Source organism: Ambystoma mexicanum, chromosome 11, assembly GCF_040938575.1.
Source record: "Ambystoma mexicanum isolate Mex_15411 chromosome 11, UKY_AmexF1_1, whole genome shotgun sequence".
Classification (NCBI taxonomy): domain Eukaryota; kingdom Metazoa; phylum Chordata; class Amphibia; order Caudata; family Ambystomatidae; genus Ambystoma; species Ambystoma mexicanum.
The window spans coordinates 76,584,161-76,656,249 of record NC_090934.1 but is presented as its reverse complement, the minus strand read 5'-3'; the positions used below and the strand labels follow the sequence as shown (position 1 = coordinate 76,656,249).

General features: G+C 46.2%; 2 protein-coding genes across 3 annotated transcripts; both read right to left on the bottom strand.

The window, feature by feature from the left end:
- Positions 1–12,152: 12,152 nt before the first annotated feature.
- LOC138503078 (gap junction alpha-4 protein-like) lies at positions 12,153–54,979 on the bottom strand. Of its 2 annotated transcripts, none has more exons than XM_069622566.1 (2): positions 54,508–54,979; positions 12,153–20,240 (listed from the first exon to the last, which is right to left on the bottom strand). In XM_069622566.1, exon 2 carries the CDS (start codon positions 20,219–20,221, stop codon positions 19,184–19,186), a length of 1,038 nt encoding a protein of 345 aa, XP_069478667.1. In that variant the 5' UTR covers positions 20,222–20,240; positions 54,508–54,979; the 3' UTR covers positions 12,153–19,183. The 2 variants fall into 2 exon arrangements, with proteins under 2 accessions (XP_069478667.1, XP_069478666.1); XM_069622565.1 differs by lacking the exon at positions 54,508–54,979 and adding an exon at positions 29,030–29,217.
- A 43-nt stretch (positions 54,980–55,022) lies between these two features.
- LOC138503077 (gap junction alpha-4 protein-like) lies at positions 55,023–56,324 on the bottom strand. Its single transcript, XM_069622564.1, has one exon. It carries the CDS (start codon positions 56,308–56,310, stop codon positions 55,024–55,026), a length of 1,287 nt encoding a protein of 428 aa, XP_069478665.1. The 5' UTR covers positions 56,311–56,324; the 3' UTR covers position 55,023.
- Between the last annotated feature and the right edge of the window lie 15,765 nt (positions 56,325–72,089).

Sequence of the window (72,089 nt, the reverse complement as noted above, 5' to 3'; positions counted from 1 at the left end):
GCGATCTGACCCGTTGGGGTAAGAATAATATATTGATCACTACTTGGGTCCAGGTACCTCCGCTCCTTGTTAGAGGGCTCGCCTGATTCTCCCAATCTACTCTAATCCCTTAGATGGAAGTACTAAGTACACTTTTTCAAAATTAATGGGGTCCTCGCTCTGAAGAAAAATCTCAGTCACAGATTTACTCTGGATTATGCTCTCAAGGTTAGTAGTTGGGCTACTTTATACCTAAACTTTCTAATATGGGATGCCATTTTTTGCATGCCGCAATGGATGTATCACATTTAGTGGGTTTCGAGTCCTGATCTAGTCCTGCCGAGCCTGGGGACACTGATCTTGTTTGGTGGCACTCCTTACATGATGCCTTCTGTTTACCCTTGATGTATACTTACATTTAGGGGTATTAGCAGGACAGGAGCAGATTCCTCCACTTTTAACTTGAGCACGGTGTATTCACATATTTGCGCCTTTTCACTATGTATATATATTTGTTTAGGGAAACTTATGTCTCTCATAATTGTTCCATCTCATTTTTTAGAATATATCAATATCTCCTGATGAAGACGTAACACAAAAAATGTTAACACGTCGAAACCGGTAGAGAAAGTGTGGATAAGGCTATTTGAGAAGACCCTCTATTCTTTGCCTATCCGAACCATTGACCACTCTCAAGAATCACTGTGGTTATTCTGTTTGTTGTTGTTTCTTACAACATATAATAATTTTTGTATAAATAATCGGATTGTGAATGAATTATGATGTTTTACATGTGTTTTTTACTTGTACTTATTGATGTTGTGTATGAATGAGTTACTGTATGGTGTATGGCTGAAGATAAATGTGTGAATGATTTAAGAGTATGAATTTTATGAAATTATGATGAGTTTTTAAACAAAAGTGTTCTGCTACTATGTTTAATTAAATAATTGTTTGAGTGCAAAATAAACCTGTGATTAAACTCACACAACAAGTAATGTATTAGGTTTAATAAAATCCTTAATACGAGAAATTTAAATGATATTCTCTGGATGTTTTTTCCGAGACTAGTTGTTTACATTGACGACATCCTCGTTTATTCTTCATCGGAATTTTCTTTCCTAGGCGTGGCTGTGGAAGGAGACACCTAAGCACTACAGGAGGCTATTTAAACCACACCCGATGGATGAATCTTGCTTTGTGTTATTCTGCATCCTCTGCAGCAGAACGCTCATCGTGTCTTCTGCATCTGATCCTGGGCCTAAGGAAAAAGGCTTACCATCCTGAATCCAGTCTTCAGCAACACCTATAAAGACAAGAAAGAAAAGACAAGAAAGAACAGGTTAGCATTACGGTCTTCAGTGACAGCGCTCCTTTTACCTGATCCATCGGCTGTCATCAACGCCTCGCACTGCATTCCGGCATCTGAAAGACAAAAGCTTACCAATTCTGCGCACGCTCCGGAGGCCTTCAGCGCTGCATCCCGCATCTGAAAGATAAAACAAGGTGCGTTTAAAGACTTTGGGGAACTTAAATACTCACGAGCCATTACTCCTTTCACATCTAACCCAGTGGGTATTCGGGCACCCTGCAGCCACTCCGAACTTATACCTGCAAAGGAAAAAGACAGTTAGAGCGCGCCGTGAAGCAGGCAGCAAGCGCTTACTTACGTGCTTCAAGGCGCTTTTATTCATCACACGGGCTCCATCTTCGCCATCGCCGGAACCCTGCAAAACAAGATACAACATTACTAAAGACTTTTAAAGACATTTGAATTACTCGAAACTTACCGTGCGTGAAGAAAACGACGGACAGCAGTCCTCTGAAGTCAAGAGGCCTGCTTCCCTTATCCAGTGAGGAAACTGGTTTCAGCACCCTGCTCCGAAGCAGATGGAGAGCACGGCGTTCACTTACCTAAGGTGAGCGCGTTAACCTTTGGGGTCCTACAGGAGAAGAGAAAGGGAAGAAGAGAGAGACATTCAATAACCCAGTTCATTAATCCCATATTTTCTATCTGCAGACACCTTACCCTTCAAGTCAGACATACAGTGCACAGGGGTCCAGCCCAAAGAGCCAGCCGTGTGTTACACATCACCTTAGAAGATACGGTATACGCCCAGTCAAGACCGGCGCCTCTACGGGAATCAGGTGAGCGTTACAAAGAACGAAGGCAAGAGGAAGAAAGAATTAGATTGGATGCGAGAAAGCAAAGAGAAGAAAATGAAGAAATGGACCAAAAAAGGAGACAACAATGTCTAGATACCAGTCTTATTTGTAAGGAACTAGTAGGGCCAAGAACAGAAATACAATGGGATAGAACAGAAGAGTTCCTTCCGATAAAGGAAGCAATGCTAGGAGCATCTAGAGTTGTGTCAAACAAAGAAACATTTGATGCAGAAAGCATTGAAGAAAGGATTGACAAGGTTATCAACAGTTGAGGTGAAATAGCAAGTATGAAAATGATGATTGATCCACAATGCCTCGATCACAAAGAGAGGAGGGAAGCCTGTTCAGTGATGAACATCGAGCATTGTCTTTAAGTAAACTGAATCTGAATAAGGGTGAAGGAGATGATAGTCACACTAGATGGGGACAAGACATGTCAGACGAGGAAAGAGAGTCCGCTCTTGAGGTAGGAGAGGGGAGCGCGTGTGCCCCTGAAGGAAGCCTGCAAATAGACAAAGAAATTAGATGGTCTGATGTGGAAGAACCTAAGAATAGGACGCTAGATCCCATAGCTTATCCTGAGCGTCTCCGAGGACGATTGTACAGTGAGAAGGGAGAGTCGCCACCATATGTGAGCAGGTTAGGGTTGTTACCCACAAGGAGGCAGACAGGGATGATTGTCCCTGCCAGGGATAGACCAATAGTAGGACCTGCCTGTGGGGTAGGGTTCACGCAGTTTCCCTTATTGGAAAAAGGGGGAGCAAGACCCCAGTATATTCCTTGGCCGCAGAAGGACAAGGATACTTTAAGTTGTAAGCTCCCGAGTTTGACTTCGGGTGATGGTAAATGGATATAAAAATTAGAAAAAATGACAGGAGGAAATACGTTGGCCATAAGGGACATAAAAGGACTTCTGTCAGCTATTCTTGGGGAGAGGGCCGATGACATATGGTGAAGAGCGGGGTATTCAAGTTAGACAGCACAGAACACAGCACATGATGGAGCCCTGTTTAATAATTGCAGGGGAGATGTTTGGAGGGCACTCAGTGTACAGTATCCTGACACATCAGATGTGGGTGCAATTATGACATGTAAGATGAAGGAAGATAAAGACCCTATTGCTTACATTCAGGATATTCAGGAGAAATGGCAACTTGAAACTTGTGAACTGTGCGAAAAGACAGTGGCCTTATTTTTCCACATTTTATGCCAGGGGTTGCCTGAGCCAGTAGAGAGGAAAAAACAAGTGGGGATGGAAGCGAAGCCATGGGCTGAAATACAGCTGATGATAGTACACCATTGTTGGTAACTACAAGAGAAACATAGGAAGAAAGATGAGACTAGGAAAATCGAGGAAGCCAAGTTGGTTCAGAACATTTTTAAAATTTGCCATTGAAGGGGCAGTATTGACAAGTTGAGAAGGATTGGGAATGCAGGAAGCAATGGGTGCATCGCAGGCGAGTAATCAGTGCCCGATGGATCAAGGTGAATATGGGTTCGTGCCATGAGGCAGAGGTATAGGCTATAGAGGAAGAGGAGGTGGATTTCACAACAATCAAGGTGGGTTTCAAGATATGCAGAATGAGAACCAGAGTACTCAACAAGGGCTTGTCAGACGGACACCCCCAATATATTGGACGTGTGGGATGACAGGGCACATTGCACGCATATGTGGGAGCCAAAGGAATGTTCAGAATGGCCAATTTTCAAGAGGGGGGACAGCTTATCCTCCACCACATAGCAGACATAGTAGAGAAGTGTGTGCCCAAGATCATACATTGCATCAGACACAGGCGCTGCGAGTGGAGCAGGAGCAACAGCAAGAATGGGTGCAAATGAATCCACAACAAGGGCAGTCGCAAAAAGCCACTATGCAGACACAGCCGTATGCAAACACAGGACAAGTACTGACGCCCAGGAAAGGAGGTGTCACTGTGGTAGGAGGAAATCCTTTCACAGGGACAGGGATGAGCTTGTACCCACAATAGGACAGCTCACAGGGTGACTTGATGTGTTCATTACTATCTGTGACACCAGACCCGCAAGAGGGACCAAGGGTCATTGTGACGATAGGAGCAAAATACTTTTCTTTTCTAGTAGACACTGGAGCAACTTGTTCATGTATACGTGAGGGAAAATATCCAATGTCGGGAATTGCCATAAATGCTCAGGGGTTCTCTGGAGCTACGAGTCAAGTTCCTTTTACAAATGAATTACCAGTTTCTATAGGAGAGTGTGATATGTCTGTTCCTTTGTTATTTGTCTCTGCAGACACCGGTTAACATTTTGGGAAGAGATTTAATGACCAAACTGAACATGACAATTTCATTTGCAGATCAAGGAATAGTGTGCTCCACTCCAGAATTAAAACGTGGGAGAATGTATACGGGCGTTAATAAGAGCAAGTCGCTCTGCCAGAGGCATTCCAGTAGATCCAGAGAGTTTTCTATATGGAGTGAGCATTCTATTGACATGGCTACCTGGCTGAGTGGGAAAAATTGGGAGGATACCCGATGAGTTTCTGTTTAGACCACGAATATCTATGGACAAAAAGGGGAGACAGACTATCCCTATAGAATTGGAAGCAGCCATAGTATGAATAGAATTGGCAATGCTTGAAGGAGTAGATGATGAGGGGAGACCATGGAGAACAGTAATACCTCTCAAGGAAGGGTACAGACTGACGGATATAACTGATGACGACATGTTCAGGGAAGACCAGAAAGATGTTGAAGTCGTGATCTTGATGAGCATTACACTGAATAAGAATAGAGGAAATGGAAGTCCCACAGCAAATGCCAATTATGCTGCAACGCCCAGCATTTTATCAGGAAGACTTAGAAAAGGTGCCAAGCATCCTTTGGACCACAGGCCCTTATGACATAGGTTTATTGAAGGGAATAGGGGAAGTTAAAATAAAGCTCAAGCCAGGAGCGATTTTACCTCAAGCAAGCAGTACCCCATGTCTCGAGAAGCTGATGAGGGTATATTTCAGACTCAGCCCTGATGAAACAAGGAATTCTGGTGCCATCGGAATCATTGTGTAATACTACAGTGTATCCAATCAAGAAATCTATAGGAGGGTCGTGGAGATTTACACAAGATATGAGACCGATTAACCAGATTGTAGATGCAGAGTTTCCTTTAGTTCCTAATCCTGTTATGATGCTGTGTAGTATCCTGTTGGAAGCAAGATATTTCACGGTGATCAATTTGAAGAATGCATTTTTCTTGATCCCATAGCACAAGCACACACAAGACTTGACATCACTTATGTTCCCCCAAACCCGACTGAAAAATACTCATTTGCCCAAGTATACTGTGAGTGCCCATTGACCTTTAATAGAGTCCTACAGATGGATTTAGCTAATATTGATATTAAGAGTGCAGCGATACAATACGTAGATGACATTTTAATTTGTAGCACCAGAGAAGATGAGTGCAGACAAGTTTCTTTTCAGTTGATGACTATTCTATCAGACAAGGGTATAAGGTAGATAAGTAGAGGTTGCAATACTGTCAATAAGAGGTGTTATAAATTGGTCAATTGGTTTCACATGAAAGAAAGAAAGTGACACCTGAGAGAGCTGAGGCGATTATGAAAACTTCAAAACCAAACACATTGAAACAGATGGAACATTGGGATTATGCAACTATGTTAGATCCTGGGTGTTTCATTATAGTACTTACACAAGACCACTTCTGCAAGCTTTAAAGAAAGCACAGGTGGACAAAGTAAAAATAGAATGAACTGAAGAAAATGGAGGAAGGGTTTGAGGAGCTGAACAAAGCAATTTGTACAGCTCCTGTTTTAGGAATTCACAATTATGCTGAGGAATTCTAATTGTTTTCACACACAAATGGGACAGTCATGACAGTGGTGCTCATGCAGAGAACTACATTGGGTTACAAACCTTTAGCGTATTACAGTGTGATTTTAGACCCACTTATGAGAGGGCACTTTCCTTGTGAACAATCATTGGCTGCTTCCGCATTCACAATTGAGATGTCTACGAGTATTGTCATGGGTTTCTCCTGGCCCTCTTTATGGAGTATGCTCTGTTTGCCATTTTAGAGAAACCCAAAGGCACATTGACATCCCAAAGAGCTTCAGTTTATGAGGTAATGATTTCGAACCCAACAATTAAAATTGTAAGATGTAAAATAGTGAATCCTGCTACGTTTATAGCTGAGCCAATAGAAGAAGGTGATGATATACCCTGTGTGAAGGAAAATGCTTTAGCGGGACGGGAAATTCTCTTTATTGATGGTGCTTCGAAAATTGATCAGACTAGTGTGGAAAGGCATTCAGGCACTGCAGTATTGGGACATAGATTAAATGGAGAATTTTAAGTTGTAGCAAGTGCAAGGCTACTGTCTCACTTTTCAGCACAAGCGGCAGAATTAGTAGCGCTCATTGTCGTGCTTGAGAAACATGAAGGACAGGAAGTGATGTGTACAGTGACTCCACCTACATGACGTCATCCGTACATGCAGGGTTAGCACATTGGAAGAGGAGGGGCTACCTCTGCGCTGACGGCACTCCAGTGCAGCACGCATCCTCATTGGATAGGCCTATTAAGGCACTACAACTCCCAGTAAGGATGGCAGTTGTTAAATGCGCAGCTCATACTAAGCAAACAGATGTTACCTCTTGCGGGAACGAAGCTGCAGACGAAGAAGCCAAAAGGTTTGTATATTCCCCAGACATTTCACGTTTTGATACTGAGACTATTAAATAAAAAGTAGTTACAACTATGTTAGTGCAAGAAGGGTTTAATAAATTATCGATAACCCAACTAATGGAGATTCAAGGGAATGCACCACAGGAAGAGCAGGAACTGTGGAAATGAAGGGGGTATTCTTTATCCCCCACAGAAGCATTATGGCGACAAGACAGCACTGGAAATCCGGTGATGCCAGTAGCATTATTGAATGTCGCACTTGAACAGCTGCATTATCCCGCGCATGTAACTAGGGAGAGTCTTGCTGCTACGATTGCGGAAGTCTGGTTCATTCCGAATTTGTTGGAACACGTTGCACTGTTTATGGTAAACTGCATCATGTGTCAAATGTTTACTGCTTGGCATACACTGAGGACAATTAGAGGGATAATACCTCAACCGAATGGACAGTTTTAGCATTTACATAATGACTATGTCGATATGCTGCAGGTGTGTAATGGATATAGGTATCTGTTAGTGGTGGTGTGTCCCTTCGCTAGGTGGATTGAGGCAGGTCTGTATAAACACCCTGATGCCACTTGTGCTGCAACGTTTTTAGTGTGCAAAGTTTTCCCAAGATGGGGTGTGTGTGAAGTGCTGAGATCCGACAAGGGGCCCCATTTTATCAATGAGCTATTTGAACAGATAGGGCTTTTATTGAGTATTAAGCATACGTTTTCTTCTGCTTATCACCTGCAAGTGAACGGATTATGTGAGAGACTCAACGGCCTCCTTAAAGAAAGAATTGCCATGATTAAATTGATTTTGAAGAAGGGATGGCTATATTGAATACCCCTAGCCTTATATGCCCTTCAGAATCAGCTAGGATCAGACCATCACCTCCCGCCTCATTAACTAGTGTCAGGGCGACATATGAGAATGTCCCTTACACCTCCATCTAGGAGCATAATTGAATCCCAGAGTGTAGCTAGAACTTTATGTGATGAAATGCACGACTATTTGACATGTATGACCTCTAGCAGTTCTCTCATTTCAGATCAAGTCAAGCGCAACGGAGGTTGTTCGAGAGCACAGAAGAAGACAATTCAACAACCAACCCAATTGAACTACTTCCCTCACCTAAGTTATATGTTGGAGACCTAGTTCTCATCAAGAATTTTACTCGAAGGTGGCATGAGCCACGCTTTATTAGTCTCTTTTGTATTGAAAATATAACCCCTTCAGCTGTGAAGGTCTAAGGGAGACGAGTTTGGCTTCACCTGGGTAACGTAAAGGCCTATAAAGGTGAGACCTGCCCTTCCACCATTGCAGATCCAGAAGCAAGACAAGAAGAAGAAGTTCAGCATGTGCAGACTCGATCGATGACAAAGAAGAAGGATGATAAAGCCACCAGCGGTTAATAAAGATGTATCTTGGACTGGAATTTGAATGGACACCCCCTGATAGATATTTTAGCAGAGAGTGAAAAAACTTGCAGAGAATTCCAGTAGTTTCAAAATAAACTTTAGAAATACACATTGAAGCATCAGAGTTATGCCTAAATGTCAGTTCTTGATTGGAAATTGGAAATGAGATCAGTATCCAGATTCATTTTGTGGAGAATTTCTGTTCTAAACAGTTAATCATATGGTACATAGCGATAGTGACGTTCATCGGCTTCTGCTTGCTGTTTTTGTGTTTATACTTCAAGCTTTTCCTGATCTTGTAAGAATATACGTTGAAATGGAGATTTAAATTGTTGTTTCCATACCAGGATAATTATATCAAGACCAGACAGATGGAAAAGGAACCTGTATTGAAGAACAAGTTGCTTGTGCATCCTGCAACTGGACAGGATGAGGTGGTCATTGAAAAGATGAAGAAAATGAATTGCCCTGATGTGATGGAAATAGCTGGATCACCTGGATGTTGGGAGTGAACTCAAGTCTTACTCTATAGACGAGTGAAATCCAAGTAGGGATGGGAAGAAGGACTGATGTCGTGTGCAGCTCATCTACTGAAGCCAGAATAGGTACAAGAGCACCATAGGGTGAACAATGGGTGTTTCAAGTCATGGGCTAAACATGCCAAACTGCTGACATGGGTAGAAGATGAATCAGGCTCCATGGGGTAATCCCATTGGCTAATGCGACATTGTGCTTCCGAATGACATGGAAAGAATCATGTGGGAGACAACAAGGACTGCAGAACTACAGTTGATGTTTCCAGGATGGGAGCAGGGACAGCCCTCCTGATGGATCGATATTGGGCTTGTGGGTCTAGGGCCTACATGAAGCTGCCCAAGGATTGGGGAGGAACGTGCTCCTTGGTGCTCATTCATGTTCCAGCCTTAGTGATTCCTCAGAGTGACATGAACATTGGAAAATTCCCAAAAGCAGATGGCCATTTATGAAAAGGAAGATCACTTAAGTTCCTCAATCGGACCAGAAGAGGGAATTACTTCTCAGACAAATCAATAGAAGCGTATGACTCCATTCCTTATGAACACAGGTTGTTCATCAAGACTGCTTCAATATTTATGACTATCTTCATGCCTGGGATCCAGATAATAGCTAAAGCCAAGTGGTTGCAGAATACGAGATTGGAGCTCCTGCAGACAATCAATACCACCATAACGGGATTCAATGCTATCAATGAAGAGCTGTAGGCCATACGACTAATGACCTTGCAAAACAGATATGTCCTTGACAGGATCACAGCCATGAAAGGAGGAGTTTGTGCCACAATCGGGCCTTCATGTTGCACATTCATACCTTCTCATGATGACGAGAATGGGACCTTGACAGAGGCCATAACATTGCTAACAAACCTGCATAATAAGATGGAAGATGAGACCGAGGAAATTACAGATGACAGTTGGTTTGCCTCTATATTTACATGGATTCTGCAGTGGTTGGCAAACATATTCAAGATTCTTAGAGCAATATTGGTCATGGTGATGTTTGGATTCTGTGTGATCAGGATAATAATTGCCCAATGTAAGAAGACAGCGAAGAAGGCAGTAGGAAGGAAGATCATTATCGATGTCGAATCAGGGTTTGGACCCAAGGAATTGATGGATAAAGATGTCAGAAAAAACATAGAGGCCAGCATTGTAACACCTGAAGGAACAAAGTTCCTGTATCCAAAGAATCATAAGAAGTACGTGGGATGATGGGTCAATTGCAATCCGAATGGACAGTGCACCTACATGACCTGGAGTGTAGTTGAGCATGTTAAATCAGCTGGCACCCTGAGGGGAGCGATGAAGATCTGGACTCTGAAAAAGCACTTCTTCAAGAGAAAATATAAAGATGTGGAAACCATTGAAGAGGTAGTCGAGGACTCTACCAGAGGGGGGAATGTAGAGGAGCAGCTGCATGCCTCTGCAGGAAATCCCGGCCCCCTACCTCCTGTATGTTGGAAATTTGAGACTGTGCCATGTTTGACACCAGCAGTTGTGCCAATACTGCAGTGAATATTTGAGAAATGGTATCCACTGAGGAAACCCTATCGAATGTATCCCTGAAGAGATGACAATCTGAGGGTGGAACTAACTGAAGGAATTTGAAAAGAGTGAAGAGAGAAGCTAGTGACGTTACAGGAGACAAGCGTGACACCCTGAGAATACTGGCTGAAGAGAATGCATAGATCTTACGGAAACTGATGATAAAGAAAGGAATTGGGTAAACTTTCATATGCGGAAAAGAAGATTGCACGTGTGCGAAGCCCTTCAGAAAATTAACTGTTCAATAAGTGCACAGATGCAGAAACGCAAGTAGACCAAGTCATCATAGAAGCTGGCTATATCTAGTGAATAGACTGCAGGCGAAGCCACCATTGTATAGGAGCTGGTCATCGGTGTCATGAATTTAGTAAGCCAATACCCATGGAGAGGAAAGGCCGAGAATTATGTTGCAGCAAGAATAAGCTGAGATCATGGAAGAGCCTGGCAAGGCTGTCTGGTCTGGCATCAAAACCCAAGCAGCCAAGGTCGGTTATCTATTCTTGAAATCAGTGAACATGCGAAGGATGAATCATCTCTTATTAAGGTGCAAAGAAAGAACACAGAGAGTGCCAAGTTTAATTAATTTAGGACATTTAAATGCTGCAGAATGGACCGTAATCATTGTCTCTTGTCAAGGTGAGCCAAGGATGAAAGTAGTGTTGAGCTTGAAGTCCTCGAACAACGATAGTGAGTGCCTGCACTCCCTTATGTTCCCACAGACAAGGATACTGAGCAAGGCCAAGTTCAAAGACAATCTTTATGGCAGAAGGCATGCTTGATGAGAGATTATGGCCTAATTGGGTGAGGAGGTAAAGTCAGGTACACCTCCTAGCACCTGGATTTGAGCTACGTGCTGTTAAGTGAACCTAATGTTCCAGACATGGCACGAGCGTGCCAACCAATTATAGAGGGCAGTATAATGAAGGGCCTTATAGTTTGAGAGCCAATGAGAAACCGTTTACTTAATAGTGTTAAAGATGGCATGTTTTAGAGGTAGGCATAAGTTGTCCACCTGACAGTAGGCAGCCAATCACAATCCTAGTCCCTATAGAAGGTATACTTAGATGTTCCCCTTAAACCAATTACAATCGTTTGTAGGTTTTTCTTATTTGCCATGTAGTATGATGTCCCCTCTGATATATTTTTAGTTTAAAGTCTATGTTTTATGAGAACTTCGTTGAGAGCTGAGCGAACGTCCGTTGATGTCCGTTGTAACCTCCCTGTTTTAGATCATTGTTAATAAAACAGCAACCTTTGCCATCTGCCTGAGTTGGTTTGATTATTTGGACTCAGAGTTATTATGCAAACCCATCCATTGCATGCACGTTACTAAAGAACCATAAGTTCGGATGGTTGTGGGTCGAGGCTACGCACATAGGTGTTCAGGTGTTCCCCAAGATGGAGCAGGTAAATCTTGAAGTAGTAACTGGTCTTTACCATCTCGACTTATGGTTTTCTTCCAAGGTGGCTTATCTGCTTTCTCTGGTGGCCTAGAGGGTTGCCTGCTCAGGGACTTTGGGGTGGGGCAGATTGTTAGTGGACCCCGTTATCATGGAACACTGTGCAAAAGTGTTGTCTACAGCTCTTTTTCAAACAGGATTCTGGATCTTATTTGGGAACATCATTGTGCGGGCATGTAATGCTTGGTTTCTGGGCATGGCGGATGAGTGTATGCTCCGCCTGAGCCAGGAAAGTCAGCTGGAGTAAGGCCTGGCTTGTGAGTGTCATTCTCCAGTTACTACTAAAGGAGGAAGTTGCTAACCGAATTTGGACTCCAGTGCTTCCTTCCATGGAAGGTATCTCTCAGTGGCCCCAGCAACTTCTCAACGAGAGTCTCAAAGTTTAATAACAAAACATTTTATTTAATGCAAAACAAGTGCAATCACAACAAGGCAGGATGGGCGGCCTCCACAGGAGCGCGCCATTGCAGTTATGTACACAGGGCGGCCATTTTGTCACATTTAATGAATAACAGCAGCGTCCGTTAAGGCACCAATCGAAGGCAGTGGATCCAACAAAGTTTTGAAAACATTAAACAGTGCAATGCATTAAATAGTGCAGTGTATATTACAGTGCAAATCTCCCCCTTCTTGGCCAATCCTTCACTTGAGCTGCTTGCTCATCACATCTGGGCATTGCGTGGCGTATGGCGGTGCTTGCCAAGCTGTGTAAACTGTCATGTTTATGGAGGCAGCTGTGAGTAGCCCGGCACATGGCAGTGAGGCGGCTTGCCCAAGAATCTAAAGTGTGCCTAGTGGCTGAGCTGAGGTTTGACAGTGTAAAAAGATGTCTTCGAAGGCTTGGGTCCACATGTTCACATCTCAATTCAAGGCTGTAATGAGTAGACGACACTCTGTGAGCTCGCCCATGAATTCCAGTTAGACTGAAAACTACAACTGGAACTTATACCCTGAGCCCACAAAACCAAATGTCCCGAATGTAGTGTACAGACCCATATCTAAGACTAGACTAGTGGTCTGCACCATTTGTCTTTCGAGATGTTTTGGACTACAACCACCAAAAGCTCTAGCCAGCACCCTCAATGGGGTGGCATCATAGGAGTTGTAGTTCAAAACAGCTGGAGGGCTGCAGGTTGCAGACCTCTGAACTCGACCATACTCCTGTATCTTCTTCATGGGCATGCAAACTTCAGCTCTCCAGATGTTTTGGACTACAGATCCTATTAGACCTCCCCACCAGGTGCGGGCCGATGTGGTTGTAGTTGCAAAGCAGCTGGAAATGCAAAGGTTTGCAGACCCCAGTAGACTAAGTACACAACATCTCATGCTCGAATTGAACCACATAACCTGGCCTTTTTCTAGATCACACACACACACACACATACATACACATTCACACACACAGATACACATGCACAAATGTTTTATTTTATTATGGAAAGACTCACAACATCACACCATGAAAGTTGTTCAGACCATACCCCAGATGACATGCTAGAACACACACCCCAACTTAACACTAGCCAAAATACCCCAGCTCTTCTAGTCCTTTGCCCTCCCACACAATCTAACTATCCCTCCCCCTTGATCCTTAGCCTCATTACACCCAAGAGACAGCATTTCACGGGACACCTGATTTCTGCACAGTAGATTATGCACCCTTACCACTCACAAGGCCACAAACAAAACCAGCCCTCTCAGGCACCCATCTCATTCGACCACACACCAAACCCTCCCCTTGAAGCCAGGACCTTAACTCTTTGGAGCATAACACATAGCCTTCACACCCTGCTCACTCGCTAGACCACACACCCAAATGTCTACCAAAAGCCCAGACCGTAGCTTTCTAGAGCGTGATCCATAACCTATACGCTCTGAACTATCCCTAGACCACACACCCAACTGTCTACCAAAAGCCCAGACCATAGCCCTCTAGAGCAGGATCCATAACCTATACACCCTGAATTATCCCTAGACCACACACCCAACTGTCTACCGAAAGCCCAGATGTAGCTTTCTAGAGTGTGATCCATAACCTATACTCCCTGAACTATCCCTAGACAACACACCCAACTGTCTACCTAAAGGCCAGACCCTAGCCCTCTATAGCGTAATCCATAACCTAAATGCCCTGAACCATCCCTAGACCACATACCCAACCATCTACCGAAAGCCCAGACCGTAGCCCTCTCGAGAAGGATCCATAACATATATGGCCTGAACTATCCCTAGACCACACACCCAACTGTCTACTGAAAGCCCAGACCCTAGCCCTCTAGAGTGTGATCCATAATCTATACGCCCTGAACTATCCCTAGACCACACACCCAACTGTCTACCGAAAGCCCAGACAGTAGCCATCTAGAGCGTGATCCATAACCTATACGCCCTGAACTATCCCTAAACCACACACCCAACTGTCTACCGAAGGCCCAGACCGTAGCCCTCTAGAGCAGGATGCATAACCTATACACCCTGAACTATTCCTAGACCACACACCCAACTGTCCACCGAAAGCCCAGGCATTAGCACTCTAGAGCAGGATCCATAACCTATATATCCCTGAACTATCCCTAGACCACACACCCAACTATCCCTAGAACACACGCACAACCTTCTACTGAAAGCCCAGACCGTAGCCCGCTAGAGCGTGATCCATAACCTATACGCCCTGGACTATCCCTAGACCACACACCCAACTGTCTACTGAAAGCCCAGACCGTAGCTTTCTAGAGCGTGATCCATAATTTATATGCTCTGAACTATCCCTAGATCGCACATCCATGCTGGCCATTGGGATGGATTTTCCCGGATCCAAAATCCCCAAAAAATATCTCCCCAGATGTTGGAAAACCAAGGTGAGATTCCAACACAGGTCCTTGGGATAAAGGTTGAGACACTTCCCCACTCCACATGAGTGTCTTGTCCAGATGCATGTGACTATCTCTGTTATGAGTGCAATATTTAAGCAATCTTTGTGCATTTAAAAGGTGGGAACCTTTCTTACTTTGCTTGCAGCATCATGGGAAACACCCCTTACTTGAGTTATTTTACAGGTATTAATAACTCATTGAGCTCCTGAAATGCTATTTTATGTTATGTTATTTTTCTTCTATCGCGCCAAAGCCTGTGGACATCCGGGCGCCGAGAGACAAAAAGACAGCAGGCTACCAGTGAGGGGAGAGAGTGCTAAGAGAAGAGATGGGTCTTCAACTGTTTCCGAAACGTGAATAGGTCCCCGGTCTTACACAGTGCAGCTGGCAACGTATTCCAGGCCATAGCGCCTAGGATATGAAATGCTCTGCCAAGCCCGCGGGATCGTTTCACACGGTACTGAACTAATAAAATATCTTCCGCTGATCTGAGTCTTCTTGTGGGCTGATAAACACTTATAATATCTTTCAGATAAATTGGTGCAGTCCCAAAGACGCATTTATGACAGATGGTAAGTACTTGAACCGAATACGGGCCTCAACAGGGAGCCAGTGTAATTTATGTCGAGCAGCGGTAATCGGTTCAGAACATTTCATCTGAAAAATTATGCGCATTGCTTTATTTTGTACTTTTTGGAGTTCATCGATATCGGCTTTACTTGCCCCACACAGGAGTGAATTACAATAATCCACACATGGTAGAATAACAGCTCTCCCCAGTTTAGTGCGGTTTTCGATGGAAACAAGTGGGGCAACCTGTCTGAGCACTTTAAGATGGTAATTGGTGCTCTTTGAAATAACTGTTATGTGGGCATCACAGTCTAGACTACTCTCCATGTACGTGCCTAACGTCTTGACTTTTTGCACGACTTTTATGTCACTGCCATCAATCCTAAAGCCTGAGTACGCCTTGTCCAGATTAGTTAATGCCTGGCAGGGTCCAAAAAGCATAAACTCAGTTTTTGAGGCATTTAGGCAGAGCCAATTAGTAGACATCCACTTTTTTATCAATTGATACACCATGTCTACCAAGTTTTGGTCAGTATCATGATTACCTGTGATGTCAACGACCAATTGGAAATCATCCGCATAATTGCAAAAGAAAATCTGGAAGAATTCCAATTCGTTACAGAGGGGTAGGATATAGATATTAAACAATTACGGAGAAAGGCATGCCCCCTGTGGGACACCACATGTCAGTAGTTGTGGTTCAGAGGCACAGTCCCCCAAGTATACTTGGGATTGTTGACCCTCTAAAAACGACCTCAACCAATCTATGGCATTTGCAGAGAGGCCCCCGAACGATTTCATTCTCTCAAGAAGGATGTCGTGATCAAGCAGGTCGAAGGCTGCCGATAAGTTCAACAACATCAGCAGCCCTGACCTACTTTCTTCTAGTTTAGAAAGCATAAATGTCTGCAGGTCTAGAAGGGCACTTTCAGTGCCATGATAACTTCTGAAACCTGACTGTTTAGTGTGAAGTATATCAGCTGCCTGTACATGGTCCTGCAGTTGAATGGTTGCTACCTTGTCTACAAGTTTGAGTAGAAACAGGGTATTTGTAATTGGCCTTAAGTTAGCCGCGTCTGAACGATCCAATCCAACTTTTTTCAATAATGGTGAAACTGCCACATTTTTTAATGGTTGGGGAATTTTGCCTGACCGAAAAGAGGCATTGGCGAATCTACATAGGAAAGGCGTGAACTACTCTTTGTGCTCCAAAATAATTTTCGATGGAAGAAGTTCGCCAGGACATTTTGTGGGATGCATAGATTTCAGGATATTTATCATTTCCACTACGGTGGCTTCCTTAAAGGTAAAACCAGTGGCGGGTTCAGTTTTAATGATGATGTTGAACATTAAATCTGGTTTGGTGTCAGTCAGCTTAGTATCGAATGGTGGTATTTTATTGGGCAGCGATGTTGACTTGACTGTAGTCGATGGGGAAGTCAAAATATCCTGCTTAATTTTATCTTGGGCTTTGCGTAATTTGTCCGCAAATGCTTTTTGTACTCGGTCGCAATCTTCAACAGTGGGTTTAATAGAAGAACCACAGGCGGTGGGTTTTTCCCAGGATCTAAAAATGCGGAAGAGTTCCTTAGTCTGATCTCCTGCAGAACTGATTTGATTATTGTAGTGGGTTTTCTTAGCCTCAAGGATTACTAATTTGTACTGCTTATGTTTATGCTTCCAGTCCAATAAATTGGTCATAGAGCTATCTTTGTGCCAGATGTGTTCGGCCTGTCTTTTACTATCTCTAAGATCTACCAGAGAAGGGGAAAACCATGTGTGATGATTTGGTAGGGTCTTGGAAATTGAAGGGTTTATTCTGGGAAAGTGGTTAAAAATTCTCCCGTGTTTGCCAACACCCGATACACCCTTTCCCCCCAGGCCTGCATCGCTGGTGGGATCCCACAGTTAATCATTTCCACTTCCAGCACTTCCCAACCCTCAACTTAAAACCTAGACCTTTAGCTCTGTAGAGCTTGACCCATAGCCTATGCAACCTGACTCCTCATAGCCCACACAGCCAGCATGCTCCCTGAAACCAAGTCGATAGGTCCCTGGAGCACAGGCCATGGTCTAACCACCCTGGCTTCTCCTTGGACCACAGACACCCATCCCTGTATGGTACACACCCAGCACTCCCCCCAAAGCCCAGGCCCTTGGCTTTCTAACCCTGGCCCCTGGAGCATGACCCATTACCTATCCACCCTGACCACTCTATAGACCACACAGCCAGCCCTCAACTTGAAATCCAGGCTGTAGCTCTCTAGAGCATAACTCATAAATTAAACAACCGGCCTCTCCCTAGACCCCAGGGCCCAGACAATCATCTCATTAGGCCACACATCAAGCACAAGTGCTGTCCCTAAAGCCCAGGCTCTTTGCTCTCTAGAGCATAATCCATAGCCTGTACACCCTGACCACTCCATAGACCCAGACACCCATCTCAGTATGCAACACACCCAGCCCTTCCTCTGAAGACCAGGTCCTAAGCTTTCTGGAGCATGACCCATTACCTAAAACACTCTGACCCCTCTCTAGACCGCACAGCTAGCCCAACTTGAAATCCAGGCCCTTATCTCTCTAGAGCATGACTCATAAGCTATGCACCCCTGACCTCTCCCTAGACCCCAGGGCCCAGACCATCATCCTATTAGGCCACACAACCAGCCCTTCCTCTGACGCCCAGGCCCCTAACTCTCCAGAGCTATACCCATGAGCTATAAAACCTGATGTCTCCCTAGACCACAGACCCTCCATCTCAGTAGATCTCCCTGTAGCCTTCACACGAGGCTAAACCCCCTGAATAGTAAATAGACCTGGCCACTGAACTCACTAGACCCCACCCCTTACTCGTTGGCACAATTCCCCGGTCACTCAGTGAAACAAGCCCCTTACTTTAGGGGCCTCACCCCTTAACCACACTAGATTACTCTCCCAAACGTCCCACAGCCTCACCCCTGATATCAGCAAACCTCACCCAGGATCCAGCGGGACGCCCATCTGACCTCATCCCTGACATCACAGGAACATTCCATATGACCTCAAATGAGCACACGCTCTGTCTGGAGGGCCTCCTGGGACTTGACCTAACAGCTCTGCCATTTTTTGTTCAGGACCACGAACCCCAGCATTTGAACTCCAACCCTTCACATGCCAGCGCCGCTGTGAGGCGCCAGTGGTACTCCTGTTACTCCTCTTGCCACCAAAGTGCTGTCATTGGCAGGTTGCTGGTGGAAAAGTGGTCATGAATGATCAGGGAGGTCAGTAGCAATGAAAGACACGAAGGTGGGAACTAAACCTCAGATGCAGTGCAGTCCAAACATTGGCTTCGAGAAGATGGTTGAGTCGGTCGGTGCTCCTGGTGATGTCGCCACGAGTTACACATTACAAAATGGCGTCCGACCCGCCTGCCCGAAATATAAAGGGAGCGCTGGCTTTCAAAGTGAACAGTGCACACATACCCCAAAGTGCTCAGGATAACCTACAGTAAGGGCCCAGATAGAGGCAGTCTGGGCTGTGGGGAACCTATAGGGGTCTCCATGCAGTCTGATGCCTGTACAAGGCCATATGCCATGGTTTGCTTGACCGGCCTTTGACCGATGCTGAAAACTTGCCAATCTCACTGTTAGTACTGCCTTCCTCTGACCACATGAGAGAAAGCATAAATTAAGTTTATTTTGAGAATGGTCCTTTCTTCCCACGACCATTTATTTGCGTTGAGTCCATCACAAAGTGGTGACCTTTGCCCTCTGGCGTCTGCCAGTCCATACAAAATAAACAACAGACATGAAATGGCTTCTCAAATTTCCTAAATGCCCCTAAATTTCGCGGTGGAGACGTTCTTGCCCCAAAATTGTCCATCCAGCAGAGCTCATGAGTGCCACACCTGTGCCCTCCATGCTCCGATCTGTCCAAGGGGGACTTAGTTTGTGGTGTGCGTTTCTCAAGTCAAATCGCTCAGAGCTAAACGTACTGCTGCTTAGAAGCTGAGCTGCTTGCTCTGCTGGAAGGTTTGCCGCTGGTCGCTGTGGGACGGGAGAAGGCACTCTGTGGTGAAGGGTCTAGTGAGGCCTGGTCCCCCTGGCTTAGTGCCAGGTGCTTCTCTGTGTGGAAGTTAGCCCGGTTCTCCTCGGTGGACAACTTATTGTAACCAGGATATGGCGGGTAGCCCTCATCCATAGGCAGGTGATAGAAGAATGACCTGTCCGTGAAGGGTGACGTGGCGTCGTCGGTTTGCTTCTGCGAATCGTTGGGTGCCAGCGGATGGGATGGAACCTTCTTCGCTCTATGGGATACGCCGCGGCACAGCACATGCAGCAGCTCCAAGACATTGAGGAACAGCGAGACCAGCGACACCACCATCATGAAGATGATGAAGATGGTTTTCTCTGTTGGCCGGGAGACGAAGCAGTCCACTTGGTGGGGACATGGGGGGCGTTTGCAGACGTACACTGGGTGCATGACGAAGCCGTACAAGTACCACTGGCCCAGTAGGAAGCCTGCCTCGAAGAAGCTCTTGAAAACCACACTGATGGCGTAGGTGAACATCAAGGCTCCTCGGATCTTCACCCTGCCATCCTTGTCCACCGAGATCTTGGCCCGCTTCTTCTCGATCGCTGCTATGGACAGGTCCAGCTGGCCATCCTTGGTCTGCAGAGCACGCAGCTCGCCTTCTTTCTGCTTGAGCTTCTCCTCCCGGTTGGACAGGTAGATGACGTGGCCCAAGTAGACCAGGGTGGGCGTACTGACAATAAGGAACTGCAGCACCCAGTAGCGGATGTGGGAGATGGGGAAGGCCTTATCGTAGCAGACGTTCTCACAACCTGGCTGCTCCGTGTTGCAATTGAAGTCAGACTGCTCGTCCCCCCAGACGGACTCCGCCGCCAGGCCAAGGATCAAGAGGCGGAAGATGAAGAGGACCATGAGCCATATCTTGCCCACCGCGGTGGAGTGTTCCTGCACTTGGTCCAAGAGCTTCTCCAGGAAGCCCCAGTCACCCATCCTCTTAGATCTGTGCTACCTGCAACCCAGAAGAACAGAAGAGTTAGTGAACAAACCCCAATCCCAAGAAGAACATGAAAGAACACATTAAGTTGGGCTATGGTGGTCTCTCTTATGTACATCGCTGAAAGACTCTTGCTGTCAAAACTCTACACAACCATCCTAGCCATGAAACAAACTTCCAGTACTCAATATCATCTCTGTGGCTTTTCCAATGCGAAACATCTGTTCTATTTTAAGACTTTTGTTGAGGAGCTAGGAAACATGGTCTGTGGGGGGAATACGGCAGAAGGAGTGACAAGGGGCTCATAAACCGCAAATGGGTGTGGGCCTTTACATGGCATTGGCAAATACCATTACATAAGTGTTTCTGCAAATGTCCACGAATTTTGCCAAAGGATACAACAATATCCCAGCTGTGAATTCCGGTGAATTTTTCAAAGGTGTGCGTTATCGTTCATGTCTCAAACTGCGACAAACAGAGGAGTCGGGTCATCATCAGTGGAGTAACTTTGCTGAAAATATAGGGTGGGACGTAACATCTAAATGAAAGGGGCCCCTGCCAAATGAGGGGGACAAAATGGCATGCGACAAAGGTTTGGGCAATGGACAAACACCTTTGTCCCCCCCTAAAATTACGCCAATGGTTATCTTGTAGGACAATCAAGAGGAGGAACAGGGTGTACACTGGGAAAGCGTTATACGTGCCTAAACAAGTTATCTGCTATTGAACCTTGATGTGTCAATTTACATCATGCATAATCGGTTTGGTGATGTTTGATTGTCTGATAAATGATCGCGGCAAACTGTCCGAACACAAACTGCCCGCATGTGATCAATTATCAGAGGATCAACCGCACTCACACCAACCCACAACCCTCAAACCCCATCCCCCGCCCCTACTTACCTGTTAGTTCGCCGCATGGTCCACTTCAGCCCAGCAGCGTCAGATTCGTCCCTCTAACGTGGGTCGGATCCGACGCTACAGGGTCCCTTTTTCTTCTTTGACATTTTTTTTTCCGGTCCCCCGCCTCCAATATTGAGGAAGCAGGGACACCCCTGCAACTCTCCAAGGCTAATACATACCGATCATAGGGAGCAGGGGACACTCCCGCAACTCCCGCTCCACATGTTCGGTATGTTTTAGCCTAATTGTTTGTTTTTACTCAATCGAATGGTACTGGCCAAATTCGGTCAAATGTATCATTCGATCAATTAAAGACGAATAATCACATTGGACAGATTGAGGCATTGCACAATGTATTGATCAGGAAAAGATATGAATACGTGTTATGATATGATAGGTTATTTATAATGCGCTTAATACCCGAGGTTTCTAAGCGTGGACCCGGGGATCAAACCTATGTTGCTCCATGTCGTCTTGCTTCCATGGCGAGCACGTTGCCGCTGAGCTATCCTCCTGAGACTGACCTGTGACATGTGTGACGGCCATCTGTGCGCATCTTTTCACCCCACCAGTTAGGCTGGTGCACTCACCGATTCACAGGTTCAAACTCGCTTTGCACTGCTGAAAAGTGACTGAGCAAAGTTTTTTTTTTGCAAAGTCAGTATACAACGTAATTTTTATAGCATAAATGACTTTGCGCTGACTTTGCACTGCAAACATACACTTTGCACAATTCCATGAATCAGGGTTTGTTTCGGCACTGCAAAGTCACTTTTCAGCAGTGCAAAGTCACTTTGAACCGTGCACAACAGTCCATGGATCTGGTCCTTTGTGTCTCCACTGCCTTTGTGCATTTTCTTCTGTGGCTCTGGACAGATCCAGGGGTCATTCCAGACACCTCATAAAGTGGAAGACATCTCTGCTTTGACTTTCTTTCCCAGAGAGTAAAATAATGTAGCTACTGGTTCCTGTCTGCTGTGTGTCCGGGGATGCAGCGGGTGTAGTGGCATGGAACCGTGGCAATGTAAATGGACTAGTTCCTTCTGCTGCCATGTTGGATTTAACACTCCAATGGGGAACCTTATTTTCTGCAGTGTTGACCCTCATTTTTGGCTGAGATCAGCGTCCATGTTGCATCCAGTGGCAGCACTAGTCTAGAGGATAAAGGCAGCCCTTCCTGTACTCTTTTCCAGGACGGGTGCCACTCTATTAGTTGAAAGATCTGAAATCCTCCCAGATGAATTTCCAGACCAACAAAAGGAATGGAACATGTTGATATCACATCTGCACAGAGACAGTGTGGCCATAAAAAACATGCCTGTCTTGGCAAACCACATTTTTTCATGCACAGGCATGGCTTTAAGTGAGCCAGGGCTAGCCAAGACTCCGCCCTGGCAGTCTCCAAATAATGAGACATTGAACCAGGGCTCTGCCAGGGTTGTGCCAGGTCTCCCCAGGCTGACATCCTCATCCAGATTTATTCCCTGCAGTAATGCAAATGAAAATGAGTGTCAATACTTCTCTTCAACAGTAGATGCCACTTTTAGCCACGCTTAGACCCCACAACATGAGTTAAAACACAGTGCTTGTTTTGAAACACTGAATGGAAATTCTACCAGAAGGTGCTGTTTGCTTTTTACAGCACGCATTAAAGAATTGTCAGTAGAATTATTTTTATTTGTAAAAATCATGGATTTCTTTCAAAAGAACTGTGGGCCTGCATGGTCCGTTGACCTTTTTTGAGTTGAAGTTCTATTTGAGTATATTTATTTTGGCCAACATTTTTACACACATTCATTACATTGCAATGCATCTTTTGAAGTAACATGTATTCCTTTTCATTGCACATATGAAAATGTGATTGTCTCTGTTGGGTCCCTCCTTAAGTTACAAAGTCCCTGCCACTTCTAAAGGTTTATTATCTACTTGGGAAGCAAAGCTGTGTGAGACCCTTTCTAGGACCCACCCCCCAAATATAGTTTCATGACATGTTAGAGACCCTCCTTGATTTCTATCCCACTTAAAGCCCTGTGCAGAAGTTCAATATCGAATATTAACAAGTGCCAGAGTGCCATGATGTGCCGAAGGCGCAGTGAGGTAGCGCATTCATTCACAGATAGTCGTCTCCCACCACCCCTCGAAGGTCTTCCAGGCTCACTGGGGGAATTATAGCAACAAAGATTTTAATATGAAAAAAACGCATCATAAACTTTTTGTGTTTTTACAGCACGCTTCATAGTGGAGAACAGCTTCTAAGCGGTATCAGGTAATGATGTCCCCTTACATAATTGCGCTGGGAAATCCACTGGCGACATCATATATGCTGAGATTATGTATGGGACGGGTTGCGGAGATGTCCCCTGCTCCCCTTGTAAAAAAAATGCTTTAAATAATCAGGGATCGCGGGGTTGTCCCCCGGACGTTCAATGTAATAATCTCTCTGAAAGAAATTGCGACTTTTTTGTCAGGAGACATTTTTGCGGGGACATTATTACGTGGAGCCCTCTAAGCGCAGGACCAGGTTTCAAACCTGTGATACTTTGCGCCATCTTGCTTCCAAGACAAACAAATTGCGCTTGAGCTATCCTCCCGCCCCGATATCTGGCACAACCCTAGCTAGGAAGCTACCTGAGCACTGTCCCTGGCACTGAGGGTAGCATATGAGGTAAGGAACGGTGGCTTATTTTTCCGCCCATGCGAATGTGGTGTGATTCGGGAATGCACGGAGCTCACCTGGCACCTGGATACTGACTGAAGTGTAATGTCTTGGGTTTCTTCTGAAATGGTACGAGCGTTCTCGCTGTCCAGATTGCCACCGGGATGCAGTTCCAGTAGGCAGGGGCATAGCCAGAGAAGGCCTGTTTCCTGGTTTATTTATTTGCATGCCAGCTTCATCTCGAGCTTAGCGATGGCTCGGCTGCTGTAGCAGCACAACCCACCTGAGCTACAGAACTTCACAGCGATGTCATTTATTTTAAATATAATAAATATTCAATGTTTTAATCCTGTCCTTTAGGTTCGTGTATAACGTGAATCGATAAGGATTCATCAAGGGTTAAGGTTTCTACAAATCTGCAGGTAAGTAATCGAGAAAAACCATTAAAGTTTGCCAATTTTACTATTTCCAGGAAACGGGAACTGGGTGTATGTCTGTAGATCGGAAAATGCTTGAATTTCGTGCTGGTAGAGATTCCCAGACCCCCCTTGTTTTGCATAAATTAACTTTGGGTCTCACCCTAAGTTAAAAGGGCAATCCAGACGTGGGCCCCTTGCTCACTGTTCTTAGATTGGTGCAGCTTCACCTCACTGATGATGCCCAACTAGGCTGAAACACGTGTATGAGGTTGCTGTTGGTACTCTTGTTCAGAGGAGAATTGCGTTGTATTTTGGTGCTTGACTGCCCCTGGGCAGGACAAAGACTGATATGTGGGGACATTTCTTCTCTGTGAAAGGGACAGTGAGCTAAAAACTTGGTAGAGTCTCTCCCAGGGGTTACTCACCCAAGAACAGGTCATTGGGCTGTGTTTGTGCTGGTAGAGAGATTCCCAGACCCCCCCTTGTTTTGAATTTTTTTTGCACCATTTTTGTAATCACAGGTTTTAACGCAGAATGCGGGTAGAGACCCTCCACACTCCTCCACTGCACCTCCCTATCGCCCAACCCCACCAATATTGCCATTCACAATCGATGTTTTGGGAGAAACATTTAATTTAATTGCCAAGGACAAGTATGCCCGTCCTCTTTGCATAGACTTGCATAATAGCCTGTCGGTTAAGTCAGGAAATAGCATTCGACCAGTTGCTGTGCGAGCAACAGGCCCTCTACCTACAGAACAGGCTGCAGTGAGATTAGCCCTGAAATAAACCAAATACGTGATTGGACCCAATGGGGAATGGGGATTTACTGTTACCACCCAACCCGTGATCCGGCGCTAATAGTGCCGGTATAAAGGAATTTGTGTGCCGCATCGTGCACGAGGCACCTGTGCATGGTGTGCGTATTCATGGAATCTTTCCCGCACAGTAACCCTATGTGCAAGTTGCGGCCGGAATGCCCCCGACACGTCCTCCTGCAAAGCAAATGTAGTTATAATTATAATTGTTTGTTTATAACATGCTTAATACCAAGGAGTGGTTTCTAAGCTTGAGATCGGGATTCGAACCTGTGTTGTGCTGTGTTGTCTTGCTTACCAACAAGCTATCCTAGCCAATAATCCTTAACTATGCTAGGGTTTCCAGACATCCCTGTTTTCCCAGGACAGTCCAGGGAAATCACCTTCCGTCCCTGGGTCCCAGGAGTTTATTTTAGAATCCCCATCTGGGATTTGCATGGTTGGGTGGCTAGTAATTAAAATTGTACTTTTTTTTTCTACAACACTTCCAGAATTTTGAAGTTGGAGGATTGGCTCGAACCACCAACCTTTCAGGTACAAGTCACAACACTTACTGACTGTGCCACAGAGACTGGCTTTGAAATCAGTGTACAGCAAGCGATGTTATATCAATCAGAGCAAACGCCTGTTTGAAATTAACATGCCAAGATTCACAGAGAAAAATGCACAAATGTGATCATATACAGTTTATAGAAAGGAGAAGTGCTGGAAATATGATTGGATGGTGGTTGTGGGGTCGTGTTGGGAGAGGGGCGGTAATTGGTGGGCTGCGGTCGGTTAGTCCCTCTTTTATGTTGTTAGCCGTCCCGGTTTTTTGTTTTGGAAATCTGGTCACCCTAACCTATGCGTGCTGCTCGGGCACAAACTCATGCACCCCGGTACTTTTGCGTAGGTTCTCCCACAACCAAGCCAACACCCCCCTGACATTGTGTAGGGTCCCTGTATCTGTCCACAGCACCCCAACAACATGCGTACCATATTCCATAACTCAAGTAATTTCACAGTCAATCTGCGTGCAAACCCCGTAAACCGTTCTTGCACCCCGCTACACTGCATACGTGCATTCGTAAGTTACATCGGAACTGCATCTGCATGCGCGTACCCCTAAATCCAATAAATCCAACATGCGATCCAACCTCTGTACAGTGATTCCTATGCTTAGGTGTCTGCACGCCAGCCTTTGGGTCGTGAATAGATCGAGAGCTTTGCGTGGACATTTCCCTGATGAGAGGTTGCGCGGTTTTATCCATGAATACGCTTAGTTGTGCGCATTTGTGGGCGTGTGATGCGCTGCCTGTGGGACGCCTCTCTTAGCGCCCACATTTTCCCTTGTTTTTCCTCATTTTGCGTGTTCCGTCCCCTACTCTGCCTCTGCGCAGGCCACGCTCGTGCTCTACGTGGTGTCTCGCGCGACGTACTCGGCCACTCACAGAGACATGCCGAGCCTGCGTGAAGTCCCTACAAAGTACGAAAAAGCCCCAAACAGTCGATTCCATGAATTGACAGAAGGGGCTTTGCGCGTAGTTTGGCTGCAAAGTCCCCATTTACTGCACACAAAATTCCCTGAATCCGGCCCAGAGTGTGTCCGGTTGTTGTATTATTATAGGGGCCGAGTCGTAACAACCCATATTCTGTGGGAAACCTGTCTGTGATTGTTAAACATCTCTGAGAACTGTCTGTCCGCCTTGGGAGCAACTGCCCAACCTAATCTGTGTTTGCCAGTGAAGACTGCCACTAAAGTAAAGCTATGCTTTCCTTACCCTCCCCCAGGGCCCTGCTTACTTCCCTTTCTTCCCCACCTTGGGCTACTGACTCCACGTTACTGTGCGCTACCCCACGCATTCACCCATTCACCGGAAAGTATAGCGCCTTCTAACATCCGCGCACGCGCCGGCCCTTTACAAACACAACTGTAAAAAGGGCAGAAGCTGGAATTGTACCAGTCTGTCTCTCTGCCTCTCTTTTTTATGAAAACACGAAACTCAGATTTATAAACATCTAACTTTTGCTTCACGATGTTCTTCAAATTCTATTTGATTGCACTGAACACTGGTACCACAAAGTGAAACCCCCACCCCACCCCCGTTCTCTTAAAGTGGCCAACACAATACTGGCAACAATGTTACCAATCTTGAAAGGTTACAGTGCAGATTAATGTATTTGAAAAAAGTGACAATTACAAACATAAAGTAACCCTGTCCCGGGGGCCCACCTGTGGTTGCGGCGGGCATTTCTCTAGCAGTGCGTGATCATCCGCAGCTCAGTCGATCATGCACGTGCTGCAGAGCAGCTCTGTGTGTGCGGACATGTGAAAGTGAACTGCATTCTTATAAAATGACTCATTTTACTCACGGCGGGTGGCTAGGACAGCTGTTTACCGACTCGCACCTCACGGCTGGGGGGGGAGGGGCAAGCGACCGGCAGCCACGGAATGCACCACACGGTGTATGTCGGTGCTCTGATCCCGGCGGGGATAGAGCCTGCTGCGGCACCCCCTTACTCCGTATGGGCGGGTAACAGAAAGGTGGGAGAGGTAGAGGCGGTACCGGCCTGTACACCCCCAGGCCCCCGCCTCCCCGAAAAGCTGCGTCCATGGTTTCCACCATGATCCGCTTCCTGGTGCATTCGGGAATTTAGAAGGTTATGAATTGGTCTTCTCCCGAAAAAGTGTCGTGTTGAGGCGGTTTCTAGTCCTATGGGCGAACCTGGCGAGGGGGCGACAGCAAAACTCCAGCTGATGGGTGGGCAGTGTAACCGCTTCCAAGCAGTGATTGGAAACGGGTGAGAAAGTGACAGCCAACCCAGGTGGGCGCACGTGTGCGGTTGCTGCACCCTGCGGGTGGGATGGGCATCATGGAGGAAATGTCCCCCCCCCCCGCCCCTCTTTGATAAATCTCTCTGCCTGCCTGATCGGCTAATTCACCTAAAGTAGTGAGGGATGCGACAGGTGGAATATTATTAAATATGGGGGGGCAGTCCTTTAGGGGGGAGGGGTTGTGGTCCATGTTTGTCTGAGGCTAAAGCAATCTCTTGAGTCCCCTGTCTGCAAAACTGGGAGCACCTGAACATCACAACACATCATCACATGGCGACATAACAGAACATAGCCCAGTGGTTAGCACAACCCGGCAACGTTAGCGCCAGTACTTAGCATAGCAGAGCACACTAAGACACACGGAATAACACCACATGTAGTGCAATGCCACACAGCACACCACCGCATTGCATGACACGAGCGGCCACTGGAGCAGGCTGCCGCCACACGTGCACACTCGCCTGCAGAGGCGAGGGCAGAGGCGGTGGACCCCAGCCTGGAGCTATGTAATACAGGCTATTATTAGCCGCTCATTTTATCGGCGTGAGATGAAGACAACTCTGAGTCAGTCACACCGGGCAAGAAGCGAGTAGATTTGCGCAGCAGGTGCATTAACTTAGCCATCAGTCTGAGCAGCTAAATATTAGTGCCCCATTGGCCACCGTAACACGTGTGGGGGTGTTTTTTATTTTGTATAAACTACCCGTGCCACTCGACACCCCTGTGTCTTTCATGAAGGATGCTTGAAGCCAACCCGGCCAGCGGGCGTCGCAGTTACTGTAGAACTATATTTTGTCAAACAGCTGCTGAGTTTACATTTTCAAATCTCCCCGCTGGACCCAAAACCTCCTCCTTGCTCTGCCCCCAAACACAGGCACGCGCGGGTTTTGGGAATTATAAGTGCGCAGCCGCAGCAACGCTTAACACTGCACAACATACCATACCATGCCATACTATACCATAACAAAACAGCACAAGACAACATACAATAATAGCATCCCGCAGCAAATCCCCACACACTTTATACTATACACAACACAACAAGACACAACAGATCCCATCACAACACAAAACGGCACTTATCTAAACTAAACAAACGCACGACACGTTTGATCATTTTTTTTTTGTTTAAAAAGAAGCCAACAATGTGACTAAAAATGCCGTGTCGGGCCGCTCAGGGCACGGTGTGCTCACCTGTGTGCAGCAGCTCACACGGCTTGTCAGCAGAGCATGGGCTGGCGCCGGGACTCTCCCGGAGCGCTCGGGAACAGGCACGCCGCGGGAGAGAGCGGGACTCTGTTTTCGGAGCAGGCAGGAACACCTCCGGAGAACGCAGGGACTTCCCTGGAGTGAGCAAGCAGGTGTGGTGTGGTGGGGATGTGCGTGCCCGTGGAATCAAGACACCTGCGTTGCAATGATGTTATACAGGACGGTCTGGAGCCTCTGTACCGAGAACGAACACGGCCAGGGAACCTGCTTTAATGCCAAGGTTCCCACTCGGGAGGGTCTACAGCCAGGTTGTAGCCCACGGTACCTTTCTAATGCTGGCGTGCACAGTTTAGCCACATTGAGTGATCCTGGGCAGCTCAGCCCACCTTCGTTTCTTTCGGTATTTTTTGGTTCAACAGCACTTAGAACAGCGCCACATAACATACGAGGTCTACCTATGCAAGGACGGTTTCTCGAGAGACGCAGGACCTCTCCTGCGAGTGCGCAGGGACTGTGTCCCAGAGTGCGCAGGCACTGAGTCCGAGAGTGCGCAGGGACTGTGCCCGAGAGTGCGCAGGGACTGAGGCGGCCAGAAGAAGGAAGCGAGATCGGGTAAAGTTGCCACCAGCACTGGACGGGGTTATCAGAGGGAGGCCAGAAAAGAAAGCCGAGCCGCAGGAAGCTAGGGGCGGAGAAGCAGGAAACTGGGGGTGGAGAGCCAGCGGGCAGGCCGCTTTCGGGAGATCCTAAGGGGGGGCAAGGAAGCGACAGCGACCAGCGAGGAGTGAGTTTAGGAGCCCCCCCCCCCACCCCGGCCCCCCGAAGGCCGGGAACAAGAACTACCGTGACTCACAACAAACACCTGAGTCATGGAATATTTTGGGGAGAAATATGGAGGGCGGGGAGCAGTGAGTACAAGTGGCACCAGCCGCATACCTCAGGCCCTGCTGAATAGTATGCAGCCTACCTTTAATGGTAACATAACATAACAAAGTGTACAGCATCACATAGCATAAGAGGTAAGGACATCGCTCCCTAGCACAAGTGCTGCTCCCCAAGAAACACCTGCCACGTTCTGACCCTCCAGCCTAACTGTGCAATTATGGACCCGCCCGAACCCCCACTTCGACTAGAGGGCCAAGCACACTTCACAACCTCATCCTTACACACCTTGACTCAGCCTGGGGTTTGCTGGCTTCATTAACTTGTATTGTGATCTGACTGTGTATAGAGGGCTGAACCCCCTCTCCCCACCAAGAGCACCAAACCACACCCAACTGTCCCGCATGGGCCTAACTCGCCACCAGGAGCACATTTTTTTAAGCCAACCCTGTATTAGAAATGGAAACTGTAGTTTTTGTCCGTACACCCGGGCGTCCAGAGCAAAGGGAAGACAGAGCTAAGGGTCGCTGCTCTATCCTACTCTAGTTAATTCTGTGTCCCCTGTTAAGGGAGGACAGAGCTAAGGGTCGCTGCTCTATCCTGCTCTATTTCATTCTGTGCCCCCTGTTAGTCCCTGTTACGGAAACACAGAGCTAAGGGTCGCTGCTCTATCCTGCTCTATTTCATTCTGTGTTCCATGTTAAGGGACGACAGAGCTAAGGGTCGCTGCTCTAGCCTTCTCTATTTCATTCTGTGCCCCTGTTACTCCTTGTTACGGGAACACAGAGCTAAGGGCCGCTGCTCTATCCTGCTCTATTTCATTCTGTGCCCCCTGTTAGCCTCTGTTACAGGCACACAGAGCTAAAGGTTGCTGCCCTATCCTTCCTGATTTCATTCTTTGTTCCATGTTAAGGGAGGACAGAGCTAAGGGTTGCTTCCCTATCCTTCCTGATTTAATTCTTTGTTCCATGTTAAGGGAGGACAGAGCTAAGGGTTGCTGCCCTATCCTTCCTGATTTCATTCTTTGTTCCATGTTAAGGGAGGACAGAGCTAAGGGTTGCTGCCCTATCCTTCTCTATTTCATTCTGTGTTCCATGATAACCTCTGTTAAGGGAAGACAGAGCTAAACCCCCTGTTAGCCCCTGGTAAGGGAGGACAGAGCTAAAGGTCCCTTCTCTATCCTTCTATATTTCATCCTGTGCCCCCGTTAGCCCGTTAGCAGTAACTGTTTGCCACAGGTTGCCACACAAAACCCTTCAATATAGCTCACAAACAACATTCTAATCTAACTCCATCACTCCACTAAAACAACTATTTACACACACATTGCCATGTGAGTACACCTAGCTTCCTACTTACTACACTGTCTCTCCACACTGTGCTACTCACCTATAATGCAGTCACTCCGGCTCCTCCATCTGCCCCTCCTATTTACCTCTCCCTACGATTTCTCCAATCACTCTACATTGTTCTCTTTTCCTATCTCTATTATGAAACCCACAACTCAAAATTCCCACTACTCCATCTCTCTTCCACCTCCTTCCAACTAAAAGAGCCAACAAGCTAACCATACCTCCTCTATCACCTATCCACCTCACAGCTCTTCCTCTGAGACTCAACTTCTCTCCTCTTCCTTACCTCATCAACTGAACATTGCACTAAGAAGTGTTCAGTCTGTATTCAACATAACGTCCTTCATTACTGACTACTTTCACTCCTGCTCTCCTCCCCTAGACCTTCTTACAATCACTGAAACCTTGATTTCTCCATCTGACACTGTCACTCTAGCAGCCCTCCACGACTCCAAACTATCCTTCATTCACTCTCCTGGACTGACTGGCAGAGGTGGAGGCGTCAGACACCTACTCTCTTCCCACTTCAGTGCCTCTCAAATCTCCAATGCCACATCCTCTACTACCATTTTGAATTGAATTCACCATCTCCACTATTGCTCTGCCTCACTCGGTTCACACCATCTCCATCTGTCGCCCCCTGGTCCCTCTTGACCATTCTTTTGTGATCTTGGGCAACTCCTTGACTCTCTTTCCAGTAAACCTCAACGCATTCTCTTAGGTGACTTTAACCTTCACTCTCCCACCCTTCTCAGAATTCTGAACTTCAGTCTTTTCTTAGTGACCATATCTCCACTCTGTCAATAACCTACCTACCGACAGAGGGGGTAACTCTTTGGATCTCTTAATCATGTCCATCGCTCTCTCAGCCACTAATACTACTGTCACACCATCTATAGCTGATCACTCTATTGTTTCCACTGCCATCGTCTTTCCACCCTCTGACCTTTCCTCACTGCTTGCTTCACCTCTTACTAACAGGAAATGTAAACCTTTCTTTTATTCCCGCCTTCCTTTGTGACCTACAGTTTTCACTCTTCTTCTTCACACCTGATGCCTCTTCCACCAAGACTGCCTTCTCCAGCTTCCAGGCCCTACTATATAACTCATTCTCCTGTCACTTCCCACTGCTTATAGTCACCCCTAACTCTCAGCATCCTCAGCCATGGGTCACCTCGTTCATACACTCTCTCCACAAAGACATGCATCAGCTGCTGTGCAGATGGAGGCGCACCCACTCGCATGAGGACCTGCCACTCTACCTCTCTGCGCTGAACTCTCTCAAGTCCTCTCTTGACAGAGCAAACAGGGAATTCTACCTAACCATAATGGACTCTCACTCGAACAATCCTTGCCGGCTAAACTCACTCCTCAAGCCCTTGCCTGGATTGAATCATATCAGACACCTCAACATGTCTCTGTCTCCTGGAGCAACCACAACTCTCAGCTCACTCTTCTAACTGTTGGAGTTCCACAAGGCTCTGTCTTGGGTCTGCTCCTCTTTCCACTCTAAACCTCTGTTCTTGGGGCACTAATCTCCTCCTTTGGTTTCTCTTATCAACTCTTTGTGGATGACATTCAACTCTTTTCTTCTCCTGAACTCCCCTCTGATCTCTCTATTAATATTTCCAACATTCTCTCTGCCATTCAATATTGGATGGCTTTGCACTCTCTGATGTTCACCTCGACCAAAACAGAGGTGCACTTCTTCCCTGCCAAAAACGCTCTCCCTTCTCTTCCTCTGCCTTTCCAGTTCCCACCTAACACTCTCCCCTACTCTTCTTCAGCTAGAAATCTCTGTTTCATCCATGATCCTTCTCACCGCTTCTCTAGTTTCATCTCCACAGCTGGAACAGCAGCTTGCCTCAACCTCCTATATATTAGGAAAATCAGGCAACACCTTCCTTTCATCACTTCTAAGCATCTCTTAACCACTCTTGCCTTCTCTAAACTGGACTACTGAGCCAGCATCCTGGCTTCTCCAACTGTGATTTCTGTCCTCTCAACAAGATCATTAACTTCGCTACCAGGTGTCTCTTTGAACTCCATCACTTGACACCTACTTCCTTGTAATGTCCCCAGGCTGGATGGCTGATGATGCAAAACGGCCAGATTAAAATGTCTTCTCTTGGTTCACAAATCTATCCACAGTAAGCTACCACTGTATCTATCCTTCTCTACCCAACTCTACAAGCCTTATCCTAATCTCTGCTCTGCCTCCCTGACTACCCATGTGGCTCCTCGTCCTCCCTGTGCTTCCTTTCGCTTCTGCTCTTTCTCTCTTCTTGGTCCACTTGCATGGGATTCTCTCCCCCTGGACATCCGAGAAACAGTTCACCTGGATTTGTTGAAAACCAAAAAATAGCCTACCTCCTCTTCTCTGAGTTACCCTCTTAACCTACCTCTCATCTGCCTGCTAGCTAACTTTTTACCCAAGCCTCTAACCTGCCTCTGTCCCTCACTTCCTCTGCCTCCACTCTAGCACTTTGGTCACATCCTGAGCACAGCTGGCCGTACCGCCTACCTGCATTTAAAAATGTCCAATGTTAATTGTCCTTAATCTATATATGTCCACTTATCCACAGTAACTGTTCCACTTATTCCCCTCTAGAACCTGGTCAGAATGTCCCTCAAACTTACCCCATTGTAAGAAGTTTACTGCCACCCGTCAAATCTGATTTCTTATCTATTGTACATTCTTTTGTGATTAAGATAGCATTGGTCCTCCTGTATAAATAAATAAATAACTTGTGACGAATCCTGAGATGCCGTCACTTCTCCCTGAGGGGGAGCCCCTTCCCATGAGGCCAGGGTGGTGAGACTGCTTCTTGTTAGTCTCCCTGGAGGCGATACTCAGCAGAAGAATCTCATGGGAGGACGCCTCGCTCTGGGGAAAAGGGAAACCATCTTGGGAGAATGTGGTATACCCACCCTCCACCCATGCCATATACACACCTTCACTCTTTAAGCCCCATGCCCATCACAAACTCTTGTATTGAGAGTAGGCCCATGTACTGCTGGAACATACGTAAGATTGACAAAACCAAATGTACTGGGATGAAGAAGATCTTTGAGAACCCTGAGGGTTTGCCTTACCGAAGTACTGGGACGAGGTGGCCTGTAGGAGTAATGAGGACTGTCATGACAGCTACAGGTGTGGGCGTTGTGCCAGAGTGGAGCCTATGCCATACAAAGGAAACCGAAGAAGGACTACTGGTCTTCAGCCCGCAATGAACCCGGCAGTTTCGATACGTGTCCAGAGAAGAACCAGGCAGAGCTGCGGACACAGGCGAGCAGCCGTGGAAGTCATGAAGAGCTCCCCACCAGTCCCTACAAACAGTGCAGTGGTGCGACGGTCTTGTGAAAGCATTGAGACCGCAAAGCTTAGAAGCCAAGCGCAGACCCAAGCAGCTGATCGGACAGAGGGAGACGGAATGCGGTGCTGCCAACGAGATGCCCGATCACAGGAAGAATCGGAGTGCTACACAATCCCAGTGACAAGTACGGGGAAGTCCAGGAGGCCCGATAGGGATGCGAGGCAGGCAGCAAGAGGATCTTGCATCTGAGGAATGCTTCTTCGCCCCAGTGGCCTAATGAAAACCATTGCATATTCAAGAGGGATCTGGGAACCAAATCAAGAAACAAGATATTTTCCTCTTGGTCATACTTGGCAGGACAGTGAACCAAGTAGGTGAAACCAAAGAGAAAGAGAAAACAGGGTCTGGGACCCAAAGTCAGAAAGTATCACACGATCTTCCTCATCGCAGTACTTTGTAGAGAGGGTTACCAAGTGAGTCGAACCAAAGAAAAGAAGCCTCGGAAGGGAGTCATTCCCCCAGGCCAAGTGACATACCAAACCAGGAGAAGGGAGGCTTTCTCTTGGCCAACTTGAAAGGACAAAAAAATCTTTGCTCACCAGGGAAAAGGGAGTCAATATTCCTGGTGGTGTTAAACTGTGCACACAAGTAGAAAGAGACCAGGGGAAGGGAGTCATTCCCCCTTGTTGTATCGAACACTGAAGCCAAGATACGAGCAGAAGGGAGTCATTCTTCTGGTAACCGAAACCAGGGAAAGGGTATCCTTCCCTTTCGTTGTGTTGAACTCTTAAATCAAGACACCAGGAGAAAGGAGTCATTCTCCTGGTAGCTAAAGCTATGAAGCCGCTTAGATGCAAAATATTATATGATAGGCAGTGTGTTTGCCAAGGAAAAGTGCTTGAACAATGCCTTTTGTTTTATTGGAAGGCAATCTCGGCCCAGGGAAGGGAGCCATTCCCCTAAGAAGAACCCAAGAATGGGAAGTTAACTTTTATCCCAGTCCAAAAGAAGGAAGTGAATCTTCTGGACCAAGAAGGTCTGCTTTATCTCTAGTTTAAAGTGAAGGAGACAGAAGCAGGGGTTTTGATGCAGGACCGGGTATTATTGATTTACTCGGACATTCTGAAAGAACCCTTTGTGTTTTAGTTGAGGCAGGGAAACCCCTCGTAGAGTTCGTGAAAGTTAGGTTTTCTCTTTATTTTCTTGACTAATAACAATCTATAGAAATCATCATGCTCCCTGTGTGCGAGTCTCCTCCTTCTGCACCCCTACAAAATAAATAAATAAATAAATAAATAAATAAATACCAAAGAAACCCCCTTGACCGGTGCTAAAAATGAAAGAATTTTTTTTTTTTTCTTGTAAGGGCAGGTCCTTGCTGGAATTAGTATTTCTTCTATAGCTAGTGTGGTTTTGGGTTGACTCCCAGGGCTCCTGGATTCCTCTGAGAATTTCGGTTATTACTGGAGAACGACAAATTCAGACGGTGCTCACAGCCAGCTGCCGACTAGAGGTAGATGGAGACATCAATGTCCCTGTCCTTGCCTTACGTGCCTTCTCTGTGCATGCCACGAACGCGTGGGCCCAGTGCCAGCGGTACGGTACCGGTTCCTGTCTTTTCTGATGACCGTATACCGGTTTGATCAGGGGGTTGATCCAAAAACTTTTTTCATGCCTTCCTCGTGCATTTGTAGGTGGGGCCACTTGGGGGCCTGTACAACAACCATACACTGATGGACCTCAATATGAGAAAGACACTCAGCTGTACTGCAAAATGGCCACCACAGGAGGAGCATCCATTGTGTCAAAACCTGCCTGACCCCCATCAAAGGCTGAATGGCATGGACCATTCTGCATACTCTTGCTCCATGTCCCTGCAACTGTCCCCTCAATACTTGTTCTTCATAATATGGCACCCCATTACCTTGTACGCGTGTTGCAGAACAATCTGTTGCTTGCCCTAGGGGTGGGCATCAGTTGTCCACCTGACTGTAGGTGTGTAAGGGCGTTCAACCTACCAGCGCATTGAGACCATACCAATGGTACATAAGGCGCTATATACATGGAAAATAACATAACATAACATCACACTGCCTAAACACGAAAGGAGAATTCCACTTAATCACCCCATGTGGGCAGAGGCACCACACCAAGAAATGAAGCTTCTTTCCGTGCACTCAACCCATATACACAGAAAAGTAGTAATCTCGCCCCCAATGAAGCCCACGCGGAGGGCCCTTTCCCAGCAGCACAGAAATAAACCATTGCTGGCCGGACAGGGACTCCCAGCCCCCTCCTCCTAGGGGAGACAAAGTGTGGCCCCGGCACCCGCAGCTTACTGCATGGAGGCTGGATGGCATGTTCATGAACTTCCCTTAATCCGCCCTTGATCTCCCGGTGCCACCTGTCTGTCTCTGAACACACGATCCATGTGATTTTAACAAATCAATTACGTAGAGAATTAATGTTTATCTAAACCAATTTTTTTGGGGGGGGGGGTTTCTCCTCTCAAGCCCCCGTTTCCCCATGTTTAAAACACTGCCCCAATACCCTCCCCCCACCAGATTCAACTCCTTTACCCACCCCCACATATGTTTTTCTTTAAAATCAGTATTCTTTCGTTATTTTGAATTCGTTATAATTTCATTCCTTATTTTGTATTAGTTGTAATCACTGGATACCCAGAGCACACGGTGTGATCTTATAGCATTCCAGTCAAACAGGGGTGGGGTTAATTAGGGGGTTCAATAAATAAATGCACTCTCGAGCCACCTTTTTATTCCGTGGGCATCCTGCCTAGTCCACCTGCGCTCACATCATTTTAAACGTAAGTGCACTGTTGAATAAAAAATGTCCAGTGTACACAATTGCTTCAATTGCCAGAACCTGTGTGTAGAGAATGTGAGTAGAGACACCTACCAGGCCAAGATGGGATTTTGGGATGGCATTGCCACAGTCCTAACATAATCCTCTCGCCGTTTTCTAATGCTACCTGTCTGAAAGCTCATGCAATGTGCCATGGACAGTATGAGTTTTTAGAAGTTCTACAAAACAGGGCCGGGTTTATGGGATTAATAGAGGAGAGCAATAAATACATTTAGAGCCCAATTCAGGGATTTTTTTTCACGGTTCAAAGTGACTATGCACTGCTGAAAAGTGACTTTGTACTGCCGACACAAACCCTGATTTATGGAACTTTCGCAGTGCAAAGTCTGCGCAGTCATTTTGTACTGCAAAAATGACAATCTTTTTTATTTTTATTTTTTATTCAATAGGTCATTTGGTTTACAATTCGAAAACCTTTAACCCTTCCACGATATACCAGTCTCATCAAATCCAAATCACGTTGGAGTCTCATTTCAGTTTCTAAGAGAACGGTCATCCCCTGTTCTAGTAACTCTTCCTCAGCTCATCGGAATCCGGTACCTCTAGTTTCTTGAGCATTGTCATTACAAACTTTATGAGGGCTATGTTGACTTTGGTTTTCCCTCCTTCGATCAATGTTCTCCACCAATCGTCCATACTTCTAGTCGGGTAGCTTCTAAAAATGTCCCCTAGACAGTACTCACGTTCCTGCCTTAGGCCCCGACCGGTTAGGGCTAGATGTTTTTAAAGATTCTATCTCACCAGGGAGTTCACACAATCTACACCCTATGTCACTACTCGTAATGTTTCTTCTTTGCAGTATGTCTCCGGTCGGCAAGACATTAAATCTATGGGCCTCATTACGACTCTGGCGGAAGACCATGGAGCTATTAGCACCATGGTCCATGCCGGTAAGTTACCGACTCCGCCATCACGGAATGGTGAATTACCACCCCATTCCGAGGTTGGTGAGGCAGTAATTCTCCCTTCCTCCATGGCCCTTCCCTATTCCCATTTTTGCCCCATAGGGCTCAATGGGAATGGGGAAGGCGCTAAGTACGGTGCCGCAACTTGCGGCACTGTAAATAGCACCAAGGTCCCTTTGCGGGTCCCTACTTTAACGGCTGGTCTACACCAGCCGTTAAGGTTAGGTCCCGCAAAGGGACCTCGTAATTAGGCGCTAATAGGTTAACGGCGCCGCAGCCTTTTACGGCGCCGTTAACCCATTAGCGCCTGGGTCATAATGAGGCCCTATATTGTGGGATGTTTTTACCCATGCATCCAAGCCCTACCATAAAACTGTGCATTACTGGCATTGAAAACATCATGGTGGCCAGAACTCCCCAGAGAGTGCACAGGGAAAACATGAAAAATAGGCTGCCACCCATTTTTGCCTATGTTGTGAGCACAGGAGGGCACTGCCTAAAACCACCATTGGGTTACACACACAGTAGCCTGAAACCATTGGGAATGGCACTGCTGATTGCCAAAAGCAACCCAGAACTGTGGGGAATTCTTCATTTTCTTAATGTCAAAAATGGATGCAATACTGGTGCTCACCACTATCAGAAAGCCGGCGTTTTAAAACCACCAGACATTTGTGTAAAACTGAACAAATTAACCCAAACCAGGCCAAGGAAAGACTTGCTAAGAGGTGGATACAATGTAAAACTATATTCTGCAATGACTTGAAGGAAGTAATTATTTAATGTATTTAATGTATATATAAAAAATAGCTGGGGATGTCAGCAGCTTAAGTGAATTTGGGTTTAAAGCCACTAAAATCGAAATGTTTAGAATAAATGAGTGACCTACTTGTGAGTGTCACATAGGTTGCAATTGTTTAAATGTCATAGTTTCGAACTTAGAATCAGCATTCAAAGGGATTGTGTCCTCCGATGTATTCCTTATCTATGATATTTGTATCTCCAGCTTGCTGGCCTCGGAATTTTTTTTTCCCAGTAGAGGGCGCTGTGCGTCGACGTCCGTCGAGTAGGTGTTCCTCGACAGCCACCGTATCGACGCCGACATCATCATGCCTATAAATGGCCACGCGCAGCGTCCGTTGCTCAGTTCCGTTTTTCCGCGCTTCGTGTGCCTCGGAATACCGTTGCTCAGTTCATCAGTCGAAATATATTCATATTTCCTCGAGAAAACCGACTTGTACTCGATGGCTTCCTCCGCCGACCCGACGACTCCTCAGTCCGGTTTCAAAAAATGCCGAGACTGTGGGAAGAAAATGTCGTTGACGGATCCTCACAGGATCTGTTTGTGGTGTCTGGGAATCGAACAACCAGTGTTGGGAGTGTGAGGAATGCCTATCCATGACGGCGAAAGCCTTGAAGGAGCGTAAGGGGAAGCTCAAGAGAGGTACGTCAGTTTTAACTTCCTCGAAAGTTTCCGCGGTAGAGTCGAGAAATACGTCTCCTCACCGTCGAAAGCATTCTCGGTCTAGGTCTCGAAGTGGCTCCCACCACTCGTCGAGGTCTAGACACTCGAAAAAGAGACGTAGAAGATCTCCTTCGTCGCCGTTTTCTAGTTCCCCTGAAAGAGTACATTGCCCCACAAAACACAGCTCTCAGGCTGAGTGGGAGGAATTCAGAAAAAAGATGCTAAGCGTCTTCGAGAAAGCGGCCTTGACCCCCTCGAAGTCAGCTGAGGGTGATACCCCGGGTGAAAAGCCCAAAAAATCTAAACGCAGCGAGTCGAAGCACCCAGCGAAAGAGTCAACCCGAAAGCGCCATGAGCCATCGGGAAATAAAGCATCTTCGACGCCATCGTCGAAAGCCCCTTCGAAGCATAGTTCGGCACCATCGACGCCGTTATCGAAGGGTTCTTCGACGCATCCGTCGATTGAGTCGACACCGGCGTCGACGCCGATAAAAGAAAAAACCATGGCTACTCCACAGCCAACGGTTAGGCCAAGAGCCTCCAGCACGACGCCGAGAGCGTCGTCGACATCCTCGAGCAGGGTTCCAATCCTTTCGAGTTCTACGGGGACTCTTCCAGTTTTCTCGACGCCTTTGACGGCGCCTTCGAGGATTTTTACATCGGTGTCGACGACATCGACCTTTTCAAGGCCAGTGATGATGGCTCCTTCTGCTTTAGAAATGAGTTTTGTCCCTTTTCACTCAGAACACCCCCCCCCCCTTTATCCTCAATTTATGAGGAAAGGGAAGACTCAGATCAAGAAAGGCCTTTTGACCTGCAGAGGACCACATCACCTGAACCAGAGACTTTTGACCCTGAGGAAAGAAGGTTGAAAGACCTTCAGGATGTATTAAAGGAAGCAAGTGGTTTAGACACTTCCCCTGAAGTGGAATTTGTCAAATTAGACCCAGGGGAACATGCTGAAACCCCTTATCGAACCCTAATGTCAAGAATCATAGAATTCATGGGTTGGTCTGCACCTTTTGAAGAATGGGAGCGGGTGCACAGCTTGTTTCTTTTGATTTTGAATAGAATAGTATCTGTTGAGTATGCTTTTAGATTTGCTTCAAAGGGTGCAGCCCATTATACCGTGTCATCGTGTGGGACACTCGTTATGTGCTGAAAGAGAAAGGACCTAGGCTAATTAGCCTTCGGTGTGGGCTGCACACCTAAATTCCCCCAATGGGGTTAGAACATTTGTTTTAGAATATTAATGACAGTAAAGCCATCTTTGATAAAGTTGCTTCAGAGTGCTTTATTCTGCGAATTGTAATTCAATTCGATTTTTCTTTTAATTAACGAATGGTTAAACTTCACCAATTTGTTTTGTGCTGATACAATGGCAAAGAAAAATAACCTAGGGCTAATGCATTTCGGAATAATAGCATTCCTTCTTCAGAGCCAGGTTAAATGTACACGAGCATACAAAAAAATCTTTCTGTTAGAATATTTTGAAAAACATCAAAAATAAATGCATTCAGGAGAACAGGGTACCCACGATTGACAAACACGTACATGTAGACAGAGAGAAGAGAACATTGTCAGTCATTTGTAAACTTCACATTGCATTAATGCATTCTTTAAAAGACTATTGTAATCCGACAATCAAATTGTGCTTCAGTCAAGGTTTACATTAGATCTAATGGTTATTTCACTAAATGTCTTCTGGTCAAGTATTCTGGGGGATAAGGTAGGACATTTTCATGTTGTCACTGACCTGAAACTGGTGGCTTCAGTACGTGCCGTTCAAACGTTCCTTCTCAGAACGCTGCAAAATTAAATAGTGTGCTGCATTTAGTTACGATCGCTCGTGGTCGCTTCTAGTACGTGCCTGTCTGTGTGAAAGCAGAGTGCTTACCTTGTGAGTGTATAGCTCGCTCGAGCGAAGTAACCTCCGACTGCGGGTAGAAAGAAGGCTTTGCTCGCGTTTGTGTGTATATGTGTAGTGTTGTCATGGTGATGTAAATCACAAAATGGCGGATGGCGGGTGCGTAAAGGAGCCATACTGGAGTGGGCAATTAAGAGCAGTGTAACTGCTGGTGTTTGGTAACTCGGTTGAATAAACACGCTAGATAATACAAATGATCCAAATAGAACCGGGATGCATACTGTTCTAATTGATAAAGTAAATAAAATATAGTGCTGTACGTTACGTTACATGAGGTAGTTGGGGGTCAAATTATGTTCTTGTGTGTGGTTTATAGTCAAAGGTGGATACTGTATTCCCAGGTGTTTACATTCTCAAGAGTGACATATCTAAAACACAGGTGAGTTCAATGTGTTGTAAAAGCAGATGCAATTATAGAAAACAGTTGAGATCGAACTCATCGTTCATTCCTCGAGGTGACAATGATTCCAGTCTATCAATCCAAAAGGATTCTCTTTGTTGTCTCTTCTTCTTAGTGTCCGTGCCGGTATTTACAATGACTTCTAATACCTGAAATCTGATCTGGGAGATATTGTGCTTCTTTTCATTGAAGTGTTTAGCTACTGCTGAGTTGATGTTCTTATTACGAATACATGACTTGTGTTCATTCAGGCGAATGCGTACTTTTCGTCCTGTTTCGCCTACATAGTACTGTCCACAGGGACAACGTATGCAGTATATACAGTTCTCCGTGTTACATGTGGCGTGGCATTTTATTGCAATCTTTTCCCGTGTGTATGGATGCAACACAAACGCTCCTTTTATGATATTGTTGCAATTACTGCAATTCAGGCACGGGTACGTGCCTAATCTTTTGGTTGGACTTCTTCTTGGTTTATCATCTCGTGTGTTGACGAGTAGGTCTCTTAGATTATTGGATCTCTGATAAGCAAATGTGGGTGGATCGGTGAACAATTCTTTAGTTCTTTCATCTTTAGTCAGGATTTGCCAATGCTTGTTAATACACCTTTTGATTTGCATGCTCTGGCTGGAAAATTTGGACACGTATACCAAAGGTGGTGATGATTTGGTATCTTTAGGAGTCAGGGTACTTCTCTTGTTTTGGTTGCTACCTTCTCTGCTGCCATCTTAATATCCTCCTCCGGATATCCACGGTCTTCCAACCTTTTACTTAGTTTAGCTAGTTCTTGCTCAAACTCTCTCTGGTCGCTGATGATTCTCTCACCTGTTTTTCAGCAGGATGACCTCACTGACATTTTGGATAAAGGTCCACAGGAGGATCCTGTGGTTCCCTTTCATTCTGCTTTACAAAGAAAGATTTTAACTAACTGGGAAACTCCTCAAGTTGTCCCTGCGGTTAACAAGAAGTTGTCAGCGAAATATAGGGTATCTGCTTCTGACCCTGAATACCTATCTAAGCACCCTACTCCAGAGAGTCTTGTGGTCCAGGCTGCAACTTCATCAGGCAGTACATCTGCATACCCCACTGCTCCGCAGGATAGGGATGATAAAAAATATGATGCCATTGCTAAGAAAGTCTTCTCGGCCTGTAGCATGGCTTTAAAATCTGTTAATGCAACTTGTACGCTCGCTAGGTTCAGCCATACTCTTTGGGAGTGTGCTTCATCAGCGGCTGACTGCCTCCAGGAAGGAGAAGAAAGGGACGCATTTTTAAATATCATTAGAGATGGTAAAGATGCAATGTGCGAGTCCCTTCAAACTGGCATTGATTCTGCTGACAGTATCAGCAGGGCCATGGCGGCAAGTACCACAATCCGCAGGCATGCGTGGTTGAGAAAGTCCGGCTTTGCTTCTGACGTACAGGCCAGACTTTTAAATATGCCCTTTGACGGCTCTTCCCTATTTGGTACAAAGGCAGATGACAGTTTGGAAAAACTACAAACATCTAAAGCAGCAGCCAAGTCACTAGGAGCTGCAATCCGACAAACTCATTTTCGTCCCTCAGGATCCTCTTGGAGAGGAAGGTCCTTTCGCTATTATTCCTCATATGGAAGAGGCAGAAGACGGCCGGCTCAAAGAGGCCAAGGAAAATTTACCCGTGGTGGACGGGGTAAAGGAAAGAAAGCCGCATTAGCAGGAGCAGGAGCCGCTTTACCTTCGGCAACCGCATCAGCCGCTCCCAAACCACTCTGAGGTCTCCCATCACAAGACACCTGTAGGGGGCAGGTTAACTCACCATCTGACGGAATGGCAGGCTATTATGTCAGATGCTTGGGCATTGGAGACAGTTGCCCAAGGTTACTGCCTGCCTTTTCTACGCATCCCTCAGAGCCATCCACCGGGGAACAGCTCTCTGAAAGTGCCGGATCCGCTCCTCTTGCAGGAAGTTGTAGACCTGCTAGAGAAAGGTGCCATAGAACCGGTACCTGTAGCGGACAGGAACAAGGGCTGGTACTCCCCCTACTTTCTCATACCAAAGAAAGACGGAGGACCGAGACCCATCCTGGACTTACGAGAATTGAACAAGTTCCGCAGGAAGGACAAGTTCAAGATGGTAACTCTCTCTCAGATCCTTCAGGCCCTCCAGCTTCAGGACTGGTTGGTATCTCTGGACCTTCAGGATGCTTATTTCCATGTGCCAATCCATCCCAAGCACAGGAAGTACCTGAGGTTCGCAATTGGCAACTCTCATTATCAATTTCGAGTTCTGCCATTTGGGCTGACCTCCGCCCCGAGGGTCTTCACCAAGCTAATGTCGGTTGTGGCTGCAAGTCTAAGGAGGGAAGGGATTCACGTCTACCCCTACCTGGACGATTGGTTGATCAGAGCAGTTCCTTCGGAACAAGCTTGGATCCAACTAGATTATGTCTGCCACTCCCTTCACAGGCTGGGCTTCTCCCTCAATTTAAATAAGTCACAGATGATACCATCACAGAGACTCCAATTCATTGGAGCAGTCCTGGACACGTCCCTGGGAAAAGCCTCGCCACCAGAGGTGAGGGCTCAAGATATTCTGCAGATGGTCACCAGGTTTCAAAATGCCCAACGTCTCCCAGCCTATGACTTTTTGAGGTTGCTAGGCCTCATGGCATCCTGCATATCCCTTGTGCCAGAGGCTCGCCTGAGAATGAGATCCCTTCAGTGGGCACTGAGGACTCAGTGATCACAATTCTCAGGGAGGATGACAGATATCCTCCGGATTCCGGACAAGATAGCCCACGACCTTCAATGGTGGGCCTATCCAGAGAACATCTTGAAAGGAGAACTGTTTTGGCAACCATGGCCGGAGATAACAGTAGTCACAGACGCCTCACTCACGGGGTGGGGAGCCCATGCCAACGACTTGACCATCAGCGGTCGTTGGTCTCCATCGGAGTCCAGACTACACATCAACCTGTTGGAGCTGAGAGCCATCAGACTGGCACTGAAGGCTTTTCTGCCGTCTGTACGGGGGAGAAACATCCTGATAATGACGGACAATACAGTGGCCATGCACTACCTCAACAAAAGAGGAGGCGTATGGTCACTGCCACTGTGCAGAGAGGCGATGCAGCTCTGGTTTTGGGAAATTCAGGAAGGAATCTCTCTATCAGCAATTCACCTAGCCGGAGAGAAGAACTTGACAGCGGACGCTCTGAGCAGGCAGAACACAGTCTCCCATGAGTGGGAGATAGCTCAGGAAATCCTTCAAGAGACCTTTGCCCTTTGGGGAACCCCTCAGGTGGATCTGTTCGCCACCAGTATCAACAGGAAGTGCGACAGATTTTGCTCAAGGGAATTTCCCCCGAGAGGAGCTCTAGGAGACGCGTTCGTAGTACGCATTTCCTCCGGTCCCAGTCATTCCTCAAATGATCAGGAGGTTGAGAAGGTTTCGGAATACCATGATCCTAATTGCCCCGGATTGGGCCAGGAGAACGTGGTACCCGGACCTTCTGGACATGTCCATCCACCCTCCAATTCGTCTACCGTACAGAGAGGATCTTCTCTCGCAGAAGGGAGGTCAGGTTCTCCATCCAGCCATCAAGACCCTCAACCTTCACGCTTGGTATCTGAAAGGTTGAGGTACAAGGATTGGGACCTTCCAGATGACGTCATGGAGGTTTTGCTTTCGGCCAGAAGGCCAGCAACTAAAACTCTATACTGCTGCCGTTGGAATAAATTTTGCAGCTGGTGCAGAGAAAAGAATATCAAACCCTTTTCATGTGGTACACCTGCGGTGTTATCCTTCTTACTTTATTTGGCAAATTCAGGCCTTCAAGTTGGCACTATTAAGGGCTATCTCGCAGCGCTATCGATCTTTAAGCGCACTGCAGAGGAGCCTTCATATTTCGAAATTCCATTGGTAATACAATACCTGAAAGGTCTGACTAATGTTTACCCTCCAAGACCATTCCAAGTTCCCTTATGGGACTTAAATCTAGTTTTAAACTTCCTAAAGGGTGCTCCATTTGAACCACTCCACTCTTGTTCATTGAAGTTTCTCACCCTCAAAACTGTTTTATTGGTAGCATTAATATCTGCTAGAAGGGTTAGCGAGATACAAGCCCTATCTTTCACAAGGACAAAGTGGTTCTACAGGTGAAGCCTAACTTCCTCCCAAAGGTAGTTTCTGAATTTCACATTACTCAGAAGATTACTTTACCTTCATTCTATCCTCCTCCCCATCCGGGGAAAGAGGAAGAGAGACTACACAGACTGGACCCTAAGCGAGCCTTGAGTTTTTATATCAGTAGACTTGCTAAAATTAGACAAGCAGACCAACTCTTTGTAGGTTACGCAGAACATAAGTTGGGATTACCAATAACCAAACAAACCATCTCCAGATGGATTATTTTAGCCATTCTGGAATGCTACAAACTGGCAGGGAAAGAGCCCCCTCAAAATCTAAGGGCTCATTCGACCAGGGGTATTGCAGCCTCCTCAGCTCTTCAAAGAGGGGTACCAATTTGAGACATATGTGCGGCTGCCACATGGTCGTCCGCACATACCTTTACCAAATTTTATAGCCTGGATTCCTCCTCTAGTCAAGAGACTAGATTTGGCAAAGCTGTGTTACACTCTGTTCATTCTTAAAGAGTAATATGGCATCTTTTACTCCCGCCTCCAATCACATACCACTGCTATGGGAGTCTATCATAGATAAGGAATACGTCGGAGGACACAATCCCTTCGAAGAACAAGCTACTCCTTACCTGGTAACGTTCTTTCGATGGGATGTTCCTCCGACGTATTCCTTATCGCCCCTCCCATCCATCCCCGCAGTAACATTTCCCTTGTGGTTGCAGCTTACGCTCCTTCAAGGGTAGTAACCATTCATGCAATAACTACCTTACTCTACAAAACGGAACTGAGCAACGGACGCTGCACGTGGCCATTTATAGGCATGATGACGTCAGCGTCGATACGGTGGCTGTCGAGGAACACTTACTCGACGGACGTCGATGCACAGCGCCCTCTACTGGGAAAAAAACATTTCCGAGGCCAGCAAGCTGGAGATACAAATATCATAGATAAGGAATACGTCGGAGGAACATTCCATCGAAAGAACGTTACCAGGTAAGGAGTAACTTGTTCTTCTAGCTGCATGTGCAAAAATTGTAAGTTGGATTTGAATGTAGAAAACTGGGAACTAAAGTGACATTTAGCTGAATTCTGCCTGACAACTACCCCCGACAGGAGTTGAACTGGCTCAACAACTCTTCCTAGGCCTGGCTGCATTCTGCTGCCCCTGCCAAAAGGAGATGACACCTCTCTGATTGAATTAGGGGAGTGGCACCTGGGGACTACAGGAAACTAAACAAAGCACTGTCACTGGCTCAGGCAAATGTTATATTGGGGGGGTCGTAAAATGGCTTCCTCTTTGGAGAAACTGGGAGGGGCAGTGCCTGTGAGAAGCAAGCTGAGCTTGGGGGAAGTGGATAAACCAGAAATTCCACCATGTGCTTTGGGAAACCACACCCTTTTGGGGCCAGAGCATGATTTTAAAAAGATGGATAATTCACAGTGCGGACTTGACAAAATTATATAAATAACATCATCATTGTGTGATTTTTCTGTGCACATTTTAAGAGGTGTTAGGACCCTGTGGTATGTTCTTGGGGATAGTAGCGGAAAAAAGATTGTTACTCCAAATGTATGCATGTTAAAAATCTGACACTTTATCATCTGAAACCCATATCCCTGGTGCACATTTGTGTAAAATCTGGAAAGTTTTAGAGGTCGTTATCTGGATGAAAAGGGGAGAATTCTGTCATAAGTGGACACGACATCGTACAAAGACAGGGATTGGATGGTTTGGTGCTACAGAAAATATGTTAACTGGACCTATAATATTAGAAAAATGGTACATAGATAAATATGTATTTGGGTCAGAAATAGATTTGTGTGCAATTTGACAAGGGGAGGTTCCTCTGACCATAAAACCTACAGCATCACTCTGACACTCCATTTCTTTCCCCCAATCAAGGGAGAGAGGAAAGCTTGGCCAATAATAAGTGAGAGGGGCAGGCTTAGCTAGGCCCAGGCACACACCCATTTTCAAAACACATAAAAGGAACATTGAAACCCAGGTAGAGAGATTCACTTTCCACTTTCTTGCGGGACACTTTGCCGGGAGACTTCAGACTTCACATCCAGAGATCCAGACTTCAAATCCATCAATCTCCAGAGACCAGAAATTAACTCCAGAATTTGTAGCAGAGAGGCCTGAATCCACAAACTGAATCCTCTTCAGCAGGCCTCAAAACCAACCAAACTATTCAACAGCCGGGCGAGCTGTTGAATTCTTTGGCAAGAACTTTTGCAAGAACCTGTAGCAGTATCCAGAAAGCAGTGCTGTATCCGGAACCAGAGAGAACCAGAGACCAGATCGCTGTGAAGAACGCCTAGCAGAAGTCCAGCCAATCCTGACCCGATCAGTGACGAAGCCGCATTCCTGTCTAAATTATAGTGTGAGTACCCAGTCAGGACTGTGCCAAAATCAATCTCTTAGTTTAAAATAATCTAATCCAAACTATTTTAGCCTATTAGAACTGCCTCCTAGAATCGTGTCATTCTGTCATTTTTAAAACTGAAAACTGTCATCTGTCATTCTGAGCTTTAAAATTTAAAATCCGAAAAACTACCTTTATTAAATCGGCCGTATCTCCGGAACCGTTTGTGCTAGGAGCGAATTTTAACTGTCATCTTAAAGCTAAGATTCTAAGCTTTCCAACGAGCCTAGAACCGACTACATTTGACGCGATTTGACATTGACATTTTGCTTAATTTCAGCCACGTGTACAAATATTTGTCCTTGCTTTCCTTGCTGGAATTCTTGTGCAACCTGACAATCATTCATAGAGCATTGCTAAAGTGATCCTGAATTAATTTAAGTATCTCTCACTCACCCTAAACCTCCTATAGGGAATTAAAAGTCATTTTAGCATATTTTTCACTTAATTGCAATCACATCAAAGTATATTGCCTGTGTTTAAAACTCCCACCTGTTTCCTCTAAGCTTGCTAGGGGGGAACTGAATTATATTGTTTGCATTCCTGAGAACTGTATGCTCTCCTTTTCATCTCCTTACATTGCATAGGGGGGGAGTGAATTGTTCAAGAAAAAGTGATCATATTATCTTTTGGTTGAAATCATATCAAGGTTATTTCTGTGCTGCATTCTGTCTCACCTTGCATTTCCTTGAACCATATAAAGCATTCTCTGCCACCTTATTCTTCTGTTCCTATTTATAAGTAACCAAGCACTGTGCTACTGTAACATTATCCATTGTTGATCACTATCATCTTCACAAGTGTGCTATCAATTATCAATTTATTTATAAAAGTGTGATATATAGATATATTGTTTAATTTTCAAATAAACCTTTTAATTTGCAAAACAAACCTACCTCTTAGCTCAGTGGGGTCAGGGGGATTCTAAGAGAGGGGTGTTATATAAGGGTTGTCATCCAGAGTAAACGAACTGGACATAAAAATATATCAATAAGGGTTTCCATCAGCATCCCAGAATAGGCATTGACTTAGCTGTAGTGTTGAATTGAATCTGCTTACAATATCTTTTCTATATCTCATTAGGAGTGTCCTAAAATACCAATTTGGCAACAATGTAAAACTCAGATTGTGCTTTGGGCGTTATACCCCCATACAACAGCACACGACGTACTCAGAACCGAATACCACACCAAGATGCCCGGCGAACGGTGTTAACCGAACTGAAGCTGCCAACAGTACTTCAAAGCTCCCTTGCTCTTCTCCAAACTTTGCCCTACTAACACGCCCAAACCTACCCCCCTTTGTTTCCGATCCGCCACACCACCAGGGGGCCCCTCCGGTGGTGATAGTGTCCAGTCCAAATATCCTTTAACATTAACATAACATAAAGCTCTTGGCATGAAGGCTTTCCCGGCAAGCCGCCTGCACCCCAGGAACTTGATACCTTGGAAGTTGTCTTCTCCCATTTCACACTCCGGCTTCGGCTCTGCACCAACTTAAACATTGGTGTGCGGTGCACATCTCCGACTTTGCTTTATGTTTGTCCCCGTGCAAATATCTTTATTTAATAATTTAATATGGGGTAGAGTAGGGTCTGTTTGCTCCATTTCTTAACGCACACAAGCAGCACATCTGGTTCTAAGAGCATTTTCTGAATGGGGCAAACGTTAGATAACCTGGATCCTATTGCTGACAATGCTAAGCTGCTAAAAGCCCACATAAAGCGCTATATAAATACCAAATACTCGTTATTAACTGACAGATAAGAAAGGCAGACAGGCAGAGAAAGAGAAGGCTCCTTGTGGACAAGAGGCGGTACAATGTTCGCTTAAGGCCTCGGCAGTAAAGCGCACCCCACTTTACATTCATACATTCTGTCATTAAGACGCACACAGCTTCTAAGCGCTGCTAAGTGTGATTTGTATCCTCTGCCAAAAGCATGTGCTTTATCGAGCTCTAACGAGGCATTGGGCCTAATTCACAGGAGCGTTTTATAACGTAACCCCCCCACCCCCGCACCCTCATTGGAAAACGTTTTATGAAGAAGGCCCATAATCTGTGATAGGATTCGAAGCAGTGCCGTTCAGATTTCGTACACAGATTCTACAGAGGTTGCACTAACCCACTGAGTCGTCTGCCTTGATGCTATGTGTGTTTTAACCGTATTCCGGGTATTGTTCTGCTGGTTGGTGTCTGGGCCATCGTAGAGGTGTATCTCATGCTGTTTTGGACCATTGTATAGCGCCTAGCACTGCTGTCCATCCGCCTCAAAGCAGGCTCTCAATGGACTGTCCCTCCAGCAGAGCTCGCACATACTTTTGGAAGCTTGGCTTGGGGCCAAGGGCCTCATCCCAACAAAGGTTTGGTGACCTTTCCCTCTGAAAGCCAGATGGGTTCAAACCTGGTTATTCACCAGAATGGTCGCGCCTTGAAACACTTGTGTAGAGGCGCTTTATAAATGCCATATCATATCATATCAAAAAAGGTCGTTCTCCCAGGAGGGATTTCTGCTGTAATTTTACTTAAGACACTCGCTGGCATTACTTTCCTTATTCGGAAGCACTTCTAAGTTTGTAAAGAACACTAAAACGCAGGGAGATCGAGGGATTCGCGCAAGATCACACAGTTTGGCAGAATGGGGAAGTAGATGGAAGATTAAAATGTGGGTCCCAGTTTTCATAATCTGCAACACTGCCACTGGATCACAACTACACAATGCAGGCGCGATTTGCGATCTTTCCCTCAACATAACGCTGTGTCCTGGGGAGAATGAGTTCTTTATTTAACAAGGAAGTTACTTTGAGTCAAAATTAGTGTGTATTTGACGTGATTGGGGTTGGTAGAAAATGTGGTTTGGCAAAAATAATCACACCACAGAGGGCACACATGACAGCAGCAATAGAATTTGAAGAAGTGATGAGAGAAAGAAAAGGGAGGCATAACTCATTGGAGAGGGGTCGAGGACAAGTTAGAATATCACTAGGCCGGCGTAAGGAAAGGTAAAAGAAAGGGGACACCTGAGGGGGTGCCCGAAGCCTTACCGAATCAAGGGAGGAGGAGGGAATTGAGGGAAACTAGGACCAGCCAGTGGAGAAAGGAAAGGGCACAGAAATTAGTGGAGAGGAGTCAAGGACAATTTAAAATATGACTAGATTGATTTAGGAAAAGGTAAGCGAAAGGGGGGATACCTGAGGAGTGCCGGCAACGTTGCCGAGTCAAGTGAGAAGGAAGGGGTTGGAGCGAACTAGGACCAGCCGGTGGGGAAAAAAAGGGGGCACAAATCAGGCAGTGGAAAGGGGTCAAGGATACGTTAGACATTACTAGACTGACATAGAGAAAGGTAAGGAAAAAGGGGGCACACGAGGGGTTGCGGGCAACCTGGACGAGTTAGGGGAAGGTCTTGGGGGAAATCCCGCCCGAGCCAGGGTCCGAAGGACAAGGGACGGAAATCAGTGGACAGGAGTTTTGGACATTACATTACTAGACTGACGTAGGGAAAAGTAAGGAAGTGGGGCACACACACCGGGGTGCGTCAGGGAAGGAGGAGGGTGTCGGCCGAACCAGCACTAGCTGGAGAGAAGAAAGAGGGGCTCAAGGACGGGGCTGTGCCATCCTGGGACAGCTATTGGAGGAGAGTGCGGGAGAAATGTGGACCAGCCGGGATAAAGAGAGGGGTCACCATGACCAGCCAGGTGAGGTAGAGGGGTGTAGGGTGGCCCGCAGCAGCCGGGCAGTAATTGGGAAATGACTCAATAGAAATGGTAGCATGGCCCCATCTTGGCCTGGGGTTCTTGCTGAGAGTGATGGGAGTGTGAGCCTAGCCTAGCTAACAGGCGAGGGAGCTCTCCATTCACCCCTCGGCAGGCTCTCTCGGCTAGGAGGCCCAGGACCAAATGCCCAAGTAGGAAGAAAACTGTCACATGGGCAACAGTCATCCAACCCTCTCCTTCATTGTGTTCTGGGGGGGGGGGTTGGAGGGGGAAGGGGGGGATGACAGGGAGGGAGCAGGGTGACATCCGCAGTATTGATGCCCTGATGGAAAAGGCCAGGATCCATGGACCATCCCAGGATTAGATGTCCGCGGACATCCGACATAGACGGTGCCTTTGCAAGGATGCATTTGAGCCAGGACAGGCTTATATGTTAAGCATTGGAGCACGGGAGGACATTCAAAGAGTCTTATTATGGACAAGTTGTAGGTAACACAATTTAGAACTTTCAAACAGAATGTTTATTTTTACAAAAGTTCCAAATTGTAACTTTTTAGAAGCTAGCGTTCTTTTTACAAGCTTACATTTTTAAAACATCTTTTTTTTTTTTTATAATATATAACGTCTTAACCAACCCGGAGATCTAAAAAAAATATATAATATATATATATATATATATATATATATATATATATATATATATATATATATATATATATATATATATTCAATGAAAAAACGTTAAAGGGACGTTATGGTTACAAGTAAGACCAAAACCCCCCAGAAATTCACCAGTTATGGTAAGCTAAGCAACCGTAACTCGTGCCACCACCGTGCACTGCTAAGAATAACACCCATGACATCAAAGATGACATCACATATGTCATTGATGACAATCACTGATGACATCACATATCTGAGCCACTTGTTTTTTTTCACTGACATATCTAGGCCAGGCGGTTTTGTTCACTACAGTCAGAATATTAAAATTCAAAAGGTGCCATATTTCTAGACATTAACCTTGTCGTATGTTCTTAAAGTACTTTCCTTAGGGTTTGGTCTCAGCTCATGGTGCACATGCATGGGGCAATAGCAGGCCGCAAACACACAATGCATTTGTTTACAGAAAGATAAACTTTAATGTTATTAACATTTTCTGATGATACTGTTTCTTTCTTCCTTACTTTAGTTTCCCTGTATGTGCCTCTGATGTGTATGCATTGCGGGTCTTCACATGTATTATTTGTGCTAACACAAGTATGTAGTAAGTCTTCAATTATTAGGTATGTATTCCATGTTTAGCATTACCCAGAACTCTGAAAAGGTAGCATCATTATTGTACTATCCAAAATTACAAGATTTTTGCACTTCTATGGTGCATGCTGCAGCCATTGCCTATGTTTATATATGATTAGGTTTCTGTATTAACAACAACACTCCAATACAATGATATTAGATGAGTACATTCTTTAATAGGTAAAGTAGTTCATGATAGGTCTCCTGATCACCCTTGACATCTTGTTATCAAGAATATAAACACAGCTCCTTGTAGGGACTTTATATCAAAATTAATTTTACATGTGATGTCATCAGTGATGTCATCAATGGCATTTGTGATGTCATCTTTGATGTTCTGGGTGTTAGTCTTAGCAGTGCACCATGGCGGTGCGAGTTATGGTTGCTTGGCTTACCAAAACTGGTGAATTTCTGAGGTTTTTCAGTCTTACTTGTAACCATAACGTCCCTTTAACAAAGTTTTTTCATTGAGTGTATATATATATATATATATATATATATATATATATGCATATACAAGTTATGTAAGCATTTTTTTTAAACCAAACCGAGACTTTTTTTTTAAAAAAAACTATTAATTAACTTTTGCATTGCATGACCTTGTGGCTGGGAAAGGCTGAGGCTTTCCCTCAGTGGGGCGGTATTTGACCTCAGTCTTGCCTGCAGAATATCTCATTACAGTTTAGGCTTACCGCTAGCGTCTACCTGCGCGGTGTGTTTTTCATTACATGTGTGGCCCCAGGGTCTTGCCCAGGGTTGGTGAGACTCACCAGTCATTCTCCAGCCTTCCACCAGATCTCAGGATGTTGACCTCACTTCTCATTGGAGTGTTGACTGGATCTTCCGCACCTGGGCGCGTGAACGCTGAGAACTGCTTCCAGCAGTGGATCTCATAAGACTGCCGATCCCTTCATGGATTGGTTGACAGGAGAGGATCACCTGCCGGGAAAGCCGATAAGTTCCACCTAATAAGATATGTCTGCAGTATTGTGCAACCCCGATCTGACACAGTCTGGTCCAATCAAGATGAGTACAGACACCTCCACGCCAGAGTCTCCGGTTTCCCACTCTTTCAAAATGTCCGACCCATTAAGTTGCCCAAAGGGAAACTGCTTTACATATTGCGTGATGTGTCTATGGAGTAAGGGAATGTTTGCGCTGCATCTCACTTCCCCCACATCCCACAGTGTCCTGATACAGTGTTTGAGAATTATGTACACCTGGTGCCAGTGAGTCCTTTCCTGAGCCATGATTGGAAGCAATCAATGTTCAGTCTGTGGCCTACGTTAAACATACTGCTGTTTTGAAGCTGAGCTGCTGGTTCTGCTGGGTGGCTTTCTGTGAGCTCCTGAAGAAGGTTCCGCGTTGGCTGCTGAGGACGAAACATTCAGAGGGAAGAGATCTGCCTCAGCTTTTTGACCACCAAGTGAGACCTGGAGTTGCTCCACATCGCGGTTGACCCTGTTCTGTGCTCTTGAGATCGTGTTGTGCCTCACGTATGAAGGATGTTCTCCACTTGTGGGGTGCACAGAATGTTTCTTACTTTCTGGCCAAAGAGCGTAATCCTCACCCAATGGATATTGAGGAGGCTCTCCACTCGGCGGGCAAGCATTCCGATCATTGGTTGTTGAGTATGGTGGATCAATGGCCTTCAGGGAGTATGAAGGCTTGTCCATGCTCGTCGGGTAAGAATGTTTCCCATGATCCACTGGGTACGGAGGTTGGCTCCCACCAATAGGCAGGAAGAAGAAGGTCTTGTCAGGGAATGGAGCCGTGGGTACAGCAGGCCAGTTCTCCATCCCATGATCCTCTTCTCTTGGAGATGCCGTGCACAAGCCAGCCGATTGCTTCTTCATGCTCCGCACGGCTCTCTTGCCGGCCAGGTGCATGAGTTCCAGTACGCTGAGTACGAGTGAGACGAGAGACACTACCATCATGAAGATGATGAAGATGGTCTTTTCGGTGGGACGGGAGACGAAGCAGTCTACAATCTGCGGGCACGGCACCCTTTCACAGACATACACGGCATGCATGACAAACCCGTACAAGTACCACTGGCCCAGCAGAAATCCAGCCTCGAAGATGATTTTGAAGAGGACACTGGTTGTGTAGGTGACCATCAGGGCCCCCTGGATCTTGACCCGGCCGTCTTCGTAGACCGTGATTTTGGAGAGCTTCTTCTCGATGTCAGCTATCGCTTGTCCCACTTGGATGTTGTCCTCTTGCAGGACTCTCAGCTCACTCTCCCTCTGCTTAAGCTTCTCCTCTCTCCTGGACAGGTAGACGACGTGCGCCAGGTAGACCAGGGTGGGCGTGCTGATGAACAGGAACTGCAGCACCCAGTAGCGGATGTGCGAGATGGGGAAGGCCTTGTCGTAGCAGACGTTCACGCAGCCTGGCTGCCTGGTGTTACAAGTGAAGTCCGACTGCTCGTCCCCCCAGACGGACTCTCCGGCCAGGCCCAGGATCAGAATCCGAAAAACGAAAAGCACCATCAGCCAAATCTTTCCCACGGCTGGAGAGTGTTCCTGCACCTGGTCCAGGAGCTTCTCTAAAAAGCCCCAGTCTCCCATCCTCTTCAGAAGCTTTCTCCTGCAATGGAAAAATAAGAATAAGCCAATTACATTGTGCTACCGTCCGAAAGGAGTGTCCACATACAAATGGACCTCATTGGTGGCTCCTCAGACCATATAAGGATGGTGTCAAGAGGTTATTTTTAGAATGTCCTTTCCCCTTAACTTTCCTGGGTTCAGTGAATCTCCAACCCTAATATTTTTTTGTTTGGGCTATAGAGTCCTATGGGACCCTATGGGAATGGGGATTTGCAAATTTACTGACGTCTGACTTCCCGGCTGCTGGACTCGTAAGTAGCGGGTGGCACCGGGAATCAGGGGCGGTACATTTTTACGGGTCTGGCGCCAACCCACCAGTAGGACCGGCAGGGTTACCGCAGAGCCCGTAATGGGACCCAATGTCTTAATTGCGGTTGTAAACTCGCTACTGGTGTAATAGAAATGTTTTAACCAGGTATGCCTACAGCCACTCAATTTAAAAGCACTCTGATTGTCCTTCAATGAAGTGCTGTTAAAAACAAGCATTGGCAAAGCCAACGGTTTTGGCTTGTGTATAAGTATTATATGTTTGCCAGGCGCTGCTATTAGATGCCCAGAAACTCGCACCGTTTTGTACCTGCTACCATCTATGGTCAGTTAATACCACTACAGTAGTGCCTGGCAAAGGACTTTCCCATGGCTAAACAAAAGCCCAAACTGTTAGCATTGCCAATGCTTGTTATAGCTTGTGGGCTGATTCGCAAAGAAGTTACGGGTAGTAACTTGAACTTACTCATATACATAGTGGCTCTGACATACTCCTGACTTACTCATGATTTACTCCAGGAGACTATCTGAATCACAAAGACATTATACATAGTGGCTCTGACATACTCCTGACTTACTCATGATTTACTCCAGGAGACTGACTATCTGAATCACAAAGACATTATACATAGTGGCTCTGACATACTCCTGACTTACTCATGATTTACTCCAGGAGACTGACTATCTGAATCACAAAGACATTACACAGAGGGGCTCTGACATACTGCTGACTTACTCATGGATAGCAAAGAGTAAATTAGGAGTAGGCCCGGGTTCCTCCTGGTCACTTTGCTGTGAGTCGCTTCCTATGAATCTTTACTACTGCTCTGGGGGTGGGGGAGGGGCACCATCAGGTTTACCATGGCCTCACACCAAGGTCTGGCAGGTAGGGAGGGAGTGCGCGTTCCATATCGGAAGTATTGCAGCAGGTACAACTGCGTGTAACTAAGTTTAAGAAACACTGTAACCAGCGCCACGATGCCTTCGGTCTGATGTGCGCTTAACAAATGTGAATAAATAAATAAATACAGGGCAAGGGGTACCTCAGACTGCGCCCACCTCTAATGCTTGTGACCTATGGTGACCTCGCATGTCCGAAAAGACGATGCTGTGTCAGTTTCCCGATGATTTCATGGCGGAGCTCTCATTGCACAATGCGCATGCGTGCGGCCCTGACGCTCCACGAGCAGCCCAGGTCTGTCTTGCTTCCGTTCCAGCCATAGTCATGGCCTCAGGCCACAGACTTGGGGCCTTAAATGCACATTATATACATAGGATGCAATGAAATACAGATGCTGTAAAACTAGCTGAGGGGGCACTCGTCTCTCTGCACACAATCCCAAGAAAGGATCCCAGGGGCTGCTAAAATAAATTAGTTTGACGTATCCCTCCATGCCCCTACAGATCCCCCTCCTTACCAAGTCTAGTGTGAAAAAGTCAATGTGCACCCCTTCACACACTGCAGGCTTGTAGAGGTCTATATGGCAATGTCCAAAGCAGGGACGGCGTCTGGGCCTTTCAACTCTTTCAAACGAAAAGGACCTCGAGCCTCAGGGGACTCCCAGTAATTGTCCCCATATTGCCAGTCAGCAGTCTAATAACACAGCAATATATTCATTTATATATTACTTATGTTCTGGGGCTTACAGTGGGCGCTTTGCAGCCCTGGGTTTAGAAGCTGCGTTTGCTGTAGCCCTCCAGCAGTCAAGTGGTATCACCTCTTTGCCTTTAAACACTGGTTCCTCAACGTCAGCCAATTGCTTACAAAGCCAAAGGACTCATAGCTATTCAGCGGACATTCGGTGTTTTAGCTCTCTGTTGGCTTGCCGTCTCGTGATAATTGGCGGCTATTCACCTTCTCTTTATCTCCATTATAACGTATGGCCCCCATGGGTGCCTCAGACTGATATCTGCTCAGAGCATGTGTGGGGTGGGAGCCCAACCAGCATGTTGAAATGGGCCCCCACACATCTTTAGCCGGGCCTGGCCCAGAGGGCTTGATGACAGCACACCGTGTAGCTAATTATTTTGGTCGATGTCCTGTGCGCAAGCCCAGGTACTACTCGTGGGTGTGCCACACACTGCCACGTGAGCATGCAGGTTACTTTTTTTTAGTGGCCAGTCCAAACGTGTCCCCCAAATGCCAACTAGCTGCACCAGGGTCTCGCCAGGGATGGCTGGGTTGGGTTGGCATGGGCTCAAGTTTGCAGCCTCAGGTTTCTGGGCAAGCACTCAGACCACTGGCGTTGCAAACTGTCCTTTACTTGGGCAGTGTGGAAAGTGGCATGGTGATATGTGATTGACAGATCATTGTGGCGCTGTGCAGCTACCCCCCTCCCACTTTGTTAACTTTTATAACAATGAAGCAATGAGCAGTGGCACTTGAGTGGCACATGTGCTTGCTATCTCTTCCAACTGCCTGCACATTGGGTAGCTGAGAAAAGTGTTTTGCTGTTCAATGAACTTGCTTTTGTTTATTTTCTCCTGTGAAAGGGGAATATGCCATCACTTGAAGTTCTCACCCAGTTCAGAGCCACATGAGCAGGGCATTGTGGGTATGGAAATTGGCCTAAATGTACCCTTTTGCTTCAGAAAATTGTGTTTGTCTTAAAGGGCAGTGCTATTTTATGCATAGCTTAATCAAGCCAACGCAGTTAGTTTTGAAGGCTCTGGAGAACTGCATACCTCGTTACACCCTTATTGGGGTTCAACAGTGCAGCATAGTGTGACAGCCTTGTGGTTTCAGCATGTGCATAGGGTTACCAGATTTAAAAAGTAAAAAAACCGGGACACGCATTCCCCCCACCCCCCCTGACCTCCCGCATGCGTGTCTCATAGCTAAAGGACACGAGCTACCCCTACCTGCTCACACTACTGGCCCGATTCATGGAATTGTTTGCCTGGTGTAAAGTGACTTTTCACTGGTGCAACGTACCTTTTCAATTGTCCAAAGTGACTTTGCACTGCCAACACACATACTGATTCATGCAACAGTGCAAAGTGTCTTCGTGCAGTGCAAAGTCACATTGCACTGTAAAAATACACTTTGCACTGCCCCGCCCCAATTCAGGGAGCAGTGCAAAGTGTCTTTTTGCAGTGCAACGTGACATTGCACAGCAAACGCACACTTTGCACTGTTCCATGAATCCGGGTGTCTGTTGGCAGCGCAAAGTCACTTTGCACCAGTGAAAAGCAATTTTGCACCGTGCAAAAAAACAGTCCATGAATCAGGCCCTGGGAATTTCTGCGACCCCCGCACGCGACCTGTCACCCCCTTGGCGCAGCCTCAGTGGACGCCGCTCGGTTGTTTACCAGGTAGATTTGCACCTTATAATTCCCGGACAGACACACAGACACCCTGTCAGTAAAGACGTGTTATCATGAAACCCTGCCGCACCCAGGCAGGCAGCGCAAGGCACAAGAATGACACCTGTCGGGCCCACTCTAGACTGTGTCACCCGCTATTACGCCAGCCACGGACCCAGTGCACCCACACACGGGTGCTGCCCGGTATGTGTGCAGCCCCCCCCCGCCACTGCAACTTGCCTCTGGGGCGCAGGGTGACACACGCTGTTATTTTAGGGCGCCAAATGCCAGATGCTGTAGAAAAGCCTGCAGTCTGCAGAACCCAGACACCCACTGTATTCGAATTTGTAAGTCCCTCAATTTTACTTGAATAGATTTGTTTTTTTAACAGAATTTTTCTCTGTCTTTTTTTTCTTTTCTTTAAAGAGAAGCGGGTCTGATTTGCATTTCTGGACCAATGGGAATTTCAGCCACATTTTTCGGATTCACCAGAGAAACCCATTGGTCCCGCCTTCACAGTAGATACCAATTGGGTGGGTCCCTTTTGCAGTCTGCATATAAATAATTATACTAAGAATGATCAAATCTATCAGACAGCCACACAGCCAGCAGGCGTCTGACCAGGTATCGGCTGGAGTCTGAACAGGTATCGGCTGGCGTCCGACCAGGTATCGGCAGGCGTCTGACCAGATATCGGCTGGCGTTTGACCAGGTATCGGCAGGCGTCTGACCAGGCATCGGCAGGCGTCTGACCAAAGATCGGCTAGCGTCCGACCAGGTATCGGCAGGCGTCTGACCAGGTATCGGCAGGCGTCTGACCAGGTATCGGCTGGTCCAGATACTGCCATCACAGCTGAGTCATGATTTCACCGGCTGCACACTTCTGAAACCTTCTCTCGAGCCTACCAGTAACCTCCTCTCCCCCAACCCTCATCCTTTCACACCCACAGGCCACGGTCTGATGACACCCTGGCATGGTCACCATACGCTATGTCTCGGGCAAGCCCGGGCGCTTAAAACCACTGCGCTGCTGATGGGCGTAGATAACATCATGTAATAGCGTAACACTTTTCTAGTGCCTAGTGCCATACTCTGTAGAGATGGGCGCTGCTTAAATAGCGCGAGTGATAATGATGTGATATGTGCTGTGATATTTCTGAACCTTCTTCTGGGGCTCAAACTAATAACAGTTGTTTTTATTCTTCGCATGCCTGTGAGATATCTCAGTGGGTTGCGCGCCTGCTGCAGAGGTCTATTTAGAACCTGCAGATGGCAGCATCAGATGAACCCCCGATGGCTAGCGCCCCCAACACCATACACTTTCACGAGGACGCTTCACCCGCGCAATAGTCGAGGCGAGCGCTATCTAAAAAACACGTGCAATGACCCTTCCTTGTTCAGGAGGCTAAGGGCCTGATTTACAAACATGTATACACATGCGAAAGTCCCATTGAAAACATGTTTGTGAATCAGGCCCTACGCAATCCTGTTTACTCGTCTCACTAGTTCACTCTGGGGCGGGGCAGGCTCAACTTTTCAGCCTTCTGAGTTCTGAGGTTGCAAAGTGTGCGTACGGTAGACTCAGCGCCGAGAGACTATTTCCCTTGTGCCAGGCACTGCATGACTTGTGGATTGCTGTACAATGTGCCCGGGCACGATATCGGCCGCAGAGCCGCGGAGCTCTGCCTTCAGCAGCGATAAGTGCGAATGCACGGAAGTTACTCGCTTCCGAGCTCTCCCCCTGCACTCAGTCTTCCTGTCTGCTGTGTCTGGCAGCCTTCACTGTGCTGCTCCCAAATAGCAACATTAATGTGGCTGTGGGGGCCGGACACCTATATTCTAGTCCCGGCGTCCGCAGTTGGCCGCACTGTGTGATCCTGAACAAGTCACCTTTTCTCTCTGTGTCCTACTTCATCTTCTGCCCCCGTGCAGAGTGCTTATAAATCCCTATATTGATATTCCTGCTTCTCACCGCTCCCACCTTTCGCCCTGTTTGCTTTTCTTATTCCTTCACAGACCACAGGATGGTTACCCTGAGTTTGGGGACACTGCGCTATTTCCTCAGACAAGATACCGGCTACATAAGAACACTGCGGCAGTGATTGGTTCATTCTAAATACTACATTCCATGAACCGGTGGAGCCTCAGAGCAGGTAATGGCCATATGAAAAAACACTCCTTGATAACGAAGAGCACTTCTTTAGAGTGCCCCTACTGGGATTTATTCACCCCCCCTCACCCCCACCAGCCTTCCAGAGAGAGTGTCCCCTTTCAGCGCCTAGAAGCATCTCGCCCGCTTTGCACAACGCGCGCGGCATGCGTTCACACCGATTCGCTTACCTACTCTCATGGATGTCAGGATTTACCCGTCCCTCAGCAGAAATCACTCCCGAGACGTTGCAGTGACTTCACCCACTCCTGGGCAGGGTCCTGGGGCATCTACACGACGCCTGCTCAAGGAGAGCCCAGCTCAGCAGCGTGAGAAAAAGAGCGCTCTCTCCGTAACTCTAAACACACAAAAAAAGTATTCCATAGGAAACTGGGAAACACGTAGAATAATAATCCAGGGGCGGGGGGAGGGGGAGAGTATGACAAGAGGAGGCTATAAACGGGGCTTGAGGCGGGGAGGAGCAACGACGTAGACGGAGCGAGGGTTGAGTGACTCGGGAGAAAAGGAGGAGCACACATTAGAGAGCAGGGCCAATAGAGAAAAGAAGGGGATGAAGTCAGAGATGGAGCCACCATTAAGGGAGAGAGGAGAAAAGGTTGAGCTAATGTTGAGAGGCGCATGAACATTGAATCCAAGTTAGGAAAAAGGAAAAAGGGGGTGTCAAGGTGACTGGTGGTGTGCCCCCAAAGTGCTTTCTTGTCGGTTTATGATGCAAGACTTTATTTCAATCTCTTGCTTCACTGCTGTTGGCTGAGGTGGAGCTGGGATTTCATGACAATGGGGGTGGGGGTCCTTCAAAACGCACGACGTAGGCGTGATTGCCGTAACTAAAGGAAAAATGCCGGATTCTGCGGCTGCACCAACAATGTGGGACTCGCACTGGGGGGGGGGGGGAGGGGCGGGGCTTCCCTCTAATTGATATCCAGCATTAATGAAGCGTTCCTGCAGACCACGCTGAAGTCTGGGGGTTTATGAGGCGACGGCACAGTTGGGGCGCCCCCTCTCTTCATTTCCGAACCCCCGTCCTTCGTCTCTCTTTGCAATACGTTTTTTTTTACAGAGCACTTCCTACCACTGGTCTGGTCTTCCCCAGGACTGGAATGAACCGTGTTTTCTATTCCCTAACTAAATGGAACCGATGTTATCACTGCGTGAAGATGAAATGCGGAGCTGGCCCTGCTGGAATTGGAACAGCTGGATGCATCTTGCAGAAAGATCTCTGTAGATCGAGTTATAGTTCTACCCGTCCCCAGGAGATCCACTTATTAGCTAACAGAGCCGAATCTTTTCTCTTCTGCTGTGCAGCAGTGTTCTGCTGAAGAGTAGGCCTGGGTGAACTTGCCCGCCCCACTCGGCTTTTGGGTGATGTGTCATGGATGCGCCCTCACAGCCTTTGGGGAAGTTTATCTGAAGTTTGTCCACATGGTTTAATGGGAGCCACATGGCTGGAGCTCCCATTCAGTCCTAGGCCGCTTTCAGCGAGACAGGGATGTGGGCTTACGATAGGGTGACCAGACGTCCCGGTTTTCCAGGGACAGTCCCGGGAAATCGCCCCTCATCCTGGGGTCCCAGGAGTTTTTTGAATTTTACAAACCCCATCCCTGGATTAGATGGGTGGCTACCAGGGGCTTAGGAGACACATAAAATCTGGGGGGGGGGGGGGCAGGGGACATCTTGGGGACTTTGCTTTATTTATTTATTTATTTATTGTGTTTTAGTCAAAGAACTCGACTTTTCACAAAATTAGAATTAAAATAGCAGTACATATTAAATTACTAATATCACTTTATAAAACAAGAGAACAGAAGAAAAGAAAACAGAAGAAAATTAAAGGATGCAGCAGCAAAGAACATGTCTTTGTATGTTGCATTTCTTGATTTTTCATCTGACTATGAGCTCATGGTAAGAGAGAGGAAATAATTACTTCCAGTGGGCCACAGCTAGGACGCCAGCTCGTTAAGAGGCAGATCACCTGTAAGTGGACTCCTGCCAAATAAAGGAGTTGCAGCCTTTTGTACCAACTGCAAGTTGCTACTTTTTTTGTGCGGGGCAAGGTGACATGTGTGTGTCTCTTGGAATGGAAGGATGGCAGTTTCAAAGAAAGAGGAAATTGTTTGTACCTCTGAGTAAGCCCTGTTATGGGAGTAGAGGGACCAGGTGTGTGATGTTGCTGCTTTGACTGTCCTCCGGAGGGGGTACAGCAAACAAGGAGGATGAGCGATCGCAAGCCCACCCCCTTATAAGCACTCCCCAGGTCTGCGGGCATATGTGTCAGACCCGGGGGATGCCTAGTAGGTGGGGTGTATGTAGACCCAGGGGGAGGTCAGAGGGGCAACCCGCTATGTGGACTGTCCCTCTAGCACCCCTGCGAGGGCCGGGCCAGCCTCTCACGATGAGTCTGGTCCCTCTAATTCCGTCTCATGCTGGCTTCAGAGCCTTGCCTATCCTTGCCTTTGTTATTCTGAATGCAGAGCTGGACTCTGTTCCTTTCTCGTTTAACATTTTCTGCAGAGCCTGATCTATTTGATTCTCTCATATGTTACTAGGACGGCAGAGCATGGGTCCTCTGCCCTGTTACATTATTCAAAAAGCCTCCCTGTCCTTTCTTTGCCTCTCCCTTGTCTCACTGCTTGCTTAATACATACCTCCTTGCTTGAACACTCAACATATTCTCCCTAACACAGCAAAGGCAACTGCAGTCTGTCTTAACTTCTATTTGTTGTGTATCTTGAATTGGCCTCTTATTTCCGCTTTTCTGCCTGCAGGGGAAAGGCATTTGCCAGTCACTGCCATGATGGTTCTACCTGGCCATAAGAGGGCAACAGCTAGCCAATATTGGAAGAACATGGGCATATTATGCCAGAGGCTGGAAACTGCCTTCCTAATGCCTATACAAGAGACACAACTCTTGCCTTTGTTTCTAACAGTAATTCAGTGGATGAAGAAACGCGAGAACACACACATTGCTTATAAATGAAGGGGATGATGTCACACTTGGCTAAGACATTTTGATCACACCCGGAGCTAATTTCCAGCTGCAATTAAGCGATTACCTTTTAGACTTTTGGCTTTAAATAACGTATCACCTGGTAAGCACAGAGGTTGCTCAACAGGGTTCCTGGAGCACGCAGGGTACCCTACTCGTGGGCATGGATGATTGGAGGGCATTCTTGACCTGGTTTGGAGCCTGGTCCCTACAGCCATGATGGGGGGAGGGGCCTATTACTTTTGGTTGTACGTACCCTTTGAGGATGGGCAGACATTGCCTCCTGCTTTAGCCCACTAACAGCTCTGCTTTGCAACTTTATCACACATACCTGTCAGGTGGCATGTAACTCAATGCTACTAATGTTATCAGACTCAGAAGTCTGGAAACCTTTGCCACATCAACTAGGGTACAGGTTTGAAGGGAGATGTGCTGATTGAGTGAGGCGGGTGATACACTTATCAGTGAGTGTGCAACAATTTTGGAAAAATATGTCATCACACAAATGGGCCAGAGGCCATGGAGATGGGCTACACCTCGTATTTAAACTTCAGAAGCACTTGTTGTGTGCATTGGGAGGCCAGAATTGCACATGGTCACTTGAAGGTATCATCCAATTTAGGCGTAAGTAGGAGAAAGTGCAAAATGATACTGGGCTATTGCACTGTGACAATGAACTTCCACCAACAGCGACAGGAGTGGTTGCTCTTCCAGGTCCATTCACTACAGGTGTGTAGGTCTTCTATAACAAATACCAGGGAGGTTCAATAGGTATAGCACTTGAACATCGGGAGGCTACTGAAAGCCCCAGGTCTCTATCGCCACCGCCCCATCCGCTGGGTCACCCAGTGGCGACGACGAGATCGATGACGATCGAGACAGCGATGATGCTCCAGACTCCGGGTGGAAACAAGCATTACTGTTGGAAAGCAACAATTCTGAGGGTGAAGAGGAGAATGAAACCACATCTGCAGAGGCTGGTGTTCATAGAAGCGCCCACCACCCCTGTGCACAGCCTCTTTGAGATACAGCCTCCCAGTCGAGGATCAGAAAGCACACCAGATTATTACATGCCACCTAGAACACCGCCAGCAGCATCACACCTATATCACACAAGTGGCATACGTGAACCAGAACACACAATTACCCCTGAAGATACTTTATCTGTCCATGCGATTGGGTGAAGAGCACCAACCTCTACCCCCCGTCCCCAATTGGTGCATAGCAAGTATCCCCCTTTGTGTCAGGGGGTTAGAGTTATTGAAGCCTTTGAGCGCGGCTAAACTTATCAAAAGTCCCACTACCAACAGCGCCTGCTCAATGCTAACCTGCTATAATGATGTTATGTTAAAGGGTCAAAGTCGCCACCTGCATTGTTTCCTGGTGCTCTGGCAGATCTGTAAAGCAAGGAGAGGGGGATAGGTTAGTAGGACTGAGCAGGAGAAAAGAGCAAGAGAGCTGTGATGTGCTGTTTGCAGCTTCAGTTCAGTTTACACCATTCATTGAGCGCAGGTGTGTTTTTCAGTTGGTAGCCGCCATGTGCTGTTGGGCGAGGGTATGGGGCATGAGTGGTTTGTTTCATTGTGTGTTGTAGTGAAGTGCGTGCCGTTTGCTCTGCTGTAGAGGTATGGTTGTGTTCAGCTTGGAGTTTGACAGGTGTATACAGAAGGAGGAGGTTTTTTTGTAGGGTTAGTGGCAGTACCCTAACCTACCCTAATGGCAATAGACCTCTTGCCTGACTCATTTGTGGAAAGACCTGAAGCCCTGTGCCACATGAAGGAATTTAAGCACCCCAGCAAAGTTCCAGGCTGACATTGTTTCTCTTCCAAAGTGGTACTGAAGCTATAGGAAAAGGTTATGGCTCAGTAGGTCAAGTACTACAGCAGTCAAAAACGCCCACTTAAAAAGGGACATGAGGACCAATGGTCAGAGCATTGACTGTCTAGCTGTCACATCATACTGGGGGGCCTTTCCCGCTTCCAACAGCTAAGAGGGTTGCCAACGAAATTAAGAGGGGCAGCAGGTGTGCAGAGTTTGGCACCAGGCAACTGTGTGCATGCAGCGTTCCAGGGCAGAAGCCAGAAGGTAAACAGAGGCCCTTCATGACCTCCTGGTAAACTATTCACCATTGGACCTTGGAGAGATGCACAGCGCAGGTAAGAAGATATTAGTTCTTTATTACAAGCTACTCACCAGATACTTCTATGGCTCCCTCTCAACTGACACAACCATTCTGCTTCTTCCCCTTAGCATCCACATTCCATGTTTTACTGCCACATTCTACACACAGTAAGATGCTACACGTCTCCCCTTTTCACCATATTAAAACATTCACCTTAAATGAAAACATATCATGAAAATAGCCCATGAAACAATGCATTTACAAACCTAAAGAAAGTGAACTATTTACAAGTACAAACACTACAAAGAATAAGATTGAAACAATGTATGGGGATGGCGGTGTATAAATAGGACGTGAAAATGTTTATGTGGTCAGTAATAAACCTCCAAATAGAAAATATAACTGCCCTGTAAATGAAACACATTTATCCTACATAGTCTTTTAAATACGAAGGCCTACCACAAACCCGTACCGGGTGAGTTCTAAATTCACACTGTATTGACTGATCCCACCTCTTTGTGAACTTTACAATCCTGCACCAAAACACCCTTCTTTCCACAATTACTCAGGGCACTCACCCCTCTCCTGACCTGCGAATCCATAGGCTTTATTGTATACTTGCACACTCTGTTTACATTCCAGACTCTCCCATCTGCTACCTTTACAGCACCGTGTAGTGTTTTTATGACTTCTACTGGCTTAGACCAACTCATAGTCCCTTCCATTTTGCTCTGTGGGAGTTTTATTTACACCCAATCTCCTCTCCCGACCCTACATTCCTTTGTGGCATTTCTAACATGGAAACGAGTTTTAATATAAACCTGCTTGTTGCTAATGTGCCCCTTGATCATATTCAAATCGATGTCTTCCAAACACGCTTTTCCTAGCCATGCTCGACAAACCCTGGTATTGGACTTCCTCCCTCTTAATACCTCAAACGGAGACACTCCAGTGGTTGCAGGAGGGGTACATTTATAAGCCACCACTGTCTCTTCAGCAGATTTTCTCCAATCACTTCCTTCTGAAATGGCAGACCTGATGCTCTCCTTAATAACTCTGATACATCTTTTAACAATTCTATTAGTTTCAGGATGATATATGCAACGGGTTTTGTGCTCTATGCCATTTTATTTTAAAACACATCAATTTCTTCAGCAATGTGCTGAACTCTGTTATCCATTACATTAGTGGTGGGATAACCTTCCCTCCTGAAAATGGAATCTAGAAATTGAATGATGTCTTCGGTGCACATATTTTGCACCCAAGAGATGTCTAACCAATGTGAGAGCATGTCCACCAATACAATGCAATACATGAGCAAACCATGAGATCTCACAGGACCAACAATATCTAATCCTACCCGTTCACAGGACATAGAATACATGGACATTAAAGTCAGAGGTTCTACTCTTGTGCACAACCCTTGGCGGTGCCTTCACACTCTGCACACACTTGTATGACCCTCTCAACTTTAAAATCCATACCTGGCCACCAGTAATCCGGTCTTAGTAACTGTTATGTTTTGGACATTCCCTGAGGTCCTTCATGTGCCATTTCCAAAATATTTCCCCAAACTCCAACAGGGAGAAACAATTTGTCTCTCCTCCGCACCAAACCGTCTTTGATTAGGAGCTCATCAAAAACCCGTATGATAGCATCAGGTAACACACCTCTTTTGATTTAATTACTCTTCAATCCACATTCAATTCTTTCTTGGACATTAACCAGCACTGCATCAGTAAACATTGCTTCACGCCCCTCACTCTCCATTACTACTTCCTGGGTGACATTCAAGACATGATCTTCTTGATCCTCCTCACCCCCTTCATCCTCTATCACATTTGTCAACCTTGAAAGACAATCTGTTGCCTTGTTCTTCACACTGGGTAGAGACTCCATCTCCCAGTTATTGTCCTGTAAATTTGCAATCTATTTGCGGATTCTGGATGATACCTTATTCAAACCTTTCGTGGTAACAATCTCCTTCAAAGGTTTGTGAGCCGATCTCACCATAAAATTTTCACCCCAGAAATAGGAACACAACTTATCAATTGCCAACGTAATCGTTAATAGCTCTTTTTCAATTGTGGAATAGTTTTTTTTGGCATTCCTCAACGCCCTGGAAGAAAAAGCAATGGTTCACCCCCCTTCACACTTTTGAGAGAGTACAGTGCCTAATCCATGATTGCTGGCATCCATTGTCAGCACACTGTTCCTGCTCGGATCAAAATTGCTCAACACAGGCTAGTTTCACCTCTTGAAACTCTTTTTTACATTGTTCACTCCACTGGACTGGAACTTCACACCCTTCTTAACAAACTCCTCATTTGACTAGATTTGCTTGCCAAACTTGGAGTGCATTTGGTGTATTATTCAGCCCTGCCAAGGAAGAACACTATCTTCTAGTTATCTGTGGCACCTGGAAAATTTACAATATTGTTTACTAAATGCGTTTTGGGTCTAATTCCGTGTTCAGGGATCGCATGACCCAAATGTTGGATATTGGACATGCTAAATTTGCATTTATCCTTACACACAGCTAAACCTGCATTCATGAATATGTCAAGCACCTTTCTCAACCTCACATGATGCTCTTCTTGACTCTCCCCGTACACCAAAACATCATCCCGAAAGCATAGAACTCCTTTCATGTCATGAAAAAGCTGGTACATCATGCACTAAAAACAGCCGCAGCGGACACTAAACCAAAGCGCATGCGCCTACATTGAAACAGACACTCTGGGTAATAAACGCTGTCATATTTCTGGAAGCTGGCTGGAGAGAAATCTGGTGATATGCCAACCTCAAATCCAAGGTACTCATAACCTTTGTCTGCTCAATGGCTCCTAACATTTTGGTTATATTGGGTAAAGGGTGTCTGTCGGGTATCACACGTCGATTCATGGACCTAAGATCAATGCAGAGTCTCAACTTACCATTGGGTTTATGCACTAGCAATAAAGGGGAAACCCACTCAGATACTTACATTCTCCCAATTACCCCTTATCTTTCCATCATTTCTAATTCTTCCTTCACAGAAGCCTTAACCGCTAAAGGTACAGACCTCAGTTTGTGTACAACTGGAACTGAGTTTTACTTCATTCTGATTCTGTGCATGAAAACTTTCAGATTATCCAACTCTTCATGAAACACCTTGTGTTGCCAGTGGTCATTCACACTTGCCTAAACCGCCTCTTCTGCATTGGGATCAAGTTTTATCTTCAACCTTCTCTGGTGCAACCAACTTAAAAGTGGATAATTCCCTCTCTTTGAAACGAAAATCTTGCCATTGGCCAACCAGTCCTTAAATTTCATAATGGCCCAAATCCAACCTTCAAGTTCAATTCTTTTTCCTCCGTATGCTACAGGTCTGATATCTACAGTATTGCAGGAAACATCTTTTTTTAATTTATTTTTATTTTTTTTCTGTTTTGTCATTTTTATTTTTCACCAATAAAGTTTGCAAAACAATTAGAAATAAACAAGCTTCATAAAATTACAAACCTGGTCACAAGACTGAGTCCAAAAGAGAAGAAAAAGAAGAAGAAATCATCTCATAATGCATAACACAACATAAATAAGGAGAAAAAGTAGAAGAAGAGAGAAAATTGAAAAGAGACCAGAAAAAGCAGAAGAGAATGAAACAGAAGAATATCTAACTGTATCATTTGGTAGTACAATTTATAAATAATCAATAAACACACCCCCACATAACATGGCATGATCTTGGCTAGCATAAGAGCAAATCAGAATACATTTCAGGGTAATGGTGAATTCGGACAAAACACAACAGCATATTGAGTCACCATGAGACTTTAACATCTTTTTGTAATTTGGCATCAAAAATAGATTTGGGAAGTAAAGTATACTTTGCTCTAGCATCAGTTACCATACCATAATCTACCCCTTCAATTTCAATGATAGACATGGGGTTTTCAATGTCGGCATCATCATCCCCACTCATGGCAATATCATCAATTGCAGTATCTGCTAAACACATGCCTTCATCCATATCCTCACACAATTCATCTACACAGTCAATATTTTCAGACTTGGTTTTGCAACAGGATGTAAAATGTCCTTTCCTGTTGCATCTCTTACATACAGCTTTGATGGCTGGACTGTTATCACTGCTCGCAAAGTGAACCAAACTCTCAAAAAGGAAACACCTCTTATTGTCATCTTTCTTGTCGTCATCTTCCCTTCCGTCATTGTGTCTACTGAGTCTCTTTTTCACACTGTCTTTCTTGACATTCTGTTTCTTCCTGTCAGTTCTCCTTGATTGCACTGCCGAGACTTTGATAACTTTTTCAGTTCTCTTCACATCCGGCTCAGTTCTATTTTTTAACTCACACATTTGTGCGTGTGCTCTAATTCTTTTGCTACTCTAATTACTTCATCAATCGAGGGATTACTTTTGGACCTAAAGGCTTCTCTTACTTTTCATCACTACATTCTAGCATTAACTAGTCATGTAGGGCTCAAGTCAAGTCGAGGGTACACGAGGGGGGACTCAGTCCCCCCCAGCTAAAAGAGAAACAAGGATGTCCCCTTTGAATTTATAAAGATCTCGGGGATCAAACCGCAGTCGTCAGGTTTGTAGGGCGGATACTTCCCCACTGCACTATATAACCTGATCAAAAATAACAAACAACTAAAGGTGAAATATCCCATTTCGGTACTGCAAGTCCCAGGGAAAACATTTGTATTGGTTCTTGGAGTTTAAAACATGCACACGTTTTAACGTTTTCAAAATCACTATTAGAAGAAAATATACTCTCATGATTTTGTGTGTGTTGTTTTTATGAAAAGCAAAGGCCATTTGTCCTGTTCAATTCGGGTGGTTATGCAAAGCCAATTTAATGAAATGCGCGTATTTCACCTTGATA

Bases quoted from the DNA above. Each gene is read 5' to 3' on its own strand.
- LOC138503078 (XM_069622566.1), bottom strand. From the start codon at position 20,221: ATGGGTGACTGGGGCTTCCTGGAGAAGCTCTTGGACCAAGTGCAGGAA.
- LOC138503077 (XM_069622564.1), bottom strand. From the start codon at position 56,310: ATGGGAGACTGGGGCTTTTTAGAGAAGCTCCTGGACCAGGTGCAGGAA.